At 33.4% G+C, this 61,122-nt stretch overlaps 1 non-coding gene and 1 pseudogene across 1 annotated transcript; both read right to left on the bottom strand.

Moving 5' to 3' along the window:
- Positions 1–32,310: 32,310 nt before the first annotated feature.
- LOC133034938 (protein ZINC INDUCED FACILITATOR-LIKE 1-like) lies at positions 32,311–59,684 on the bottom strand (annotated as a pseudogene).
- LOC133035269 (small nucleolar RNA R71) lies at positions 37,145–37,251 on the bottom strand. Its single transcript, XR_009686546.1, has one exon. It is a non-coding gene; the product is annotated as a small nucleolar RNA R71 (small nucleolar RNA).
- Positions 59,685–61,122: the final 1,438 nt, after the last annotated feature.

The raw sequence follows: 61,122 nt of genomic DNA on the forward strand, positions 1-61,122 counted from the left end.
GATTCCCAGCTGGTCGTAAACCAGATATCGGGAGAATACCAAACACGCGGCGAGCGAATGGCCGCATATGTAACAATAGTCCGGGAGTTGCTTCACGAGTTCACAGACTACAAAATAGAAAGGATCCCCCGGGAAAAGAACGCTCACGCGGACTGTCTGGCTAAGTTAGCTTCAGACAGAGAAATTGAAGAGTTGGGGGTAGTACCAGTGGAACGCTTGGCAAAGCCGAGCATCAACATAAAAGAGGCCACGATAACGGTTGGGCAAGAACCTAGCTGGATGGTCCCCATCATAAAATACATAACAAAAGGTGAGTTGCCCCAAGAAAGGGCACTATCTCGAAGATTCAGTATCAGGCTCATCGTTATGTAATGATGGATCAAATTCTCTACCGAAGAGGACTCAGCATGCCTTATTTAAGGTGTGTATCGGACCCTGAAGCTAGATAAATCATGCTAGAAAGTGTGACTCGTGTCAAAGGTTCGCGAACATACCGAGAGCTCCTCCAAATGAAATCACCCTGATGACTAGTCCCTGGCCCTTCGTGGTATGGGAAATAGATCTTATTGGGTCCTTGCCAACAGGAAAAGGAGGAGTAAAGTATGCAATAGTAACAGTAGACTACTTCACCAAATGGACAGAGGCTGAGCCCATGAAGACCATAACTGCTAAAAAAGCACTGGACTTTGTTATCAAAAACATAGTGTGTCGATATGGCCTGCGTCACAAAATAGTCTCTGACAATGGAAAGCAATTCAATTGCGAGGAATTTACTGACTTCTGCAACCAACACGGAGTAGTGAAAAGCTTCTCCGCGGTGGCCAGACCTCAAACAAACGGTCAAGCGGAAGCAGTCAACAAAATCCTAAAGGTCACCTTGAAGAAAAAGCTGCTAGCCTGCAAAAACAACTGGCCTGAAGAGTTGCCAAGAGTGTTATGGGCCTACCGGACGACCCCCAGAACCACGACCGGTCACTCGCCTTTTTCAATGGCGTACGGTTGTGAAGCCATGGTCCCGGTAGAAACGTTATTCCCGTCCCACAGGAGAACGACTTACGATCCAGTCGCTAATCAGGCTTTGCTTCAAGAAGCCCTAGATCAAGTTGAAGAGCTCCGGGACGAGTCTCAAATACGGATGGCGGCTTATCAAAAGAAGATGACCAAGTATTTTGACTCCAAGGTTAAAAACAGAAAATTTGCTATTGGGGATATGGTCTTAAGAAGAGTCTTCCCAGCCACCCAAGAACCCGGAGTGGGGGTACTTGGGCAAAATTGGGAAGGACCATATGAAATCGAGGATGAAATCGGCTTAGGCACTTACAAGCTAAAAAGAATGGATGGAACCATTGTGCCAAGAGCCTGGAATGCCAATCACCTCAGAAAATATTACCATAAGCCAAAAATATAACTTAGATTTTGTTTAAAGAGTTTGTGTCGTCCAAATGTATACAGCCTCCGCATGTTAAATAAAACTGAGTACCTTAAAAACAAAGTTTCTATGCTACTCAGGGGGGGGTACTAGGGTATACCGCACGGACAGACAAAAAACAAATTAAGTAAAATATCCTGACCCAAAGGGCAGGTCAAAAAGAGTATGCACAAAAATAAAAAGCATAAGTATAAACATCCTGATCCAAAGGACAGGTCCAAAAGAGAAATATGTGCATCAAAAAAGATCACGTATAAATATCCTAGCCCTAAAGGGCAGGTCAAAATATATACAAATGGCCCGGGGACAGGCTTTAGAAATTGTCTCCCCTTTAAAACAGCTATGTAAGATATTGTCTTAAATAAAAGAAAATAGCTGTAAATAAACATATATATATAAAAAAAAAGAGTGAAATCTTGGTTGAACTGGGTCAAACTCGGAGCGGCCTAATCGATGCGAGGAGGGAGACGAGGTCCGATGCTTGCCTCCACCATGGCATCAAGTTTTTTCTTCTTCTCCCGGAATTTGGCGATCATCTCCTCAGGTTTGGGGTAGAAGGTAAGCTTGATGTTCTGGTCGTTAGTAGACCAAGCCATAAAGACGCCATCATCAAAGCGCTTGGTGCACCAGCTGCAGGAAACGGGAGAAAGAAGCTCAACTCTTTTTGCCTTCTTTGAGGCTTGTTCCTTGAAGTCCCTGAGCTCCTTCAGCTCCGCGGCCAGGGTGGCCCTTGATTCTAAGTTTGCTTGGTGAGTTTCCTCTAAGGACCTCACCTTGGCAGCCATCTCATCCAAGGCTTCCCTGGCCTCCCGAAGCTCCCGCCTGGCCTTTTCAGTGGCTTCACCTTCCGTCCTCAGCTCCTCCTGGTGCCTGGCCTCCAGCCTATCTCTCCGCAGGGCCTCCTCCCGGATCATTGCCTCCGCCTGCGCTTCCCTCCGCTTAGCCTCTTCCTCATTAGCTTTGGCAGCGGCCTCCCGGCGCTCAGCAGCCTCCTGATAAAGCCGCCTCTCAGCAGTAAGATCCTGAAGAATCTTCCTGACTTCGTCCATGTCCCCGAAATCGGACAGGACGAAGCCATGGTTGATTATGTTCTTGGAGAGACGGCCGACTTCAGTGGCAAGCTAAAAGATAATACAAGTATAAGTAAAAATCTCCAGAAAAGAAAACAATAAGGGGAAAAGCAAACTACAAAACACTTACCACAGTGAGGGAGTGGCTGAGGTCCTGGACTTGGTAGATGGAGTTCAAGGATGCACAAGCAGAGAACCGCTTAGGAGCACACCGGGTAAGCTGGGACGCAAACTCGCCAGTCATCTCCGCAGCAAAGGGAGCTAAGGTGGGCCCGAGGAAGCGACCGAACCAGTCTGACAGGGGGTCCAAATTTAGATCCCACGGATTCTGGTATTCCGGGTTGTTGAGAGTATTTTGCATCTCAACTCGCAAGACCCTCGTAAGGGCTTCCACCTCAGCATACTCCCGGGACTATTCGTCCATGGCGTAGTTGTGTTTAGCTATCCGAAGCTCCTGTCTCGCCTTGTCTCCAGGAACTGGAGTCAGCACAATATTGGGAGGGGCAGTATGTTCTTCCATGGGAGAGACCCCGCCATCGAGACCGTGGGCCGAAGTATCAGCTCTCCGTGGCCGTTTGGGCTCCTCCTGGGCAATCATTTTGCCTTTACGTTTGCGAATCAGAGCAATTTCTTGCTCTTCTTCACCTTCTTCAACTTCCTAAGCAAGAGCCCGGTGCCCTCTTGCACCTTCTTCAACTTCCTCAGAAAAGCCCCATTGCTTTTCTTGACCTTCTCCCGGGAGCACCTCCTCGTCATCCACTAAGTCATTAGTGTCTGGAGGAGCACTGGAAGAAATCTTTAGAGGGGGGGCCATCTGGGAAGAAGTAAAGGGAGGAGGAGCCTCAGGAGTGTGAACCCCGGCAAGTTCGGCCAAAATGACGTCCATGGAAGCACCTGCTACAACAAAAGAAAGAAAGCAAGTGTTAGAACATCCGTGGGAAACCACCAACACTCAGATATGACAAGCAAGCTAGTCCTACCCTGACTCTCTACTTGGGCCCTAGCAAAGTTCCGAATTTTGATGCTGGCAGCATCATCTCCGAGATAGCTGTTCGAAGGCCGGAACCAGCTGGATGTAATATAAGCTGAAGGGCCTAAGGGAACGGGCTCCGGGGGACCAGAACCCATCCGGGACCGACCTAGGAAATCTCCTAAGTTGGAAAAATAAAACTCCTTCAAATGGTCTCCCCACCGGTCGAGGGCATCCTAAACCTATAAAGACGCTCATCGAACCCTACAGGCCTAAGACTGGCATACTCACCGACAGAAGGGACATAATGAACTGCTAAAGGAGACTTACCACCGGAGCCGGAAGTGCCGGCACCAGGAGCCCCAGTGTTCGGCTCCTGAGCCGAAGGCTGTGGCCTGGGAGCCCTTCTCTCCGCTGAGTCCCCAATATGAAGGGGCTTCCCGGCGATCGCCTGGCTTCTTCTCTCGACCGGGCTCCCCACGCGAAGTGGCCTCCCAGAAGCTGCCTGAGCCTTAGAGTATGCCTTTTCCTTAGCCTTCTGGTAGAGATAGTCCTGGTACTTCTTCTCGGCAGTGGCGATGATCTCATCTCGGAAGGTCTTCTTCTCGGCAGTGGCGATGTTGCCCCTAATTTTTCCCAATATACGTGGACCAACCAAACAAGGACACGTGGATCAAGCAATGTACAATCCAAAATATTTGCTAAGTCTTTATGCTGTAAGGTGGCTTCCAGGACGTACCTCCCGGAGAAGGCATATGGAACCCCATATGCTCCCGAAAGCTCGAAGTAACGTTAAGGCATCTCCGCGACGTGTCAGGTTTCTCCTGAGCAATCAAGTCGCATTTAATGCCGCATGGGAGGAAGCGTGTTGGGACTGCTACACGCAATAAAGTCTGGCGGCACAACCTCCAACCAGCAGCTACAAAGTAATGATCATTTAAGTCTAGCGACGGCTACACTGTGAAGAGTCACATCAGACAAAAGGCAATAAGGACATTCCACATAAAAACCCTACAACACCTAGGGATTTGACCATGCATTATCCATGGTATATTCATTGGGAATGCCAACTTTATGGATACTTACAGATACATTTGTAAGGATAATTCTGGGGATCACCCCACCAAAAACACTATAAATACCCCCTCAAAGCTCATTAAATGGGATCGAGAATTTTGGGCTGCATAAGAGCAAGTAGAGTAAATACTCACCAAGAAAATTCTCTGTATTTATAAGAGTGAAACACTCCCCAAATACATTCTCTGTATTAAATACATCCATAAATAACAAAGACTCGTGGACTAAGGCTCATTAACGCCCCAACCATGTAAAAATCCTTCTCTAATTTTCTTACAGCTCTCTAACTTTATAATATTTTATTAGTTGCCGAAAACCTCGATCAACAGTGCTAATTGCCTTTTCTAATCCAATTTACTAAAGCGGTCATTACAATTATCCCCCCGTTAAAAGGATTTCGTCCTCGAAATCTAACCTGAATAGCTCTGGATATTGAGTCCTCATATCAGACTCCAATTCCCAGGTGGCTTCTTCCACCTTACTGTTCCTCCAGAGCACCTTAACTAGAGCAATAGTCTTGTTCCGAATAACCTTTTCTTTTCTATCAAGAATCTGCACAGGTTGCTCTTCATAGGATAAGTCTGATTGCAGTTCAAGGGCTTCATAACTCAAGATATGAGTCGGGTCTGACAAGTATTTCCTCAACATAGAAATATGAAATACGTCATGAACAGCCGACAACGCTGGTGGTAAGGCTAGCCGATACGCTACCTGCCTGACCTTCTCAAGTATCTGAAATGGCCCAATGAACCTAGGGCTCAACTTACCCTTCTTGCCGAAGCGCCTAATACCCTTAATGGGTGAAATCCGCAGGAAAACATGTTCCCCTACCTGAAATGTGACATCCCTGCGCTTTGGGTCAGCATAACTTTTCTACCTTCTTTGAGAAGCAAGCATCTGAGCCTTGATCTTATCAATAGCCTCATTGGTCTTCTGCACTAACTCTGGACCCAAGTACTTCCTGTTACGAAAATTATGATCACTACGCAAGTATACGCAATCAAGTAGTAAACTCACACAGGTGAGGTCGAACCACAGGGAATTGGACTAATTACTACTAAATTATACTTATGATTCTATCTGGTAAAATAATACTTTTTATGATTTAAATAAGACAATTCAGAAAATTAAAAATAACAAAGGAAGATTAATCAAGATAAGAAAATAGGGAGACGAATCCTGTTGTTAAGTTACTAATGTTAATGTCTAATTGCTATCCTTCTCTTGAAGTGAATGACAAATTATAAATTAACCTAACTCTTTTCAGATCTTTTAGGTTCTAAATCACATGCTCTTTAATTAATCTCTTAATTAAACTAACATGAAATCAGCATTAAGCAATAATCTAATTGTCACAAAGGCTATGTAAATACTCTCGTTTCACATCAAAACCTAGACTACTCAATTTTAGCATTCTCAATTCTCACTTTTCAGATTTCAAATTGAGATCATAAAACATGTAAAAGGTGATCAATCTTGCACATGGAAATTAAACACAAATATGAATAGTGTTCACAATCAAGATGGAGGAATGGCAATTATTCATTAACTAGGAAAAACTTAAACAACATTCATCATTCTCCCTAAATAGGAGTTTAGTTCAAAACATCCATAATCAAATCCATAATTAACATTGAAACAGAAAATAGCATAGAAGAATTAAAGAGAAGAGAAAGAACTAGTTGAAGCAATTGATCCGGGTCGCCACAAGCCGCTCTTTTAGCCTCCTCCTTTGTTTCTAGGGCTCCAAATCTGAATAATCCCTAATTTTCACGAACTCTCTCTATTTAAACCAAGTCTCATCTTTAAAATTCGTGAAATTACAAAACTGCCCAAAAATCCCGTCACTGGGTCACCGTCGCGATTGGTAATGCCCCCGTCGTGACGGGGTTAAGCTGCGATTTCTTGAAAATCTTTCTGCCAGTTCCCGTCGCGACTGGAACAGGCAGCAACACAATTTTTGGTTTTTCTTCTCGATTTTTCACCACTTGTCCTTGATTCTTATACATACTTTCTTTAAACACACGGGGACCTGAAACAAAAGAATCAAGCGTAAAATAGCCCTAAAACTAGAAACAAAGAGTGAAAAAAAACCGAAAATACAACCCGAAACTTAGACTAATTTTAGCCTAACACTTCCTTTCTCCAGTTTTGTCCCAATGAATAGGAGAACGACATTTTCTACCATATAACATCTCGTAGGGAGCCATCCCTATTGTACTTTGGTAGCTATTGTTGTAGGAGAATTCAATCAAAGGCAAGTACTTACTCTATGAACCCTCAAAGTCCATGACACAGGCTCGCAGTAAATCTTCCAATATCTGAATCGTTCTTTCTGACTCACCAGTTGTTGGAAATTATTTTACCAGGATCTTAGATCTACTCACAAGTATGTTGATTAACACCCTAAATATGAACTTTCTAAAACGATGAAATAACCACATATAAAGTTTAGGAAACCTTACATTGGGTGCAGCGGAATAATATGACTCCTTCCGTTCAGATATCTAGCCCTTGATTCCTTTCTGTAGCAGAGCATTATCAATATCTGAACCTGGATCTCTTTCTCTGAATCTTTGATGCTGAAACTCCTTTGCTGATGATCTTTCTTCACGATCTTCCTCACTATGATTGAGGTATCACTTGATGTGTGTGGGCACTACTCTCACACTAAGATTTTCGAAATTGAAGAGGGAAGGAGAAAGAGAAGGGTCAGCCAAAGATAGGGAGAGAGAAGGATCAGGTTTTCTCTGATTCAGAAGTCTCAGAAGAAAAGTCTTATTTTCCTGAAGCCTTCACTATCTATTTATAGCATTCCACTAGGGTTAGATTTGAATTATATGGCATTAAAATAATGAAAAAATCAACTTAAAATACACACAAAGGTGGCCGGCCATACACTTAGTGGATTGGGCCTTGCTTTTTGCAATTTTGCAATTTTAACACCTTTTGTATCTAATTTTCTCAAAAAATGCCAATTTCCTAATTCAACCATTTAAATGCCAATTCTAACTATTTAATAACTATAAATAATTATTAAATAATATTGTCATTTATCATATTTATTAATTGAACCATACAAAGTATCATAATTAACAAATATGCCCCTATAAACTCTTTCTTTACAATTTCGCCCTTACTTAGTGAAAATTTCACAAATAGACATAGTCTAATTTGTGAATTATAATTGATTAATCAAAACCAATTACATGAGTCTTACAAGCAATATTATCTCAACTAGTGGGGGGACCATGGGTCTATATAACCGAGCTTCCAATAAGTAGATCAAGAATTTATTACTAAAATTCACTAACTTATTAATTCTTCGTTGAATCCACGCATAGAACTTAGAATTGCACTCTCAGTATATAGAATGCTCTATATGTTCCACCATATAGACACATCATTAGTTATCCATTGTTATAATCCTAATTTGATCAATTATCCTCTATATGAATGATCTACACAGTAAAGGGATTAAATTACCGTAACACCCTACTATGTATTTTATCCTTAAAACACTTGACCCCGTATAAATGATATTTCAGCTTATGTGAAATGAGATCTCCACCATTTATTTTCGTTTGGTCAAGCTCGAAGGAGATCATCCTTTGCTTACTATTCGCCAGATAGAAGCTATAGATTCCATGTTTATGCTAGCGCTCCCACTCAATTGCACTACCGTGTTCCAAAAAGTACGTATCACCCTGACCTAAAAGTAGGCTTAACTAACAATTCAAGGAACACGAATAGCCTTTCAAGATTGAGCCTAATCATAATAGGATTAAGATCATTTGATCTAGGATCAACTAGGCGATATTGACTTGAATAGATTTTACGGTAAGGTTAATTAAATCTAAGTCAAAGTTCAATATCGGTCCCTTCCGATGCATACTCCATGCATCCAACCTGAGCTTTACTTTAACCAATGCTCTGGAAAGAACATAGCACTTCTCCAAATGCAAGTAAACTCTGTTGTAGATTATCATATCAGTAAAACCCTGTGTCTGATAAATCTAGGAAACTTTATTCACATAGTCATGTTTATTTTCCAATGTGTTGACGGCACAATAAACAGGATCAAGTATGTGAAAAGGGTTTCAGATGAATCTATACATTATGTACATATAATCATGAAATAAACCATGTGAACCATGCAACATTAGATGTTATTGCTGATCTATATTAATAAATAAATCTGATTATATTGAAATGAGTTTTATTTAGGGCATAAAACCCAACAAACTCCCACTTGCACTAATATAAAACTAAAAGTGCGTTTCAAATAATCTCAACACCTTGATATACAAATCAAGTGTAGTAGTAGTAACCTCCTCGTAATAGGATCTGAAAGGTTGAATTAACCACAACCTTTTCTCCACTATTACTCTTCCTTAATCACAAAATCATTGATAATGTGAAATTCCTCTCTATATGTCTACTCTCTTGGGATACTGGATTCTATATCTTTGGCAACTACTTTTGGTTAATCAGGAAATTAACACTAGTAGTTTAAGGCAATTTGGAATGATGCCAAAAATGTATAGAACTTTCCTTAGACTGAATAAGTACCTTTCCTGCAACCTTAACATTCAGTCTCTCTCTGGTAGACCTAGAAACTTCAGATAGGGTTTTACACTTCTCCAAAATCACTATTCCACCCCCAGAGTAACCACCATCTTATCAGAAAGATTTACTAGCACAAAGGCAAATTTCGAAATCTGATATGGTGTAGTCTAAGAGTTTTAAACACACCCTTATAGACTAACATATAGTTCCTCTTCTTAATCTTAGGATTTACTTGATTGTCTTCCAATGTTCTTCTCCTGGATTAATCTGATACCTACTCATTACTCCTACTCAACAGCAGGTGTCTGGTCTAAGGCATACAAAAGCATATCTAAGACCTCTCACTGTTGATATAAGAAATTCTTTCATGGCTTTATCTTTTCTGGAATAGTTAAGACTTTTCCTTAGATAAATAAAATCTATACCTAAGAAGTTGTGAAGCTTCTATAGATTGCCATTAGAAAGAAAATGCTTCAGCATCTTACTAAAGTAAGTTGCTTGCATTAGAGTAAGTAATTACCAGGTATACCACAAGCCATAGGTTTAAATAAACTCAGACCTATAATACTAGGAACAGGAAGTTTTGTTAAGTCCACTGAATAGACTTATAAACGTAAATTTCCTTTTATGTCCTTGTAATAGAAAACTTAAGGTTACTCCATGTGAATGGATTAAACCATAGTCTTATTGGCTTTCTTCTTAGTTTCTTATCTTGACAATCCATTACTTGTTTAAACTCACAATGGATTTTAATCACTAGTGTCTCCCAAGTCATAAGAAGGTGAGTTCCTAGAAACTCTCCCACTACGACAAGGCACCGTGAATTATGTCTAAGAAAACTAAATGGTATTGATCTCTTCGGTTGTGACAAGACAACAGAGGCAGTGGGATCATCATATGTTATATAAGATGATAGAACACTTTTGGAATCAAGAATTAAATATCTCCTTTATTTGCTACTTGTTTTTCAGACTTAGTCATTATCTTAGAAAAGTAGTATTTGTTTGAACAAACACTTTCTCATCTATTGACAATGGGATGGTCCACCCCTAATCACTTAGAATAGCTTACAAACCATGGTTAACAGTTCTAGCTTTTCTTAAGATTTTGATTAGGTCATCCATGAATCTAGTAATGATTTACATTAAGTACCCAACCATTACATCATTCTGAAATTGTATTACCATAGAAGGATTTAGGCAACGACTAGTAACTAATCATCAATATGCAACTCGAAATTTCTGGGGAGGTAAGTTTGGATATAATTCAAAAATCAATTTAATGATCTTTGAACTGCATATCTACTAACTATTTCTCCACCCCTATCAGTTCGCAAGATCTTTAACCACTTACCTTAATGGTTTTAACCATTGCTAGAAATTATGAAATTTTTTAAACATTTCAAATTTCTTTGCTAAAAGGTATAATCTAGAGTTATCGTTTTAAGAATACAACGAAAAACTCATATCCACCCCTGAATGTACATCCATCTGCGAATGAGATGAACTACTTTCAGTGGATATAGGCATATTAACTCTTTGCAGAGATTGATCTTGTCAAATCCACTATGAACAAGATACAAATGCCATAGATTAAAAAAATGGTAGTGTCTATTGATGACATAGGTTTAGTTACATCAAAGAGTTCTTAGAATACTTCAAGTGGATCCTGGTCACAGAATACCTAACTCATATTCCATACAGTTTTAATCCATTAATAGAAGATGGATATTAAACACTTGAGAAAGTGTAACTGTATTGCATTCTGGAATTAGAAATATAAGAAAATTTCTGTTTGGATTCTAAAATTAAAGTCAAAGACTTAAATTTATACCAAATATTATGAGTAATTCTATCTTGGACCACCACTACTAATACAAACTCTAAGTCAGATTTGCCCATACAAGTAGGAGATTTCTAAGATTGAGGATTTATATCAATTGGGAATAGAATTTCGGGATTATAATCATATGCGTCATTTAATTTCTTAAGAGAAAATATAGAATGACATGAAATGATTTATAGACCATTCATCCAATGATATGTTTTGAAGCTAATTCGAAATGAATAAGCTAAGAGGAATTAGGATAATTTCGTTTATAAATAAGAATCCAACGATGCTTCGATTAGCGAAAGTCAAAGTAATCTTATTTATACAATCTTCTTGTTTCATATCGTAAAAATACTAGTCTAAGGTGTCATCAATTGATGAACAGCTAGATGTCGCATATACAATATTTATCTTTGAGATCTAACACTATTATGAATGTCTAATGGTGAAAATCCACTAGGGATTTATCTCATTAGATAAACAAGCCAAGTTAGACCAACAATGAAGATTCAAAATTAAACTACAACTTAATAACATAAAATAACATGGTTCAATATAAATTCATACACAATTCAGAAATTATAAGCATATAGCAAGTAGGAATGACAAGTGAAAATACTAAAACTTATAATCCTAAATAATTTCCAAGGTTTTCAACAAACTGATATCAGTGTCCCGTTTAGGCGAGAGTCAAAGCTACCATTCATTGAATAGAGTTGTCAGCTCGTCTAAAATGTTAAACATTCTAGCAACCTTTTATTCGATCAAGATTGGAATTCAGCGTTGTCCCGTTTAGGCGAGAGTCAAGGCAATCTATCTTATGAGCTTCCACCATTGTTTCATAATTTGCAAGTCAAGTATGGTCGCCACCATTAGGGTGATCCATACCATACAAAACACTTACAAACTACTTATCATGCGAGGTTAAACGGTGCGAAATTGCTAATGAACGTTCCTCCATTAGGGAGGATTACTCACTAAAACAAACGCGGTGTAAAACCCACAATGGAGATCGAATATCTTAATAATAATCAAGCTCATTATTTAAAGTGAGTTGTATTTTCTTTGATTCTCTTTATTTAATTTATTTATTTTAAATATATATATTTATTTAATTAAAATTTCTAATTTAGAATGAAAAATTCCAAATATAAATTTTACTTAGATGAATATGAAAATAACATGAATTATTTCCATCTTAGTAATAATTTCCAATAAATATTTAGAAAAATATTCAATTTAAGTTGTTACAAAATTAATTTAAATTAATTTACAACTCAAATTTAATTTTCTATAAATATATATTGCATTTCGAAAAATTAAAGTATATAAGAATACAATTTTTGAAAAATGCATATTAAAATAAAAAATAAATCCTGGAAAAATTATTCTAATTTAATGTTGGCCCAAAATTAATTAATAAAATTAATTTACAACAAAAAATATAATTTTCCTATTTAATTAAATATATAAGAAAAATTTAAATATTTAAGTATGATGATGAAAATCAACTTAAATATTAATTTTCTATTTCATTAAATACACTAGAAAAATACTTCAAGCAAAAATATCATCTATCTAGATTTTCCTTTGACTAATTAATTCAATTTCTAATAATATACTTTAATTCAATTTATTTTAAATTAATCAATAAATGAAAAAATCATTGATTTAAGTTGATCCAAGAATTAATTAAAATAAATAATTAATTTACAACTTAATCTATTTTTCAAGATAAAACTCGAAATTCTAGCATTTAAGAAATGCAATTTCGAAAATTGATTAATAAAATAAAGAAAAAATATATTTTATAAATTATTTAAATTTAGTTGAAAAAATAAATTTCAACTAAAAATAATTTTCTATTTAATTAAATGTCATGAAAAAGAAATATTTAAGTATGATGATAAAAATTAACTTAGATATTTAATTTTCAAATTAATTAAATGTATTAAATTCAAGAAATAAATAATTAAGTGTAGAGAAGGCTTAATTATTAATTTCTAGTTTAATACTAGGAAAAATATACTTAAAATAAATTGTACCAATATTAATTAATAAATAATTAATTTCACAATGTATAATATTTCCTATTTAATATTAGAAATAATAAGTAGTCTAGAAATAACTATCTAGAAAATATCTTATTTGACTAAGTATCTTTTCCACAAAATTTGAAAAAAAATCTAATTTAAGTTGTATTAGAAAAAATCTAGAACTTAAATATTTTCAAATTTAAATTTAATTAAATATCAAAAATTAAGTTGTAACCACTTAATTTGAAAATATTCCATTTTAAGTTAATATTCGAAAAGATATTAACTTAAAAAATATCTAAAGAATCTTAATAACCAATGCCTAAAATTCCTCAACTTAATTTTGAAATTTGAAATTCAAAAGATATTCAGATTTAAGTTGGTTAGTTGTAGATAGCTAAATATAACTTAAATAAGAATATTTAATGAAAAATTTAAATTAAGTTCCAAAAAGAATCTAGATGGTTATAATTCTACATTTAATTAAATACAAGAAAATACATATAGTTTAGCTTAGAATAAAAAATTCTTTAAACTATATTTTTTCTTAAATTAATTTCAAAATAAATGAAATTAATTATGTTGCTAATCAATTTTATTAGGTTAAACTAGTGTAATTAACCTAGTACAGTTGTTCAAATCAGGCAAATGGGCCTTCACAATTGGGGTGGTTCATGTGAGGGGGTGCTGGGTTCAGTATGTCGTACCCACTTCTATGGCTCCCAACTCTCACACAAGGCCCAAAAGAGAGGAATTTAACCTTAATAAGAACAACTGTTATTAATTGAATAGGCCCAAAAACTAAATGAGCCTAAATAAATTCTATCAAGAACTATGATAATTTATTTTAGCAACAACAACCTATATGTATCTATAATCAAATTAAACACATAGGCTCACACAGGCACACTTTGGATGGGTCATATCATGTTGCTAGGTCATACACAGATGAAAGAAGATTGTAAATATACCTGTTACAAATTATTAACTTGACCAAGGGAGCCATCAGATCATTAGATCTGGCAAAAAGTAACCATGGCTATTTGCAATCAAGTAATAATAGGTTTTTAAAACTTACATACAAGTTAAAACACATACTCCTGCAACAAGGTTAGTTGGATAGTTGGATGTAGGATTTATTTAATTTTAAATTAAATAATTAATTTCGAAAATAATTAATTAAATAATAAAAAAAAATTCGAAAATTTAAAAAAAAATTAAAAAATTCGAAATTTTAAAAAATTTAAATTTAAAATTATACCTACAATTTTTGAAAAATTAGGTTTCAACCAACCTAAATATCATTTCAAAAATTTGCTAACTACTTTTAAATTTTAAATGTTATTTTATAAATAAAAATTAAATAAAAATTAGAAAAGATAAATAAATATCTTTTTCAAATTTTAAATGTAATTTAAATAAATAAAATAACAAAATTTAAAAAAATTAGCAAAATATCTTATATCATTTAAAAATTACATGATTATAAATATCTTATTTTTAAATTTAAAATAAGATAAGATATAATCAAATTTTAAAATAAGATAGATTTTTAAGCAAGAAGATAGATACTAATTCTATTCAAATTCAAATTACACTAATATCTTGAATTAAATTTAAAAAATATTAAATTAATTCAAAAAGATAATTAGAATTGAATTAGGAATAGTAATAGTATGAATACAAAACTATACCAAAAATCGGAAGTTAATTCCATGAAAAAGCATGAAAAATTGAAGAAAAACAAAAAAATTGGGAACTGTACGGACAGTTTCGCGATCGCAGGAAAATTTCAGCACAGCCCCGATTTTTTCAAATCTTCAAAAATTCATAACTAATTCAAATAAAATCGAAATTGAGTTTTGTAAAATGCTAACTTGCTTAATTTTTCCCATACTATCCAATAAAAATAATTCCAGAAACAGAATCGCAATTATTTTTCACGAAAATTTACAAACATCAATCAATCATCAAATAACACTCAATACAACATGATACCATCCAAAGAACATACAAACAATCGTTTTAAAGTCCAAATTTCTTGCAAGTAAATCAATTACCATGGCTCTGATACCAGTTGTTGGAAATTATTTTACCAGGATCTTAGATCTACTCACAAGTATGTTGAATTACACCCTAAATATGAACTTTCTAAAACGATGAAATAACCACATATAAAGTTTAGGAAACCTTACATTGGGTGCAGCGGAATAATATGACTCCTTCCGTTCAGATATCTAGCCCTTGATTCCTTTCTGTAGCAGAGCATTATCAATATCTGAACCTGGATCTCTTTCTCTGAATCTTTGATGCTGAAACTCCTTTGCTGGTGATCTTTCTTCACGATCTTCCTCACTATGATTGAGGTATCACTTGATGTGTGCGGGCACTACTCTCACACTAAGATTTTTGAAATTGAAGAGGGAAGGAGAAAGAGAAGGGTCAGCCAAAGATAGGGAGAGAGAAGGATCAGGTTTTCTCTGATTCAGAAGTCTCAGAAGAAAAGTCTTATTTTCCTGAAGCCTTCACTATCTATTTATAGCATTCCACTAGGGTTAGATTTGAATTATATGGCATTAAAATAATGAAAAAATCAACTTAAAATACACACAAAGGTGGCCGGCCATACTTTGCAATTTTGCAATTTTAACACCTTTTGTATCTGATTTTCTCAAAAATGCCAATTTCCTAATTCAACCATTTAAATGCCGATTCTAACTATTTAATAACTATAAATAATTATTAAATAATATTTTCATTTATCATATTTATTAATTGAACCATACAAAGTATCATAATTAACAAATATGCCCCTATAAACTCTTTCTTTACAATTTCGCCCTTACTTAGTGAAAATTTCACAAATAGACATAGTCTAATTTGTGAATTATAATTGATTAATCAAAACCAATTACATGAGTCTTACAAGCAATATTATCTCAACTAGTGGGGGGACCATGGGTCTATATAACCGAGCTTCCAATAAGTAGATCAAGAATTTATTACTAAAATTCACTAACTTATTAATTCTTCGTCGAATCCACGCATAGAACTTAGAATTGCACTCTCAGTATATAGAATGCTCTATATGTTCCACCATATAGACACATCATTAGTTATCCATTGTTATAATCCTAATTTGATCAATTATCCTCTATATGAATGATCTACACAGTAAAGGGATTAAATTACCGTAACACCCTACTATGTATTTTATCCTTAAAACACTTGACCCCGTATAAATGATATTTCAGCTTATGTGAAATGAGATCTCCACCATTTATTTTCGTTTGGTCAAGCTCGAAGGAGATCAACCTTTGCTTACTATTCGCCAGATAGAAGCTATAGATTCCATGTTTATGCTAGCGCTCCCGCTCAATTGCACTACCGTGTTCCAAAAAGTACGTATTACCCTGACCTAAAAGTAGGCTTAACTAACAATTCAAGGAACACGAATAGCCTTTCAAGATTGAGCCTAATCATAACAGGATTAAGATCATTTGATCTAGGATCAACTAGGCGATATTGACTTGAATAGATTTTACGGTAAGTTTAATTAAATCTAAGTCAAAGTTCAATATCGGTCCCTTCCGATGCATACTCCATGCATCCAACCTGAGCTTTACTTTAACCAATGCTCTGGAAAGAACATAGCACTTCTCCAAATGCAAGTAAACTCTGTTGTAGATTATCATATCAGTAAAACCCTGTGTTTGATAAATCTAGGAAACTTTATTCACATAGTCATGTTTACTTTCCAATGTGTTGACGGCACAATAAACAGGATCAAGTATATGAAAAGGGTTTCAGATGAATCTATACATTATGTACATATAATCATGAAATAAATCATGTGAACCATGCAACATTAGATGTTATTTCTGATCTATATTAATAAATAAATCTGATTATATTGAATTGAGTTTTATTTAGGGCATAAAACCCAACAGGTTAAGCATTTGGACACATTGTCCACGACATGTCTTTTCATCCCATACCACCAGAAGTAGGGTTTCAAATCCTGATACATTTTGGTGGTTCCCGGATGCAGTGAATAAGGTGTGGTGTGAGCTTCATCAAGTATCTCTTTTTTAAGCTCATCAACATTAGGAACACAAACTCGAGTCTTGTACAACAACATTCCACTGTTTGAGACTGAAAAGTCTTTAGGTCGACCAGCCATAACCTCATCTTGAACCTTAATTAGCTTGGGATCCTTCTAATTGTGCCTTTCTGATTCTCTCTAACAGATCAGATTGAAGTGTTAAGTTATGCAACTTTCCAACTACGAACTCAATCCCTGCTCTAACCATTTCAGAGGCTAATTGAGGGGCTATCAGAACCGTAGTACAAACTTGCCCGGGACCCTTTCTACTCAAAGCATCGGCTACAACATTGGCCTTCCCTGGGTGATACAGAATCTCACAATCATAATCTTTAACCAACTCCAACCACCTCCTTTGTCTCATGTTCAAATTCTTTTGGGTGAAAAAGTATTTCAGACTCTTATGATCAGTATAAATCTCGCACTTCTCACCATAAAGATAATGTCGCCATATCTTCAGAGAAAAAACCACAACAGCAAGCTCTAGGTCATGAGTTGGATAGCGCTGCTCATAATCTTTCAGTTGACGAGAGGCATAGGCTATGACTCTGTCAGCTTGCATCAGGACACATCCCAGACCCTGTCTGGATGCATCAGAATAAACAATAAATTTTTCTTGATCTGATGGCACAGCTAACACCGGAGCTGTTATCAAACGTTGCTTCAACTCCGGGAAACTTGTTTCACACTTGTCTGACCACACAAATCTCTAATTTTTCTTGGTCAATTCGGTTAGGGGCATAGAGATTTTAGAGAATCCCTCGACGAAACGTCGATAATACCTTGCTAAGCCGAGAAAACTTCGAATTTCCGTCACAGATTTTGGCCTCGGCCAATTCTTCACTGACTCAACCTTGTTTGGATCAACCATAATCCCATTCTTCCCGACGATATGCCCTAGAAAAGATACCTCAGACAACCAGAACTCGCACTTTTTAAACTTTGCATACAGCTTGTGATCCCTAAGTCGCTGCAATTTTTGGAAATTATTTTACCAGGATCTTAGATCTACTCACAAGTATGTTGATTAACACCCTAAATACGAACTTTCTAAAACGATGAAATAAACACATATAAAGTTTAGGAAATCTCACATTGGGTGCAGCAGAATATAATGACTCCTTCCGTTCAGATATCTAGCCCTCGATTCCTTTATGTAGCAGAGCATTATCAATATCTGAACCTGGATCTCTTTCTCTGATTCTTTAGCGCTGAAACTCCTTCTTGCTGAAAGTCTTTCTTCACGATCTTCCTCACTATGTTTGAGGTATCACTTGCTGTGTGTGGGCACTACTCTAACACTAAGAATTTCGAAATCTTTAGGAAGAAGAGAGAGAGGGAGTGGTCGGCCAAAGATAGGGAGAGAGAGAAGCTCAATTTTTTCTGAATGAAAAAGTAGAAAATTTAAGTGTGTATTTCCTGAAGCCTTCACTATCTATTTATAGCATTCCACTAGGGTTAGGTTTGAATTATTTGGCATTAAAATAATGAAAATATCAGTTTGAAAAATCATTCCAAGTGGCCGGCCATGTAGTGTAATGGGCCTTACTTGGATTTTGCAGTTTTCTCAATTCTGCATCTAATTTTCTCAAAAATGCCAATTTTATAATTCAACAATTTAAATGCCAATTCTAACTATTTAATAACTATAAATAATTATTAAATAATATTGTCATTTATCATATTTATTAATTGAACCATACAAAGTATCATAATTAACAAATATGCCCCTAAAACTCTTTCTTTACAATTTCACCCTTACTTAGTGAAAAATTCACAAATAGACATAGTCTAATTTGAGAATTATAATTGATTAATCAAAACCAATTATATGAGTCTTACAAGCAATGTTATCTCAAATAGTGGGGGGACCATGGGTCTATATAACCGAGCTTCCAATAAGCAGATCAAGAATTTATAACCTAAATTCACTGACTTATTAATGCTTCGTTGAATCCACGCATAGAACTTAGAATTGCACTCTCAGTATATAGAATGCTCTATATGTTCCACCATATAGACACATCATTAGTTATCCATTGTTATAATCCTAATTTGATCAATGATCCTCTATATGAATGATCTACACTGTAAAGGGATTAGATTACCGTCAACATAATCTCTACAATGTATTTTATCCTTAAAACACTTAAGCCCGTATAAATGATATTTCAGCTTATGTGAAATGAGATCTCCACCATTTATTTTTGTTTGGTCAAGCTCGAAGGAGATCATCCTTTACTTACTATTTGCCAGATAGAAGCTATAGATTCCATGTTTATGTTAGCGCTCCCACTCAATTGCACTACCGTGTTCCCAAAATGTACGTATCACCCTGACCCAAAAGTAGGCTTAACTAACAAATGAAAGAACACGAATAGCCTCTTGAGATTGAGCCTAATCATAACAGGATTAAGATCATTTGATCTAGGATCAACTAGGCGATATTGACTTGAATAGATACTACGGTAAGTTTAATAAATCTAAGTCAATGTTCAATATCGGTCCCTTCCAATGCATACTCCATGCATCCAACCTGAGCTTTACTTTAACCAATGCTCTGGAAAGAACATAGCATTTCTCCAAATGCAAGTAAACTCTGTTGTAGATTATCATATCAGTAAAACCATGTGTCTGATAAATCTAGGAAACTTTATTCACATAGTCATGTTTACTTTCCAAAGTGTTGACGACACAATAAACAGGATCAAGTGTGTGAAAAGGGTTTCAGATGAATTTATACATTATGTACATATAATCATGAAATAAAACATGTGAACCATGCAATAGTAAATGTTATTTCTGATCTATATTAATAAGTAAATCTGATTATATTGAAATGAGTTTTATTTAGGGCATAAAACCCAACAGCAATACCATTCAAAGATGATGCTCGTGCTCCTCTTCTGACTGAGAGTATACGAGAATGTCGTCGATAAACACTATGACACAGTTATCGAGGAAATCCTTGAATGACATTACCAGAAACTCATAGTGCCCATATCTGGTTCGAAAATCAGTCTTTGGTATGTCCTCTTCCCTGATTCTGAGTTGATGATAACCAGATCGTAGATCAATCTTCAAAAACACTGTCTTTCCCTGAAGCTGATCGAACAAATCATCGATTCTGGGTAACCGATACTTGTTCTTAACTGTCAACTTGTTTAGCTCCCTATAATCAATACACATTCTAAGGGAACCATCCTTCTTTTTCACAAACAGAACCGGAGCTCCCCAGGGCGATACACTGGGTCGGATAAACCCAATGTCAAGCATCCCCTGAAGCTACAACTTAAGCTCCTTGAGTTCTGCTGGAGCCATCCGATATGGAGCTTTAGAAACAGGTTCGGCTCCAGGTGCCAGATCAATTACAAAATCAATCTCTCGTTGCGGCGAAAATCCCGACAACTCTTTAGGAAAAACATCGAGAAAGTCTCTTACCACCCTGACTGCCTCAGGCCTAAATGTTCGGGTCTGTTGGAGTCAATCACCACTGCTAGAAATCCTACACAGCCACTGTGTAATAAATCTCTAGCCTTCAGTACAGAAATAACTGGGATCCGAGACCCCTGAACTAATCCAACATAAACAAATGGATCTTCACCTTTTGGCTGGAAAGTCACCATTTTCCGTTTACAATCTATACTAGCTGAATACTTGGACAGAAAATCCATCCCTAGTATAATGTCAAACTCAGTTAATTCCAGTTCTATAAGGTCAGCGCTCAACTCCCTTCCCTCGCTCTTAACCGGCATAGACCTAATGTGCCTATTAGAGATAACCAATTCCCCGCTAGGAATTAGGGTTCCAAACCCTCTTTCTAAAATATCACAAGGCCTACCCAAAAGATCAATTATTCGTGTAGCTACATATGAGCGTGTAGCTCCCGAATCAAATAATACTGTAAAAAAAGGAGTTGTTGACAGGAAGCTGACCTGTCACAACAGAAGGACTGGCTGCAGCATTAGCTTGGGTAATAGCGAACACTCGAGCAGGAACCGGTTTCACCTCACCTTTCGGCTCCTCTTTCTTTGCCTGAGGGCAATCTTTCTTGAAATGCCCCACCATGCCACAGAGAAAGCATGTCTTTCAGTTGCACTCTCCCGGGTGATGTTTCTTGCAATGAGGACACTCAGGGTAGGAATAATCCTGGCGTCCACCTCTGCCTTGGTTTCCACGAAACCGCTTACTTTATCCCGAACCACCAGATGGTGGGGTAACTTTCCTCTTCTGATTAGTGGTGGAGTCACCACCATCCCTACCATAAACAGAAGTAGGAAAAGTGGGGGTTCCACCAACACTCGGAGTCACTCGGGGCTCCTGAAGAAATTTTACCGCACCCTCGGCTCTCAAAGCCTTTTCAACCATTTCAACATATGAGGTTGCTTCAGTGGTAGTAATCACCAAATCGTGCCTAATCTTCGCACTCAAACCGGCCAAATACTTTTCTTTCTTACTAAAATCAGTTGGCATGATTCCCACAGCGAGCTTGGCCAGACGGTCAAACTTAGTAGTATACTCCGTAACCGACATCCCCTCGATTTGTACCAACTCATGAACTCTTTTCGCTTAGCACTGCAGACGGCTTCAATGTAGTATTTAGAGTTAAACAACTCCTTGAATTCCTCCCAGGTCATCACTGTGACGTCCCGTATGAGGGTTATCAACTCCCACCATACGAGAGCGTCCTCCTGAAACTGGAAAGTGGCGCATGTCACTCGATCGTTACCAACCACTCCCATAAAGTTGAGGATATGCTCAATCACTGTGAGCCACTACTCAGCCTTCATTACATCAGGACCTCCCAGAAACACTGAAGGTGCTTGCTTTCGAAACCTTTCATACAACGGCTCCATACGGTTGCCAACAACAGGTTGTTCTGTTGGCACCGCTGGAACTACCACGGCCTGAGCAACTTGTTGAGGAGGCTCAGCAGGAGGACCCTGCTGCCTCAACCTCTGAATCTCTTCATCCTGCTGGCGGATTAGGTCTTGCATTTCCGTAAATCTCTGCTCCCAATCCGGAGGAGCTTGAGGTGGATTTACAGGACGACCACCCTGAGCTCTGCCACGGCCACGGTCGCGACCACAAGGATTTTGGGGATTCCTCTGACCACCTCCGGTCTCAACCATGTCACCCTGACTTCTTGTATTTTGCGGGGCGTCCATTTTATAGGACAGCCTACGAATCCATAAGCCAGGCAGGTTAGACAGCGATCTAGACTTAACACCGCTCTTAAGGACTTAAAGGAAACACACTTTAAAAAATAATTAATTAAAATCTAATATCCTTCCTAACATACTTTCACAATTATTTAAAATACTAAACTAGTACGGGCTTACTGAACTATGAACCGAGCTTTCTCTTATGAAGATTTTACATGTCTTAGCAAGCTTCGGTAGACAAACCTGGCGGCTCTGATAACAAAATTGTAACGCCCTAATGCTAAGGCATGCTACAGTGCTTTTTCAATTACAGTGCAATCTTTGCTAATGAAAGAATTTTCTCAAAAAATGTGTCAAACTAAAACTTTTATATTAATTAATAAATTTTATAATATATTAAAATATTTACAAGTGTCGGGATCCCGTTTTTTAAACTTTTCAAACTTAATATTCCAAAATACATAATATACAGGTCGCACAACGACTACAAAATACAACTCCCAGATGTCCCGAGACCGAACACTCCAGGTCGCGCTGCTTTGACATGTACAATCTCACCCTAGCTCAGGTTCACTCCTGTTCAGCTTTCACCTTTCCTTTACCTACACATGGAAGTAGAACTGTGAGTGGACAAAGCATATAACATATCATATAATTTTTGACTTGTACTTAGGTGCCCATACACCTATTTACAAGGCTTAACAGATGAGTACGAACGTTCCATACTAAGGTATAGCCACTATACCACATGCACTACGTACCTCGATGTACGAGTGTTGGTAGGGTTTGTTCATACCCTGAGTACCTCTGAGTGATATACCACGCACTCCCAGTACCTCTTCGTACTTATGCCGGTATCACGGTACTCTCAGATAACATTCATTATACAAATACACTATATACCATATCCGTATAAGTGTTGGTAGTGCAAATAAAATTTTAAGCATGCATATACATACACTCAGATATTCATATCACACATTATCCATCTTTCCGAATTCAAGTGTGCTGGCCGACCTGAACGGAAAATCTCGTGCTAGATGGATGCCCTAATCACATTAATTATAACACAGATGAGTGACTCGCTAAATCACTTTTTGGGAACTTAAACTTGAAACTAAAAGTTTTCCTATCGATAAATAACATGGCAATACCCTAAATATCTCAAAAATTGGAAAAACTAGGGTTCCAAAAACTCCCCCAACCGGCAGACCGGTTCCCAACTAGAAGTCCGGTTCTGGGTCACCAACCGGTCGACCGGTTGCTACTGGTCCCCCAGAACCGGAATTCCGGTTCTGTGCTGGGAACCCGAAAAAATGCCCCCATGACCTCAAAACCAAGCCAAACTCTACCAAACTTTCCAGTATACCTGTACAATGCATATACAACATTTTCCAACTAGTAATTCACAGAAAAAACCACTAAATCAAATTATGCCATTAAAGACCTAAACTTGAGTTTCAAAACTCAAGCTTACTTAATTCCCACACCATAGCTCAAAACTGATATCCAGGGCTTAAAATCGACTGAAAAACAATCTTAGAAATCATACTACACAATCTTTAAACCCTAACAGCCTCTAACTTCAAAAATCACATAATAAACCAAACTTTAAAGCTTCAAAAATAAACAACCATGATTCTAAAATTACCTTAGCTTAATTCGTCTAGAATTCCTTGCTGAAACTCCAAAGATCAGCAGCAAAACCCCCCTTGATTTTCGGTTTGGCCGAACAAAGAGAGGGAGAGAAGATGAATTCTCTAATCTTGGCCTTTTCTCTTATTTTCCTTTAATTTCCTTCTTTCTTTCTAAATGAGTAATGGGTTAATTCACTTAACCTTGGCTGAGAAAAGAAGTTGCAAGGTGTCACAAGGTTGGGCAGCCACCTAACTCACTATTTTACCAAGTGACAAAATTGCCCTTTGACCCAAAACTAGGGTATTTCAAAAGCTAGGGGTAAAATGGTCAAATTCTATAACCGCGCTTAATTTCGATATTTTATTTCCTCTAAAATATTTCACACTATGAAATAAGGTTCTAAACTTACCCATGTGATCAAACTAGTCATCCATCGCTTTTTCCGTTGTCACCGAGTAAAAATTACAAAAATAACATATTTCACATATAAGCTAAATAATACCCCTAGAGTTTAATAAAATCTCCGAAATTGAGAAATTATAACTCTAATATTTATTTCTAAATATTGGGGTCCACAAATAATTAATTTCATAAAATAACAGAAATTAGTGCTAATTGCCTTTTCTAATCCAATTTACTAAAGCGGTCATTACAATTCAAATGAACACCCTGCTAATTAATCGACTCGTCCTCCTCCCCCACCACGAGGTCCGTAGAAGAATGAAAGGGACAACATGTATACTTATTTGGGCATTTAGGTTCTTACGGTTCGGGCACCACGGACCAACCATGGAAGGCAGCTCCGTGAGCCACCATGGCCACGGTGGCCATGGCTGCTACAAAAAGTGATGGGTAGGAGCACACGAAGGCAGCCGGGTCACCATGACCCGAGTTCAGACCCTCACGGGTCACACCTTCATCGCACCAGGAAGGCATTGAGGGAGGAGGGGACATGAACCTTGAACTAACTCCGTGAGGAGCTCGACCTCCCCGACATCCATTTGTCGTTCATGGTTACCCATGTAAACAATAGATGTAAACATCAATTTGCATGGAGGAGGGGAACGGTACCCGACGTTGTGCATGGTCAGGGTCAAGAGACCCAAGCTCCATACGAGGGTGGCTATTGTGGTCATGCATAGATAGGTTTCGAGATTCGAAACCGAGCTCACATGCGATGAATATTACATTGGTAAATAATTTTACATAAAAATAATTTTCATAAAAATAAAATTATATAAAAATGACCTATACCCCACATGGCTTACATTATTTTTTTTTTAAGGAAAAATAACTTAATTTTATAATAAAATTAACGATCCACCACCTCTCATACATTCACAATAAAATTATCGCCCATTCACATACATATCACATATATATAAAAGCATAAAACTCACACAAAATTTAATATATACATTCATGGAACTCTTCTTGATACCAATTGTTAGTTTTATGGTACTAAAGTATATAGTAAAATAATTGTATATCTGATTATCAGAAATACATACCTCTTGATGTCTATCAAGGTATTCTTAATTCTTCTCGTAAGTTATATCCTTTTGGGTTAATTAGAAACTCACACCTGTAGTCTTTCAAATCGATCCACCACACACAAGGAATAGTGTGGGCTACTGGGATAAAGAGTATATGAAGTTCTTGTATAAATTTGAGCACATGATCAAAAACAACATCTTATGTAAAGAGAGAAAAAAGTTTACTGGTAAAATACTTTTTAGGCTTTTAGAAAAGTTACATACAAAATTTTCCATTTAGAACTTTATTATAAGATATATGTAAATAAACCTAGTATAGGTATTATTTAATTAATCATTTAATTCAAATCTATTTACTAAATTTTATTTAATTATTTAAATAAATAATATAACAAAATTTGGTTATAGATATTTACATCTAATAACCGATTGAGAGAATCTCTCAACCACTTGAGAGAATATCTCAACTACTTTTCAAATTTAAATATTTATCAATTGAATTAATTAATTAACCCAAAAATAAAAAACCAATAGGGACTCCCCATAGCATGGGGCGCATACACTGTGTTGGAAATATTTTAAGGATCCAGATTTACTAACAAGTATGTTTCATTAACATCCTAAATATGAATTTTCTAAAACAATGAAATAAACACATACGGGTTTAAGAAAACCTTACATTGGTTGCAGCGGAATATAATGATTCCTTCCGTTCAAGATCTCTAGCTATTGATTCCTTTCTGTAGCAGAGCATTATCAAGATCTGAACTTGGATCTCTTTCTCTCCTTCGGGTTTGGTTACCACTGTCTTACTCACTATGGTTGAGTACTTGACTTGCTATGAGTGGGCATGACACTCATTCACTCAAGGCTTTCAAATATGGTGAAGAACAATGAAGGAGGTGAAATCTCTATAGAAGGAGCTCTCATCTAGGTTTGGTTGAATAGTCAGGTTGACATTAGTTGGATGAGTGAGAGTATCATGTTCCTTTAGTGATTATATGGATTGATGAGATTCAATAAATAAATCCAATTTATTGGAGGTTAGAATTATAGGTCAATGTTTCTCGAATTGCCACCATAAAACACAGTCAAGGGTGGGATAAATGTTGTATATGAAAGTTTAAAAAAATCTATTTTTAATTAGCAAATAGTAATTATTTATTTTTGTAATAAATAATTTATTTTTTTTTCAAATTAATTAAATAGAGAAAAAGATAAAAGTTGTCGAGAAAAAAGTTGTTAGGACAAAAGGAACATCCCTTGTCTTAATTAAGCGAAGGGAGGCGCCACAAGACATAGTGTGTTAGGTTTTGTGCCCTAAATAAAACTCATTTCAATATAATCAGATTTACTAATTAATAAAGATCAAAAATTACATTTTATGTTGCATGGTTCACATGATTTATTTCATGATTATGTTTAATGCATAAATTATACTAAGTCCAGAACATATGTATTTGTTCATGATTATAGTGTCGTCACCACAGTAGAATATAATCATGATTATATGTTCAAAAGTTTAATTCCTTGATTTGTCAGTTCACTGGATTTAGACTGGCATGATAATCAGCGATATGTATACTTACACCTTGGATAAGTGTTATGTCCTTTCAAGGGCATTGGCAAAGTTTACCAGCATCGGATGTATGGAGTATACATTGGAAGGGACCGATGTTGATCTTAGATAAGATATCATAAACTTACCGTTATATCTTTCTAAGTCAATATCAATGGTTGATATTAGGTCTATGGATCTTAATCCTGACATGGTTAGGTTCGATCTCAAGAGTGTTATTTGTGTTTTTTGATTTGTTAGTTAAGCCTACCTTTTGGTCTGGGTGATACGTACATTTTGGGAACATGATAGTACAATTGAGTGGGAGCGCTAATCATAGATATGGAATCTATAGCTTTAATAAGTTTTTAGAAGTGAAATGATTATTTCCTTCGAGCTTGGCTAAATAGAGATAAATGATTGAGATCTCATTTCAGTAATTATATTAGTTTACTGAAATATCATTTATAGGTAGCTTTTAAGGATAAAATACATTGAAGGGTAGAACGGTAAATTTATCCCTATTCAATGTAGATCATCTATAGAGGATCCTTGACTATTAGGATTGTAACAATGGATAATCATAACGTATCTATATCGTGGTACATATAGAGCATTCTATATAACTGAGAGTGCAATTCCAAGTTCTATAGTGGTTCAATGAGGAATTAATAAGTTAGGGAATTTACTTGGTAAATTCTAGATTTGCTTATTAGAAGCTCAGTTATATAGGCCCATGGTCCCCTCACTAGTTGAGATAATACTGCTTGCAGACTCAGTGAATTGATTTTAATTAATCAATTATAATTCTAAAATTAGACTATGTCTTATTTATGAATTTTCACTAAGTAATGGCTTAATTGTGAAGAAAAGAGGTTTTGTGGTCAATTTGTTAATTAAGAAACTTTGTATGGTCTAATTAATAAATTACATAAATGACAATTTTATTTAGTAATTAATTATAATTATTAAATAAATAGTTTTGGCATTTATAGGTTTGAATTGGAAAATATGGTATTATTGAAAAGAAGAATAAGTTGTTGAAAAAAAGTGGCAAAATTGTAACTAGTAATTGGCTCACTAAAGTGTACAGCCAAGTGTGGAATTTTGCCCAATTTTTTTATTCTTTTTTTTTTAATCCATATAATTCAACCCTAAGCCCTAGTTGGCTCACTAAATTGGATTTATTTATTGAATCTCATCAATCAAATAATCCTGTTTATTAATTCCATGATTACTCCACTATAAATATAGAATTGAACTCTTATTAATTATATAATTATATTTACTGAGTTTTACTGCAGTGTCCATTGATATAATCAATTGCAGTGATAAGCCTTCCTTATGTCATTTCGTAATTAGTTTTGGTCAAATTATTGTTTTACCCTTCTAATTACTTCTTTATCCTTTAGTACCGTCAAACTAGTGAAAGTATAATTTAGATCCAATTTAAATTTGTGCACAACTTTTCAGTTCCAGAATTAATACTTAAAGGGAAGCAACATTCGATCCGTTAGGAATCCATAGTTGTAGATTATGTTCCCAACCATCCACATTATTAGACTCCCAAAACAGAAGTTGTAAGAACCATTTTCTCTGAGAAACTTTAACGAGTGAATCAAAGAAACTAATAATATGAAAGGATTTCATGATTACTCAAGATTTATACTGATCTACTATTGATCATTATTATGATATGAATTAGGTCTTTATAGTAAATGGTAAGTTTGATAAAGACAATTTTATTCATATCGGTCCTTGTCATATATAATCTCTATTATATACAACACCTTCACTTAGATATCATACTACCTTAGTAATCCAAATTGAGATTACGTGCGCTGAATAATAGGCATCAGTGAGCCATACTAGCAAATATTGATTAAAGATTCCTAAACTTTAATATGTTGCTGATTGTTTTATTCATGGCTAAGTGATCTTAATTCTCCATATAACTACAAGTCATAACCTCATGTATGAATACGAATTTTTTTTATCTTTATATATATATATATAAATTATTCACTATTAAATATTGATTATTTAACATTCATGCATATATCAAAGTATTCAACTCTTATTAATAATTAAAAATATCTTCACATTCTCTTCAGGGCATAAACCCTAACAGTTTTTACCAAGGAAGACACATCACATGTTCAATTCCCACATACTGATCCACTTGTGATAATATTCTAGATTGCAAATAAATAGATAAAATGGGTCTTGGTTGATAGTGACAGTGTTGGGAATATTTTACCACGATCTAGATTTACTAATAAGTATGTTGATTAACATTATAGATATGAATTCTCTAAAATAATGAAATAAACACATAAGGGTTTAGAAAACCTTACATTGATTCCATCGGAATATAATGACTCCTTCCGTTCAAGATCTCTAGCCCTTGATTCCTTTTTGTAGCAAAGCATTATCAAGATCTGAACCTGGATCTCTTTCTCTCCTTCGGGTTTGGTTACCACCGTCTTTTACTCACTATGATTGAGTACTTGACTTGCTATGTGTGGGCATGGCACTCTTTCACTATGGGTTTCGAATATGGAAGAACAATGAAGGAGGTTGAAATCACTAAAGAAGAAACTCTCTCATCTACTAGTTGTTTGGCATAGAAAACTAGGTTTGATTTGGTTGAAGGCATCAAGTGGATGAGTGAGAGCATCATGTTCCTTTTATAGTGTTTCAACTAGGGTTGAGGGCTGAATTATATGGACTAAAAAAAGAATAAAATATTGGGCAAAAATTACTTCTAGGCAGTACACTCAATGGATCAGTTTCTAGTTAGAATTTTGCCACTTTTCAACCACTTATTTTTCTTTTCAATAATACCATATTTTCTAATTCAATCCTATAAATGCCAAAACTATTTATTTAATAATTATAATTATTTATCAAATAAAATTGTCATTAAGATAATTTATTAATTAGACCATACAAAGTCTCTTAATTAACAAATTGACCCCAAAACTTCTTTTCTTCACAATTAAGCCCTTGCTTAGTGAAAATTCTTAAATAAGACATAGTCTAATTTTAGAATTATAATTGATTAATTAAAATCAATTAACTGGGTCTGCAAGCAGTATAATCTCAACTAATGAGGGAACCATGGACCTATATAACCGAGCTTTCAATAAGTAGATCTAGAATTCACCAAGTAAATCATCAACTTATTAATTTCGCCTTGCGCCACTATAGATTTGGAATTGAATAACACTCTCAATTATATAAAATGCTCTATATGTACCACGATATAGATATATTATGATTATGCATTGTTATAATCCTAATAGTCAAAGGTTCTCTATAGATGATCTACACTGAATAGGGAAAAATTTACCGTTCTACTCTTCAATGTATTTTATTCTTAAAACACTTAGCTACCTATAAATGATATTTCAGCAAACTAATATAATTATTGAAATGAGGCCTCAATCATTTATCTCTATTCAACCAAGCTCGAAGGAAATTATCGTTTCACTTCTAAATACTTATAGAAGCTATAGATTTCATATCTATGATCAGCGCTCCCACTCAATTGAACTACCATGTTCCCAAGATGTAAATATCCACCATAACCATAAGTTAGCTTTCACGAACAACATGAAGAACATAAATAATACAACTAAGTTAAACATAACCATATCAAGATTAAGATCCATAGACCTAAGATCAACCATTGATATTGGCTTAAAAAGATATAACAGTAAGTTTATGATATCTTGTCTAAGATTAATATCGGCCTCTTCCAATGTATACTCCATACATCCGATACTGATAAACATTGCCAATACTCTAGAAAGTACATAACACTTATTCATGGTGTAAATATACATTATCGCTGATTATCATGCCAGTCTAAATCCAGTGAATTGACAAATCATGGGGATTAAAATTTTGAACATATAATCATGATTATATTCCACTGTGCTGATGACACTATAATCATGAACAAATATATACATATTTCTATATATGATCTGAACTTAATAGAATTTATACATTAAATATAATAATAAAATAAATCATGTGAACCATGCAACATAGAATGATTTCTGATCTTTATTAATTAGTAAATCTGATTATATTGAAATGAGTTTTATTTAGGGCGCAAAATCCAACATATAATTCAAATGCCTATTTCTTAAAAATAGGACGCACATCACATAATATAATTAATTAATACTATTTGTCAACTAATTAATCTATATTTCAAGTATGTGATCATTATAATTATACTTTTATTAAATAAAAATTAATATGTAATATTAGATATTCTATTTAATACATATTTTTATAAATGAAACAAAATAAATTCATAAAATAATAATTTTGAAAAAAAAAATAGTATAAAATAAAATATTTTCATTCTTTTATTTTAAAAAATAAATCATTCTTATATTTAATATTTAATTTAAATTCACATATTCTATTAAAGATGATTATTTTAAAATAATTATTATTAATTTTTTATTCAAATTTACACATTTCATTAAATAGTCATTTATCATTTAAAAATTTATAAATTGTATATTATATATAAGTTACTATATTAAAATTATATTTCAAAGTTAAAATACATATGAGATGTGTTTTTTTAAATAAAAAAAAAAGATGAGACTATATTAATCCATCTATTTTGTGTGATAAAATAGTTCCTATTTAAGAAGATAAAATTAGTAAAGAAATAGTATTATCCAATCCCCCTTATAGTCATATTTTGTCCAAACATAGAATTGGATAATTCAATCCAATCCCATACATCAAACATGAATATTATTATATTTTGTCAAAATTTCAAGAGTAGTTTTTTTTTTTTTTTTTTGTAAAGATTTAGGGATAGTGTTAAGGAGCCCAAAGACCCACTCTTTGCTCAACTTACCTCAAAGTTAGCCTGATAATCACTCATGGCAATTGAATTATTTTGTATCTTTACTTTTATTCAAGGACCATATTCTTTCCTAAAAATAAATAAAATCATTATAAATGTGTGCTCTAAAATAATCATAAGATTTGTGTTCTACATCATTTTTTTACTTTTATTCAAGGGTCCACATTCTTTGCTAAAAACAAATAAAATTATCATAAATGTGTGTTTTAAAATAATCATAAATGTGTGTTTTGTCACACATTATTTAAATGACTGATTTGTGAGATTTTTATTATACACTTAGCAACTATTAATTTTAATCCCATAATAGAATTTTCATAATAGATAAATGTAGAGTTTGATGTAATTAAATCTATAATAATAATAATAATAATAATAATAATAATAATAATAATAATAATAATAATAATAATAAGTTTACTTAGTTAAAAGTTCATTCATAATACAATAATGTCAAATAAATTAAAAAGACTAAAAATTCCTCTTTAAAAAAAAGACTTAAAATTCTATAAAAAGAAGAGAGAGAACTTCTAAATAAATAAGTTGTTCGTGATCAAAAGGTTAAAATAGTTTTACTACACTTAAATTGCATCATCCAAAGCTAGAAAAGGTACGAAGGTCATTATAAGTGCAATAAACTCTATAACATTTAGAATGAAGAAAACTATCTGATCACCTGCAACAAAAACATCATTAATGTAAGCTTGACAAAAAAGAGAGTTAAAATACTATTGAAAAAATAACTTATATGAAATACTTTTACATGTCTTTGCATTAGCATTAGCATTTAAGAACACCTCTAGTCTAAATCATCTTTATCGAATTTAGTTTGACAAAATCGAAAAACTCGATTTTAATATTATAACGAAGAGACAAAGCTCAAAATATATTTCTAATAAGTAGGTCTCATGTATATAAAATAAAATTTTGAGTCATAAATTACTAGTTCTTTAGAATGCTAGTTAGTCTTTCTCATTGTATATATATATATATAAATATATATATAAATTGAGAACTTATCTATAGAAATATAAAAGGACTCAAGAGAAGAACTCAATCACAAGACTTACAAAAGTTGAGAAAGTCCTGAATGAAGATTATTATTTATAGAGAGCTAGTTACAGAGTGAAGAAACAAGAAAGAAATAACAAAAAATAACAGCCAAAACAAGTGGCAAAACTAACTGACTTCACCTAAACAACTAACTGCAACTAATTGTTTTCAACTAACTCTTTACACTGGTTATCATTCCCTCTCAAGCAAAATAGTGAGGAACACACTTTAAGCTTGTCTTTGAGATAGTGAAAATGATCCATGGAGAGACACTTGATGAATAGATCAGCAGTTTGATCAACAGAAGGTACATATCGAACCTCCAATGTCTTGGCCAATAGTTGATCTCTAATAAAGTGTTGATCGATTTCAATATGTTTAGAACGTGTGTAAAATGATGGATTAGCTGCAAGTGAGGCTGCACTTTGATTTCCAAATCCAAATAATTTGGCAGACTGGAAGAGAGACAAGAATTTTTTTAAGTAGATAACATATCTAATTCACCTCATCAACAACATTAGTCATAGCACGAAATTCACTTTCAGTGCTTGATTGAGCAACTACTTGTTTCTTCTTTGCAAACTAAGATATCATATTACCACCTAAAAATACTGCATAACCACCAGTAGATTTTCTATCATCAAGAGAAGTTACCCAATCAGCATTCGAGTATGCTTGTAGATCTAATCTAGTAGTTAGTTGTATGAACAAACCCTCATTAGCTGTAACTTTAAAACATATTAACAATCGTTTACATGCATCCAAATGTGTTATAGTTGGAGTATGTATGAATTGACTTAATTTATTGACAATGAAATCTACATCTAGTCTAGTAAGGGCAAGATACTGTAGAGCTCCCAAAGTATTTCTATATAATGTTAGATTTGGAAATTGATCACCAATGGCCAGAGACAACTTGTGGGCTGAGCTTGAGGGGCGAGGACTTGGTTTTGATCCATCTATTTTTATTTTGCTATAGATTTGGACTATGACAGGTGCATTCCAGCTTGAGTTCTCTTGACTTCCACTCCCAAAAAATAATGAAGAGGACTCATGTCCTTCACATCAAACTCATTATTCAGATCTTGAATGAGTTTGGACACTAAATTCTTAGGACCTATGACCAATATGTCATTAATGTATACAAGAAAAAGAATTTGGTTGTCACTAGAACCTGAAATGAAGAGAGAATTATCAGCTCTGGAGCTTGTGAGCCCTTTGTTGTAGAGAGTGGATTTGAGCTTTTCATTCCAAGCTCTAAAAGCTTATTTTAGGCCATAAATAGCCTTGTGTAATTTACATACATGTGTAGGATAATTGGGATCCACAAATCCTAGTGGTTGAGTCATAAAAACAGACTATTGTAGTGTTCCATTGAGAAAAGCATTTGAGACATCAAGCTGAGGGATTGTCCAATTGTTACTGCCAAAGTCAATAAGGCCCTCACATTTGTTGGCTTAACCACATGACTAAAATTTTCTGTATAGTTTATCTCTGGTGTTTGAGAGTAACCTTTTGCCACTAGCCTAGACTAAATTTGTCAATTGAGCTATCAACATTCAATAATATTCTGTGAACCCATTTATTTCCCACAAGATGCAAGTTTGGTTCATAAAGTACTAGAGACCATGTGTTGTTTTTCTTAAGGGCAAAATTTTCTTTCTGCATTGAAGTAAACCAGAGAGGATCAACAAGAGCTTGTTTTAAGGTGGTAGCTTCTTTTGGTAGGGTAGATTCAGGGAGAGGATGTAGTGTGGAAGCATAGGCTTTTGGTTTATGGATACTAGATTTTGATCTGGTTTGGATGATATGTTTATTTGCTGCAATAGATGAGGAATTTTAGCTATTTGTGTGTGATGATTTTGGTACAGGCAGAGAGATATTTGATTCAGTGATTGGTGCAGGGATAGATTGTGGTGGTATAGGAGAGATATTGTTCCCTGAAGTAGTTTGAGGAGTACAAGGGTTTACTCTAGAAACTGAGCTAGGAAGATTGAAACTCTTGTTTAAAGCAACAGTACCTGTTGTGGTGTCATTAAGGTAACTAACACTAGCACAATGTGTTTATGGCATTTCAGGTGTAGAAGCTAACATAGTAACAGAGCGAGACTGTTAGGCTATTTTTATCTTAAGTTTCGGGTCACTTTCTATAGTTGTTTTTCTTCTTTATTATTATTTTTGAAATGGAATTACTGTTGTTTTCTTTGGTTTCGGGTTTCACACTTGGAATGGATAAATTAATCAAATTTTAAAAAATAACGATCTATAAAATAGAGAAAATTTTACAAGAAAATAAAGCTGAAAGTTTAAGCCTAAATTTGATTATGTTTGGTTCCTATTTTGGAAAAAGTGAAAACATATAAGTTTTAGATATCTTTTTCCTCTTTCTAAAGCTTTTTGAATTATCTCGTTTGGAGTATGTATGTGAAAGTTATGTATATTTTACTGAGAGATATTGAAGCGAGAAATTAAGCTAGTCGCGACTAGGTCTTTCATGGTCGCGATGAATTATGTGGTCGCGACTATGGAGTTTAGGCAGAAAGCTTATTTTTTGAGATTAACCTATGGCCGCGACTAGGCTTTAGGTAGTCGCGTCTATGGGCTAAAGATGATATTTTTGGGTAGTTTGTAATTTCGCCATTCAAAGATATCTGCATTATTTTTTATATAAGGGTTTTGTGTTTTAGAAGCAAAATACTCAGAAATTGAACCCTAGAACTAACAAAGGCAACAAAGGAAGCAATTGTGGTGACCTGGAGTGAGATCACCAACTAGTTCTTTCTTTTCCCTTTTTATTTCTTTATGTTAATTTCTGTTTCAAGAATTATTATGGATGTGAACTTGAGTGTTATGAACTAAATTCTCAATTTAGGGATATGATGAATGTTAGATGATGTTTCTTCAATTTAGTTAATGCAATTATTAGTTTTAAAATCTTTCCTATATTGTGTAACTTGTTCTTATTTGTTTTTAATTACATATTTTAGACTGACCATCTTAAATGTGATTTATGATCCTAATATGAAATTTGAGAAGTGAATATTAAGAATGCTCTAATAGGATAAACATAAGTTTTGATGTAAAATGAGACTATTTACATAGCTTATGTGATTTTTAAATTCTAAATTTAATGCAAGTTATATGTTAATTTACTTCAGAGATGTAAGTAGGTATGATATGATTTAAGACCTTAATGATCTGAGAAGAGTTAGGGTTATTTTGATAAGCTATCGTCACCAAAAGGGAGAGAATTAATAATTAACATTAACAATTAGGAAACTGAACTAATAGGATTCATATTCCTAAACATTTATCCATAATTAATTATAGTTTTATTATTATTTTTCTGTTTTTCAATTTTCAGTTATTAAATTATTCAACATTTTTATCAATTTTACCAAATAGAAACATAAATCTAATTTAGTGGTACTCAATAACATTCCATGTGGATCGACCTCACCTATGTGAGTTTAAAATTTTAATGGATTATGTATACTTGCGTAGTTGTTTACAATTTACGTAACAAGTTCTTAGCACCGTTATCGGAGAATCGAGTAAATATTAATATTACAATAATTAGATTAAATTCTACTTTGGTTAATTATTTTTGCTTATTGTTAACCTATTTCTTTTCAATTTTTCTTACTCTATTTCAGGTATTGGGAGTGTATGCGACGTCAAGTAAAAAGTGTAATAGTGCTTGTTGATCCTGAAATTGAGAAGATCTATAGAAGAAATAAAAGAAACAAGAGGCAAGAAAGAAGTGCAGTGAGGACTGAACTAGAAGCATTCATGGCTGACAATAGTAATGGCAGCAACAACAGTAACAATGGAGGTGACGTAGAAGACCAGGCAAACGATCGTAATCCACCTGACCGTAGTTTGAGGGACTATGTTCTTCCAACATTGACGGGGGTTCAGTCTTATATAAGACCACCCGTCGTAGAAGCCAATAATTTTGAGATAAAGCCAGCCATACTCCAAATGGTACAATTTTCAGTCCAGTTTGGTGGACTACCCTCAGAAGATCCAAACCTGCATCTATCTAACTTCGTGGAGTTATGTCAAACATTTAAGGTGAACGAAGTTAGTGATGACGCCATCCGCTTGAGACTGTTCCCATTCTCGTTGAGGGAGCGAGCTAAAATTTGGTTGGTGTCTTTGCCACCTAACTCCATTGATACATGGACTGACTTGGCAATGAAGTTCTTATCCAAGTTCTTTCCTCTAGTTAAAGTTGTCAGGCTGGGAAGAGAGATTAATAATTTTTGTCAGCTTGACAATGAATCTCTTTATGAGGCTTGGGAGAGATTCATGGATCTCATTAGAAAGTGTCCACATCATGGGATCGAGAAGTGGATGTTGGTCCACAATTTCTACAATGGGTTGGTTGGCAATACCCGAATAATCATAGATGCAGCAGCTGGTGGGGCTTTTATGAGAAAAAGTACGAATGAGTCGTATGACTTGCTTGAAGAGATGGCCATGAATAACCAACAATGGCCAACTGAGAGAAGCCAATTAAAGAAAGTTGCGGGTACGCACAAAGTTGATGCCATCACTAAGTTGACAGCCCAAGTGGAAGCCTTGACTAAGTTGATGATTGCTTAGGTAAAATAGGCTCAAGTTACTTGTGAGCTTTGTGGGGGGCCTCACACATATGAACCTGCCCAATGGATGTGAACAGTTTGCCAATGGATCAAGCTAAAGCCATTGAAAACTATTCTGAGAACAATAACTATGGGTGCAACTAAGAAGGGAGTCATCGTAAGAACTATCAAGGACAGACTTCAAATCAACAGCAACAAGGCTTCTACCAACAAAGAATTTAGCCCCAGCAAAGCCAATAACCAAGTTCTAGTGGAGGCTCAAATATCCAAGCTGATTCATTGCTCCAATTCATGATGGAGACTAAAGCCTCGATTAAAAATTTAGAAACTCAAATGGGATAGTTGGCTACTCAAGTGGCAAAACAAGCTTAAAAAATTCACCTAGTAGTAGTGAGGTAAGGGATAAGGAGCAGTGTCAAGCAATTACTTTGAGAAGTAGGAAGAAGTATGAGGGGCCTAGTGAGAAACAACAAGTGGAAGAAGTAGTTCAGGATAAACAGGCACCGATACCAGAAGAAAAGAAGACTACTGAGGGTCTTACATCAAAAGAAGTGTCACCACCTATCAACATCGAGCATTATGTCAAAATTCCTTATCCGCAGAGGCTCTGCAAGAATAACATGGACAAGCAATTTTTTAAATTTTTGGAAGTATTCAAGAAGCTGCACATCAACGTCCCGTTTGCGGAAGCTTTGGAGCAGATGCCGACTTACCTTAAATTTATGAAGGAGATTTTAGTAAAGAAAAAGAAGTTGGAGGAATATGAGACAGTGGCACTTACTGAAGAGTGCAGTGCAATATTGAAGAAGAAACTACCGTCCAAGCTAAAGATTCGGGTAGTTTCAATATTCCTTGCTCGATAGGGGGTTCAGTTGAGACAAGGGCTCAATGTGACTTGGGGGAAAGTATAAATCTAATGCCTCTATCAATTTTTCAAAGGCTAAAACTGAGAGAAGATCATCCTACAACAATATCTTACAAATGGCAGACCGATCCATTACTCATTCTTGGGGTATAATTGAAGACCTCTTGGTAAAGATTGGTAAATTCATTCTTCCTGCTGATTTCTTAATTCTTAACATGGAAGAAGATGAAAATATTCCCATCATTTTGGGAAGACCATTCTTGGCCATGGGGAGAGCTTTAACTGATGTTCAAAAGGGGGAGTTAAGGTTGCGAGTTCAAAATGAGGAAATGACTATTAATATCTTTGCCGCAACTAAAATTCCCACTTGTTGTAGAGTGGAAGTTATAAAGGAGGGTCAAGAAGAAGTAGTTGTTAAAAAGAAGAAAGGGAAGCGCAAAGAACAATTTCGCACTATTGGACGACATATAAAAAGATTAATGTGTGAAAATTGTGAAGGTGAGTCTCATCTTTTGGATAGCTTCGACATAAGCAACACGGGAGGATAGTTTTCTTCATTCGGTACAAGGGCTCTGATGGATGCAAGAGGTGGACTTTATCCCAGATAAAGTTTTAAAGAGGAAATGAACATCCAGCTATATGATATTAACGACAATATTCTTGGGAGGCACCCCAAGTTTTACAGTTATTTTTAGTCAATTTGAGACATTTGTGGTTTTATTTTTATTTCGTCTTTAATTTGTTTTAGTATCTTTTCTTCTGCAATACACAAACAGCGGAAAGCATGCAAAAAACATGAAGAAAAATCAGTCGATCACTACAGTGGTCGTGACCAGCAAACAGTCTAGTCGCGACCAATTTCATGGTTGCAACACCAGAAGTTACAGAGAAGTCCAGGAAATTTTTCCTGTTCCAGTAGTCGCAACCAAGAAAGTTCACAGTCGCGAAAAATTTTTATGGTCGCAACTAGGGAACCTAGCAGAGAGGCTCAAATTTTAGCATTACAGTGGTCGCAACCACAATTTAGCTGGTCGCGACGAGGGCCCCCAATCAACTTTAAAAGCCCCACGTCAGAAACAAGAATGAAAAAAAAAAACTTGGCATATCCTCCACGATTCCAGCCGTATGAACAACCACCATTGAACCCCTACTAATGGGGGTCTCAAGTAAGTCCTACTCTCTCTTTGGGTTTAAAGTCACTTTGGGGACAATGTGAAATTTTAAGTTTGAAGGAGGGGCTTAATTAATTTTGTTTTTGGTTGTTTAGTTTTATTTGTCTATTTTAGTTGATTTATTATGCATAGATCAATTTTGTTAATGTTGTTATTTGTGGAATAGATTGAAATTTTAAACCGTGTGCTCGATTCATTAACTCTTTGGATTAATTTAGATGCTTGTGAAAATTTTTAGATTGATGTTGATTTTCAGTGTTTGAAGTGTATTATAATTGTTTTACTTAGTTTTGTGGAATGATTGCTTGAATGATGTAGAACTTGCATGATTTATTCTTTTGATGTGAAATCCTTGATAATATTTGCTAAGAATATGATTTAGGCAATTTTTTTGGACAGTTTAAGCCTTTCAAGCCTACCTTCATGTGATTATCCTTAATGTACCAAGTTGAGCCTAAATATTTTTTTTTAAATTGTATCACCTATTTAAACTTAAAATGTAGCCATTCACTTTTTTTATTCCCAATGCACCTTACATTTGTCATAAGCTTAGGAATAAGTTTGGACGAGTGAAAAGTTGTGTGAGTGAAATTTTTCAAAAATTGGTGATTGAGAAGAGTTTGAAAAAAAAGTGCAAAGTGTTTTCCGCCATCACTAAGAAGAAGAAAAAAAAAAGCAAAGTATATTTCTTGTTTCTTGAAAAAAAAAAGAAAAAAAGAAAATATTAATTTAAAAAAATGATGTTGGAACTCGTAGTTATGAAATTCTCAATCATTGAAATTTTTGGGCACCTTTCGGGATATGCAATTCATTTTGGGTGCTTGATGATTTATAGTGTGCTTATTGTATAATATAGCCTAAATGATTTTTTATGTACCTATTACCTAAGCCATGACATTACTGCTGGGTTTTATGCCCTAAATAAAACTCATTTCAATATAATCAGATTTACTTATTAATATAGATCAGAAATAACATTTAATGTTGCATGGTTCACATGATTTATTTCATGATTATATGTACATAATGTATGAATTCGTCTAAAACCTTTTTCACATACTTGATCATGTTTATTGTGTTGTCAATACATTAGAAAGTAAACATGACTATGTGAATAAAGTTTCCTAGATTTATCAGACACAGGGTTTTACTGATATAATAATCTACAACAGAGTTTACTTACATTTGGAGAAGTGCTATGTTCTTTCCAGAGCATTGGTTAAAGTAAAGCTCAGGTTGGATGCATGGAGTATGCATCGGAAGGGACTGATATTGAACTTTGACTTAGATTTATTAAACTTACCGTAATATCTATTCAAGTCAATATCGCCTAGTTGATCCTAGATCAAATGTTCTTAATCCTGTTATGATTAGGCTCAATCTTGAAAGTCTATTCGTGTTCTTTGATTTGATAGTTAAGCCTACTTTTAGGTCAGGGTGATACGTACATTTTGGGAACACGGTAGTGCAATTAAGTGGGAGCGCTAGCATAAACATGGAATCTATAGCTTCTATCTGGCGAATAGTAAGCAAAGGATGATCTCCTTCGAGCTTGACCAAACGAACATAAATGGTGGAGTACTCATTTCACATAAGCTGAAATATCATTTATACGGGGTCAAGTGTTTTAAGGATAAAATACATAGTAGGGTGTTACGGTAATCTAATCCCTTTACAGTGTAGATCATTCATATAGAGGATCATTGGTCACATTAGGATTATAATAATGGATAACTGATGATGCGTCTATATGGTGGAACATATAGAGCATTCTATTATACTGAGAGTGTAATTCTAAGTTCTATGCGTGGATTCAACGAAGAATTAATAAGTTAGTGAATTTTAGTAATAAATTCTTGATCTACTTATTGGAAGCTCGGTTATATAGACCCATGGTTCCCGCACTAGTTGAGATAATATTGCTTGTAAGACTCATATAATTGGTTTTGATTAATCAATTATAATTCTCAAATTAGACTATGTCTATTTGTGAATTTTTTCACTAAGTAAGGGCGAAATTGTAAAGAAAGAGTTTATAGGGGCATATTTGTTAATTATGATACTTTGTATGGTTCAATTAATAAATATGATAAATGATAATATTATTTAATAATTATTTATAGTTATTAAATAGTTAGAATCGGCATTTAAATGGTTGAATTAGAAAATTGGCGTTTTTGAGAAAATCAGATGCAGAATTGAGAAAACTGCAAAATCCAAGTAAGGCCCATTACTTTACATGGCCGGCCACTTGGTTTGAATTTTTAAACTGATATTTTCATTATTTTAATGCCAAATAATTCAAACCTAACCCTAGTGGAATGCTATAAATAGATAGTGAAGGCTTCAGGAAAATTACACTTCTGATTCAGAAAAAACTGAGCCTTCTCTCTCCCTATCTTTGGCCGACCCTTCTCTTTCTCCTTCCCTCTTCAATTTCGAAATTCTTAGTGTAAGAGTAGTGCCCACACACAGCAAGTGATACCTCAATCATAGTGAGGAAGATCGTGAAGAAAGACTTTCAGCAAGAAGGAGTTTCAGCATCAAAGATTCAGAGAAAGAGATCCAGGTTCAGATATTGATAATGCTCTGCTACAGAAAGGAATCAAGGGCTAGATATTTGAACGGAAGGAGTCATTATATTCCGCTGCACCCAATGTAAGGTTTCCTAAACTTTATATGTGTTTATTTCATCGTTTTAGAAAGTTCATATTTAGGGTGTTAATCAACATACTTGTGAGTAGATCTAAGATCCTGGTAAAATAATTTCCAACAATTACAACCTTGAAAGTCCTTTTGATATCGAGCAAGGATTGTTAACATTAGCGGAGAGGGGTAGTCATGCAAGCATATTGATTAGCTTATGGTTGCGACTAGGCGTTAGATGGTTGTGACTATGGGCTAAAGATGGGAATTTTGAGCAGTTTTATAATTTCTCCATTCGAACATATCTGCATTATTTTCTATATAAGGATTTCGTATTTTAGAAGCACAATACTCAAAAATTAACCCTAGAACTAAAAGAGGCAGCAAAGGAAGCAATTATGGCGACCTAGAGCGAGATCACCAACTAGTTCTTTCTTTTTCCTTTTTATTTCTTTATGTTAATTTATGTTTTAAGAATTATTATGAATGTGAACGTGAGTGTTATGAACTAAATTCCCAATTTAGGGATATAATGAAGGTTAGATGATTTTTTTCAATTTAGTTAATGAGATTATTAGTTTTTCTGCCCTATATTGCGTGATTTGTTCTTATTTGTTTTTAATTACATAGTTTAGACTGACCATCTTAAATGTGATTTATGGTCCTAATATGAAATTTGAGAAGTGAATATCAGCAATAGTCTAATAGGACAAACATAAATTTTGATGTAAAACGAGAGTATTTACATAGCTTATGTGATTTTTAAATTCTGAATTCAATGCCAGTTATATGTTAATTTACTTCAGAGGTGCAAATGGATATGATATGATTTAAGACCTTAATGATTTGAGAAGAGTTAGTGTTATTTTGATAATCGGTCATCACCAAAAGAGAGATAATTAATAATTATCATTAACAATTGGGAAACTGAACTAACTGGATTCATATTCATAAATATTCATCCATAATTAATTACACTTTAATTGCTATTTTCCTGCTTTTTAATTTTCAGTTATTTAATTTTTCAACATTTTTATTGATTTTACCAAATAGAAACATAAATTTAATTTAGTGGTACTCAATAACAATTCCCTGTGGATCGACCTCACTTGTGTGAGTTTAAGACGACAATAGATTTCGTATACTTGCATAGCTGTTTACAATTTGCATAACAGAGATATAGGTGCAGCAGTTTCCTCAGAAGCATGTACAGTAGGCACAATATTATTAATATTTAGGGGAGATGTAAGAAAGGATGTAGTAGGAGACATGTGCATTGAGGAAGAATGTACCTGTTGTGATGTTGCAAGTTGAAGTGCTGGAAAATCTTCCTCATTTAAAGCCACATTTCTTGCTATGTATACCCCGCCAACTTGATCTTCACATAAATAGCCCTTGTGATGCAGTGAATAACCAACTAGAATGCATTTTTCAGATCTCATTGAGAGTTTATGACTGTTGTATGGTCTCAAGTGTAAGTAGCAAGTGCACCCAAAGGGCTTGAGCATTGTGCAGTCAGGGACCTTGTAAAATAGGAATTCATAGGGGGATATTTCTCCAAGAACTCGAGTAGGTAACCTATTAATGAGATACACAACATGCTGAAAGGCAAGCCACCAATAAGATAAAGATAAACCAACTTGTGCCAATAGAGTAAGTCCAGTTTCTGTAATGTGGAAATGTTTTCTTTCAGCACGACCATTTTGTTAATGGTCATAAAGGCATGGATGTTGGAAATGGACTCCATGTTGAGTTAGAAAAGATGCTAGAGACCTATACTCACCACTCCAATCTGATTGAACAAATTTAATTGGTAGATCAAATTACTTTTCAACAAATGTTTTGAATTGCATAAAAGTGTTATAGGCTTGGGATTTTGAGGATAGGGGAAATTTCCATCTGTACCTACTAAAATCATCTAAGAAGTGAATATAGTACCTATGACCTTCCTTAAATGGTGTATGAGAGGATCCCCACAAATCACTGAGGACCAATTCAAGAGACCGAGAGGCTCGAGACTCAAAGATTGAATAAGGAAGTTTGTGGTTTTTACCTTTTTTTGTAGGCCTCACAAAACCTTCATTCTTTTAAATTTCTTGGAATATTGAGTGTAGCTAAGATTTAAGGTGTTGGATGTTTTAGTTTTGAGTGTCAAGACTGACATTAGATTTTTGAGCAAGAAAAAGTGCAGAGTCATTAACAATTAGAAATTTGAAAATATCATCTTTGTTTATAGAAGAATCAGTACAAGGGTGAGAGGTTATATTAACAACACTCTTATTACATTAAGAGGAAATGTAAATGGAAGATTTTATAGGATCTTGAGAGTTTGAACTATGAGAAATAGAAGATGACTCTGACTTGGACTGCTTTGTAACAAGATGACACTCGAGCTTGACATTGAAAGATGAAAGGAACTGTAAGACAGCATGTACAAGCCATTTTTAAGCCTCCCCTTGAGTAGTACTCTCCTTGTGATTTTATCCTTAACAAAACAACATTTGGAGTGAAATTCTAAGAAAATATTATTATCATCTGTTAGCTTAGAGACACTAATAAGATTTTTAGTGATGGTATGAACTTTAAGGATATTATTTAGATGTAGAGATGAACTAGAGGAAGGGAGAGAATAGTTACCAACATGACTTATGGGAAGTCGTTTTCCATTTCCAAATGTAAGATATTAGAAGCTGATTAGGGAATTTCAGATTCGAGGTGTTCAATGCCCTAGGTTATTTGTTTTTTAGCTCCTGTATCAACATACCAGCCATAATCATCCACAAATTCTGGTAGAGCTGAACTAGAGTTGAGATTTGATTTGAAGTAGTTTTTCCTTCAATTGACTGACAAATCTTTGTTCCAGGGCATGCCAAGCATCGAAGGAGGAGTTGTATTGGGCTAATGATCCAATAATCAATTCTGACATTGAAGATTGAAGTCAGCTAAGTAATGGTTGATCTTTTCGTTTCCATGTTGTAAATTTTGGATTGGTGACACCATTGACAGGCGTTCGAATGGGAGAAACTCCAGTGAGGAGGATGTCATCGAGGCCGTGATCGATGATAGTGGGGATCACTTGTAATTTCCACGGAAGAGAGTTTGTTCGATCCAGTCGAACTGTGAGAGACGAATTCAAAAAATTATGAAAAGGATTCCATTGCTGTATTGGCGGAGTTTGAGCAAATAATGGTTGAGCAGTAGGTTCAAGGTGACAGGGATCCATTAACGACGTTGGTTAAGAGTTTCTTGATACCATGTAAGCTAAGAACTTATCTATGCAAATCTAAAAGGACTCAAGAGAAGAACTGAATCACAAGACTTGCAAAAGTTAAGCAAGCCTTGAATGAGGATTATTATTTATAGAGACTGAGATGCAGAGTTGGTTACATAGTGAAGAAAGAAGAAGGAAATAACAGAAAATAACAACCAAAACAAGTGGCAAAACTAACTGACTTCAGCAACTAACTATTTTCAACTAACTCTTTACACTGGCTATTTATAGAGTATGCTTTTGTACTAGTTCCTCTTTTTACATATTGTGCTACTGTATCTATATAATTTGTTTATCGAATTCAAAATCAAAGCTTCATTTCCTTGCTATTGTTAATAATTTGGTTTGATCTTTTTTTCAGTGTGCTCGATAGATAATTTAAAGGCGATTTGTATAATATCTCAACAATTTTTTTAGTATAAACTAGAATTAAGAATCAACAGTCCTCAAATGATACACTATAGTTTGTGTTTAAATATGAAAAACATTTATCGAAAAAAAAAATAATGTCAGATGTTGTACCAGGGAGAAATGATCCACTTTGATGATTCTGTGCCCAAGAAAATCTGACAAAAATCAAATGAAAAATTAATAAATTAAACAGAGTATAATAACTTCAACACTTCATTAAGTTATTGAATCCCAAAAGAAAAGTAGTATTTGACAGGATATAAACCATCAATCTACAACTCATATAAAAGTTATTTATTCTATAAACAAATCTTATTCATCAAAAAATGAACATTGAACAATAACAATTTTTTTCTTTCAAAAAAAAAAAATAACAATTTATACTTATAGCCAATGTGATTATAAAATCTAATCATTAAAAACAATCTATATGTTTTTTATCATTGAATACGTACATGACACCTCCACCAGCTGGACCAGCTGCTTTGAATAGAGACATAGCAGCCATGGATATGCCATTTGCAGCACCTCTTTGACTTTGGTCCTTCAAATATTGGTATTAAAAAGTCATTAGAAAAAAGAAAAAAAAAAATAGAACTGGCTTAACTTTGAAATGTCATATTAAACAAACAAAATTTCATACATAACAAATATAAGACAGAATAATTACCACAGCTTTGTTTTGTAGCAGAAACAATCCTGTTGTAATGCATACCTAACAAGGTATAAAAAAACAAAAGGACCTTAAGTCACATTTGATATAGCAAAAATTGCATTAGTATTATATGCAATGAACTGAAAATACTTGTATGTATATATTATACTTACAGATATTACAATCTTTATCACAGATGCAAGATTAATTAATACCATGAGTGTAGCTCCAGATAGTTTTGCTATAAAAGGATAACTTGATAGGACTGCTATTGTGATGACCTTAGCAAGAAAATAACAAAAATTAGAGAATAAGTTACATAACATGACATGAGTCAATAATAACTGGTTATAGATAAATGATGTTTGAGACATACTGCTCCAATTCGACACACCATTATAGGTCCCAAAGTCCTCTCAATGGGTGGGTAACAAAATAATTGAAACAGAAGCATACCAACTCCTACAAAATGATAAAGGAATATTAGCCTTTTAAGAGGAATAATATACAAGTGTGTGCATATATATAAATAAGAACAAAATTGTAAGTATAGTTTTCTTTATATCTCCTGCTAAGACTTTTATGAACACATAGTATATACATAAAATTATATGTCCTCTAAGTTTTTTTCCCCCTAATGATCCTAAATAAATCTAACTTGTTATTATTGTTATTCTTTTTTATGATATGGTTACTTTGATTATCAAGCATAGAATCCCCAACTCAAAGATTTGATGCAAGGGAAAAAGATAGTGATATTAAAATACATACAAAATGGTTTACTAAAAATATAGTTGTGTACCTGAAATTGCAAGAACTTCACCAACTTGTCCACTTGAATAGCTTAGTCCTCCATACTTCTTAGGACTCACAGCCCATAATGGAAAAATCTAAATAGTAGATTGTTTCAAAAGAAGTAATTAGATATTGAATAAAAAAAAAGTAGCAAATTATTTTTTTAAAAAAAAAAAAATTGCTTACCTCTGAATAAGCCATGTCATGAAGTTGAAAAACACAATATAGAATAATAGATGACATTAGAGGCCAATTCTTGTAAAGACTCTGTTTTGGAGGAGTAGGGCACTTTTCCTCATCTTGATCCAAATTTTCGTTTTGATCAGATTCATGATTAGAGCTCATGTCTTTTCGTACATGATTTTTTATTCTCTTCATCTTTTTTAGTATGAAAGTGAAGTGTTTCCTGTAACCACGCTCATAAGACATTGAAGATACTTTCTATAATAAATATTATTACTTTGCACATAATAGCAGTTTTAACAGTTAGCGATTTTTTTGATTTTCAGTTCTACCGGTTTCGGTTCCGATGATGTTCGATAGGTTAGTTTGAACGATTTTTTCGATTTTTTGAATTTTATGCTCAACCCTAATTTTCACCACTACTCTAAACACATAAGACATAATATTGCTATCTAGTAGGTTATGGCCTTAAGGTAATATTTGTGATAAGTGTGAAACACTATATATATTAGACCATTTATATTTATCAATATTTGAAAGATCAATAATCTCAATTATATTAGACCATTTATATTTATCAATATGTGAAAGATCAATAATCTCAATGCAATTACATTAACAAGAAAAGTTAGTTATTTTCTTATTACTATTTTTGAGAAGTTACATTTGCTCTTTAGATTAAATAGACAGAAAAATAAAGAACTAAAGTAGAATGAGCAATTTATCATACCGGCATCCAACGACATACAATAGTTACACCCAAAGCAAATATTGATATCAACAAGCAAGGTAAAAAGTATGGGAACCTGTTATTTAATAAGATTCATCAAATAAAAAAGTGAATATAGATCATGAGTAATAAATAGACATGTAACTTAGATGTCATATTCTTACCTCCCAAACAGAGACTTTTTGGAAAATAGTTTTGGGAACTTCTCTGCAGGCTATAATTTAAATTCATTAGAAAAAATAAAAAAAATAAAAAATATATAAACTAATGTAGAAAAAAAAATGCATCAACAAAAAAATTGCAAATCCATGCACATCTTAGTTTCTATATGATAGCACATCACTTTAAACTTTGGTTTTATTTTCTACCTTTTAAAATGATTTTCTGTACATAGTATTATTAACTATTGTTCAAAGTAATATATGATCAGAAAAAGTTTTTTTAGTGCCCGAGTGGGGTTCTCTGAGGCGGTTACTCTGGTTTTCTGGGTTTTGATTTTTCTGCATCTTCTTCCCCATCTCGTCCATCTTCTCCACCTTGCCCATGAACTCTCTTAACTTCCCACTCTCCAAGTATACACGATATGCTGCTCTTACCAGTCTACGGACGAATTTGAAATATGTTTCATCTATATATATTCATCATCTCACAATCTATGATTTGTACCTACACTTCTTATTTTCATTCTCAATCACTCACTCTTATATGGACTCAATAATTAGCGTGATGAATACCACTCTATCTTTGTCTGAGAAGGAGAGAGATGTTCATACCCTTTCTGAAACTGATCTCCAAGATTCTGATGCCCCACCGAAATTTTTCTTAGTGGCCAGATGCTTATCTTCTGTTAATCCCCAAACTTTTATTAAGAAGATGGGAGAATTCTGGAGTAACAAATGTCGATTTGATGTTGTGGTTTCTGAGATGCATATGGATCTTTTTTTGCTAACTATGGCTTGTGCAGGTGACAAATACAGAGTAATCTCGGGTGAACCTTGGCATTTTTTCAATCACCTCATTCTCCTTCACTCCCCAGCATCTCTGCAATCTGTCAAGAAAGAGGATCTATTCAAGGCTCACTTTTGGGTTCAAACTCATAGACTTCCTTTCTTAAGTAAGTCCAGGGCTTTGGCTAGGAAAGTTGGTGAATGGGTAGGAGAGTTTGTTGAAGTTTATGAGGATTCTTTACATGAAGGTTGGGGTTCTTTTCTGCGCACCCGAGTCTTAATTGATATTACTCAACCTTTGATGCGAGGCAAGATGGTGACTCTGCCAAAGGTCCAAGATGAACACTGACTTGAGTTTCGGTATGAGAATCTCCCTACTTTCTGCTTCCATTATGGCATTCTGGGTCACCGTTTCGATAAGTGCAAGGCATTTCTGGAATTGGTTGATAATGGTAAGGATCCTGACTTGCCATATGGTCCTCAAATGATTGGAGATAAACTTCCTAAGGCCGGTTATGACAGGTATCGTAATGATTTTTCGAAAGTAAATGCCTATCCTTTTCTCACCCGTTTGGCCAAGAAAACTATTGCCTCTACTCTTCCTGCACTTTATACTAACCCCAACATAGCCATAGGTGCAATCCCACAACCTAAGCCTCTTACTCTTGCAGAATCAAACATGCCAGATCAATCGAATGTACCCAACAACAACCAAAGTCCTGAAATGCCATTACCATTTCCTTCATATATACCAACAGCTTTCCATTCAGCTAGTAGTTCCACAAATCCCATTCCCACACATGTACCTACTATCCCAGTTCATTTGCCACTCAAAAACTCCCTGAATACTGAGTCCATTGCACACTATCCCTCCCATCCCATTTTACCAAAGCCTTCTGACAGCAGCCCTGTTTTGGTAAATAAAGGCAAAGCAATTATGACAAGTGATGAGTCTATTGAGTTGGGTGATTATGGTAAAAGTTTCAAGAGACAAATTGATCCCGAAAACCTACGCAGTGTTCTTAAAAGATGTCGAGGCAACAAAAGGGATAACATTGATACGGAGGAGATAATTATTCAGCATGTTTCTCGTTCTTCACAGGATTCAGCTGAAAACAATCCTGCGATTTCAGCGGAGGTTGCACACCAGCAGCCCCGCCCGCAGCCATGAAAATAATAAGGTTGAATGCCAGGGGCTTGGGAAACCTTTCGACATTCAGGCATCTTAAGTTGTTGGTTAAAGAGCAGCCTCCTGATTTGCTTTTTATTATGGAAACTTAGCGTAAATGTAATTCTTTAGATCGTGTGCATTTTTCTCTTAAATTTAACAATGGACTTGAAGTCCCAAGGGTTGGATTAAAAGGGGGTCTATTGCTGTTATGGATGGCCAATGTTGATGTAACCTTGAATTCTTACTCAATGAATCACTTTGATGCTTTTGTGTTGTATGAGAATGGTTGTCGCTTTCATTTCAATGCTTTTTATGGTGCGCCAAAAACTCATTTACGAATTAATACTTGGAATCTATTGAGAAGTTTTGCTACTCCTTCGAACAATTTTCCTTGGTTAGTTCTTGGTGATTTTAATGAGTTGTTGTCAAATGAAGATAAAGATGGGGGTTCTCTGAGAAGTGAAAAACTTATGAATGACTTCAAGCAAGCTATTGATTTTTGTAATCTTATTACAATCCCTTATACTGGAGATCGGTATACATGGACTAATAAGCACTATAATGGGACTTTGGTCAAAGAGAGGCTAGATAGAGGGTTTCATAACGGTGTATGGACAGACTTCTTTGTCGATTCTCCTCTTTCTCATTTAGATTTATACCATTCCGATCATCGTGCAATTGCATATAATGTTTCTCTGCCACAACAAATGTCCATTTCGACTACAAGACACCATAGATTTCGTTTTGAGCAATTTTGGCTCAAAGATTCAGATTGTCGTGGTATTATTGAAGTTTCCAACATGTAACAACTTCCAACCTGTTTCTTCTCTGCTGCAAAATATTGCAGATTGTTCAACTGCACTCCAGAATTGGCATGTCTCAAAATATGGCCAAATGGTAGTGACATAGCGAGCAGCCCGCATAAACACTCATCTCAATTACAACAACGGTAATGACCTAAGCCGGCTGCAACACTTTCAGACAGTCGAGGATGCAGATAAAATATTGGATGATTTGTTGGAAAAAGAGGAGCTTTATTGGCACCAAAGAGCTAGAGTTAATTGGTTGCAAAGTGGAGATTCTAATACAAAATTCTTTCATGCCCGAGCAAAATCAAGGAATGCCACTAACAGAATTAAATCCCTAAATACTGATGTTGGTGGGGTTATACATGGTGATGAGGACATTGCTAATGAAGTTACTTCTTATTTCTCAGAATTGTTCACTTCTAATGGTGTTGATATTGAAGCTTTGAATATGGTATTGTCCACTATCCAATCGGCTATTACACCTGAAATGAATGCTATTCTGCTGCAACCTTTTACTGCTTCTGATGTTGAAAATGCTCTTCATTCAATGGCACCTGATAAATCCCCAGGAGTGGATGGTATGTCTGCGATGTTCTTCCAAAAACATTGGGATATTGTTGGTTCACTTGTAACCCAAAGTGTCCTTCAAATTCTTAATGATGGTGCGGACATGACATGTATTAATTCAGCTCTGATTACGTTAATTCCGAAAGTAGACCAGCCTAAATTTGTGAGGGAATTCAGACCTATTAGTTTGTGTACTGTGATTTACAAGTTAGTCTCCAAAGCTATTGCGGTTAGATTTAAAGAAGCGCTGCCTTTTGTTATTTCTCAGCATCAAAGCGCTTTCCTTCCTAACCGCTTAATAACTGATAATGTGCTCTTGGCTTTTGAACTTGTCCATTGTTTGAAGAACAAAAAGAGAGGCCGGTTGGGGTATTCGGCACTCAAACTGGATATGAGTAAGGCCTTTGATCGAGTAGAGTGGTTTTTTCTGCGCCAGGTTATGACGAAGATGGGGTTTGATATTAATTGGGTGAATCTTGTTATGAAATGTGTTACAACAGCCACGCTTTCTTTCAATATCAATGGGGCTATCAAAGGTTCAGTTGTTCCACAGAGGGGTCTTAGACAAGGTGATCCACTATCACCTTATTTATTTTTGATTTGCTCAGAAGGTCTTTCATCTTTAATGAAAAATGAGAAAAGTTTGGGTCAGCTAAAGGGATTATCAATTGCTCGACGTGCTCCTGCAGTGTCTCATCTTCTATTTGTAGATGATAGTTTGTTATTTTGCCATGTCACTAAAGAATCTTGTCAAGCCATTCGAAGAGTTCTTGATCTTTATCACCGAGCATCGGGGCAACTTCTCAACATGGAGAAAACGGTCATGTCTTTTTCACCTAACACAAGTCAAGCTACTAAAGATCGTTTCAACCATGTTTTGGGTATGCCTATTTGTGATTTACATGAAAAATATTTGGGTCTTCCATCATATGCTGGTCGAGATAAAAAGGAGCTTTTTAGTGGAATCAAAGACCGTATATGGAAATTAATGAACACATGGCATGCCAAGCTTTTTTCTATTGGAGGTCGGGAAATTCTCTTAAAAGCAGTGGTTCAATCTATTCCGACATATGCGATGAGTTGCTTTAGTCTTCCCAAGAAGTTTTGTAATCAATTGGAATCAATGATGGCTAACTTTTGGTGGGGTTCTAATGCAAACCATTCGAAGATTCATTGGAAGAAGTGGAAATTCTTATGTTCTTCTAAAGTTGATGGCGGTATGGGTTTTCGTTCCTTCATCCATTTTAACCAAGCTCTACTCGCTAAGCAGGCTTGGCGAATTTTCAATGATCCCTCTTCTCTTTTAGCTAGAGTTCTTCAAGCTAGGTACTTTAAGGATGGTAATTTCCTTTCAGCAAAAAATGGGGTATTGCCTTCTCTTACTTGGCAGAGTATCTGTGATGGAAAAGAGCTATTGTTAAAAGGACTGAGATGGAAAATAGGGAATGGGCAAAGTGTGAGATGTGTTAAAGATCCTTGGCTCCCGGGAAACACTACTTTTACTCCTTATTACTATGGGGGGGATCCTCTGTTCACGGTGGCTCATTATATTACTAATGAAAGACAATGGGATTTGAGAATTCTGGAAGATCATTTTGGGACTATTGATATTGAACGCATTCTCTCTATACCGCTTGCTCCCTCTCCTAGAGAGGACATGCTAGTCTGGCACCACTCCGATACAGGCTATTACACAGTGAAATCGGGCTACCACTTAGCGGCTAGTTTAGAAACTATGGAGGCCGAATCCCCTTCATCATCTAATCGTCAATGGTGGAATCGCTTCTGGGCTCTAAGACTACCTAAGAAAGTCAAGATTTTTGCATGGCGTTTCATTAATGATGCTCTTCCGACGGCTGCCAACTTGATGCACCGTAAGATCTCGACTTCCTCAGCTTGTTCACTCTATTTATGTGCTTGGGAATCTGTTGGCCATGCTATTTTTTGTTGTACTCGTGCTAAAGCTGTGTGGAAGATTTCAAAGTGCCAAGTTCAGATGCCTAACATCGGTAACCTTAAAGGCTTTGATATTTTCTCCTATTTTGCTAATGTAAATAAGGACGCTGATTTGGAGAGAATTATATGTATTATGTGGTGTATTTGGATTGAGCAAAATAAGGAGATTCATGGGTCTAAGCCTAAGATTGCGGAGGTGATTTGTAGCTATTCGGACACATATCTTGCTCAATATCACTCGGCTACTGCTGCTGCCATTCAACCGCATGCATCTGCTGCAACAAATTGCAGCAACCAGTCGGTTCATACCTCCCATCAAAAGACCATTCCGAAATGGCAGCCACCTGGAAAAGACATGTATAAATTGAATATTGATGCTGCTATTGATTCAAAGGGTGCTATTATTGGAGTAGGGGCTCTTATTCGAACTGATGCAGGTGATGTAGTTGCTGGACTCTCCAAAGTTTGCAAAGGCTGTTGCTCACCAAAGGAAATGGAAGCTTTGGCTATGTTTTACGGTTTGCAATGGGCATTGATGCACAACTTTCCACTCAATTTCATTGAAATCGATTCTCTCTTATTGTCTAATGCTCTCCATTGTTTATCTTCTACTAAGTGTATAACTCCTTTTTATGATTTGGTAGAGGATATTAATTATCTTATGTCCTTTTTTCCTAGAGTAAAGGTATCTCATGTTAAAAGAGATGCTAACCAAGCGGCTCATGGCTTAGCTAAGTTTGCTCTTCGATTGGACAAAGATATGGTTTGGTTAGGTGAAATTCCATCCCCAATCGTTTTTGTAGTTGTTGCTGATTCTTCTCATTAATAATAACAGATGTTTCTCAAAAAAAAAAAAAAAGTAATATATGATCAATATTTCAAAAACAAAAATAAGTAGTAATATATGACCTCCAACATAAAATAAGAAAACTAACCTGTGCAAGAAAACCTCCAAGGGCAGGACCAATTAATAATCCAATTCCCCAAGCAGTGCTAATCTGAAAATTAAGTTATTCTTTCTCTTATATATTCACAACAACTAATCACTACTAATTATGTAGTGTAAAACAAATTAAAGAGAAGACATATCTTACTATTGACATTCCCAAAGCTTGATTTTTTGTATTGCAGATTTCTAAAACATATGCCTGAAAAATATACTTTTAGTTATTCATATATAATAAGTCAATAGAATAGATTAAACATGATGAATTAAAACTATAACTTAAGATAAGTTCTCAAACTTGTTCTATGATGAAATCAAATTAATCATTTAATCCACATTAAAACAAAATGTGTACCCTCAATGGTCCTAATGTTCCGCACAAACTTCCAAGTAAAAATCTTGTTGAAACTGCCATCCAAAATTTTGTACTAAGTCCAAAAAGGGTGTTGAAAATTATCCTGAAAAAGAATATATTTGTTAAAACCATGATCAAAGGAGAGATAAAGAGAAGGAAAGTTGATAGAAAGGTGATTGATCAATCTTTAATATGAACAAAAATCATAGGTAATCAGCTGATAAATGTACTGACACTGCAATTGTGCTAAAAATCATAGCTGGTTTCCGACCATATCGATCAGCTATCATTCCCCAAAAAATGGAAGTCAGAAATCTTCCAAACATGAATGCAGATCCTTCAAAGAATAAAAAATATCATAATTAATAGTAATGTCGAAGAATATCATTTGCATTGAAACTATAAAATTAATTTTAGTTTGCTAGGAAGGTAACTTTAGTGACCTTCTAAGGTGCACTTCGTTTCCAACATCTCAAAAATTATTTGAATTTTATTTTTAATGCATTAAATTTTTTTAATTTTTTTAAAAATTTACAGAATTTTTTAAATAATTAAGTTATATACTTTTATATAAAATAAAATTATTTAAATATCGAAAATAACCATATAATATAATATATAATTTTTTTAAAAAAAAAATTGTGAAAAGTATATAATTTGTTATAACCATATAATTCTTTTTTTTATAATATATATTGTGAAAAGTATTTTTTTTAAAAAAAAATAACCATATAATATTTTATATCATCAATCTATTTATAAATTATTTAATAATTCTAATATTAATTAATTTATATACCAAAAAAAAATAGATATAAGTTTTTTTAACTAAAATGAAAAATTTTAATGAATATTTTTAATTGTTAAAAAAATAAAATAAAGGAATTTTTGTCTAAATTTATGTTGCATTCTTTGAAAAAGATTAAAATTAAATTTACTAATTACCACACATAATGATGTAATATTAATCTTTGGACAAACTAGGAGCATCTTCAAGGAGACACCAAATTTTGGTGTTACACTATCACCAAATTTGGTGTCAAAAATTATTTCTACTCCAACCACAACACCAAAAATTACACTAAAAAAATATTTCTTATTATTATATTAATTTTTTAATAAAATAAAAAAATAATATCATATTAATTAACAAAAATAATATGTGTTCAATTTTAAAAATTATTTTTATTGTTTAATTTTAAAAAAAATAAAAAATATAATAAATTTTTACTTAAATTATAATTAAAAGAAAAAATAATTTATGATATTCACATTTAAATTTACACAAAAAAATATTATAAGGTGCTTTTACAATGTATTCTTCTAAATAAAAGAGTCACGCAACAGAAAGTTTGAATTTTATTTTCGGCATGTTAAATTTTTTTAAATTTTTTTAAATTTTGCACGATGTTTTAAATAACTATAATGTACACGACCATAAAAAAAAAAAAAAAAAAAAAAAAACTAAACAAGTCTCCCGAATGCCGAAACAGGTAGGAGTAAATCAGTGCACCACTTTTAAAGAAGTGCATTATTTTCAGCGTATTAAATTTTTCTAAATTTTTTTAAATTTTACAGGATGTCTTAAATAATTATAATATACACTACTATATAAAAAAAATAGACTAAAAAAGTTTGTCGGGTGCCGAAATAAATAGGAGTAAATTCATACATCACTTTTAAAAATATGTATTAAAAAATTTCCCAAAAAATAATTCTTAATTTTATAAATATAATAATATAAATATATATAAATATTAATTAAATTATTTAAAAAACTAAAAAAAAAAAACAACAACAACAACAACAACATGCCGTGTCTACAATGCACGGTATATATGCCGTGCACTGTAGAGAATCTACAATTTGCTGCTCAATTTGATACCTCTTTGGATCAATTATATATACTAAACTATCAATTTGCAGTCTTCTTGGAGCTGCTCTAAGGTTAGAAAAATAATGCTGTATATATAGCTTATATTACAACACCCGCAACGCCTATAATGATGTAATATTACCCATAGAAAAGGTTAAGACTAAATTTACTAATCACCACACATAATAATGTAAAATATTAACTTTTAGACAAACTAAGGTTGAAGAAAGAGTGATGTATATATAGCTTATAATACAACAATCGTAATTGTTTTTAAATTATATGAGATTTTTTCCTAAAGAACTCACTCAGGACTTAAATCACCAAAATTTCAAAATAAATCAAATATGTAAAAAAATTAAGAAAAATGATAACATAAAATTATATATTTTTAAGATGCCAAATTACCTTTTTTTGTACTTTCTTTTATTTAAATATATTGATGTTATTTTTTTATGCATTTAGGTCCCGTATGGGGGAGTTTTTTAAAAAACTAAAATCACTTTTTAAAAAAAAAATTATGAGTTAATATGTATTTGGTAAAATTTAAAAAGTAGCTTTTTTAAAAATTTAAGTGAAATTTATAATTTTTAGGAAAATTTGGCTCACCCTAGCTTTGAGATTTTAGCTTTTACGGGAAGCTACAATTTTGGTTTTAAGAATTTTTCACTTGACCCAATTGCCCTCATCTAATTTTAAAATTTCTCATTTACCAATTAATTTTAGGATTTCTTACATTCTTTCAATCTCATCCTTATTCAAAAAAAAAAATATTCTCTGATCAAAAACTACTCATCTTATTATTATTATTATTATTATTATTATTATTATTAGTAAAAGTCTAACTTATTATTTTATTATATAAATATATAAAAGAATTAAATATTATAAAAAAGTTATCGTAATTTATAATACAATAAATAATATATATAAATATATCAATATGTATAAAATTATTTAAATAAATTAGATAACAAATGTCATACCTATTTTAGTAATTATATATTTAACAACTATTTAATCGTTTAGCTTACCAAACATTTATATACAACTTTTTCAACTCACAGCTGTTTTAAAATTATATTTACCAAACATTCAGTAGCTTTTTCTCACAGCACAGCTACAGCTGTTTTTTCTCACAGCACAGCTATAGTTACTTTTTCCCACAGTACAACTGTGCCAAACTGGCCCTTAGTAACTCATTTACCAAATATAAAAATAAAAATTTATACATAATTAATACTTCACATTTAAACATATCTTATTTTTTAAGATGAAGTATAATTAGAATGTTTAATAATTGTCTAATTACTTTCAAATATGTTACACCCTGTCCTAAGACTGTCTCTAATGAGAGATATAAAAATTATATTATATTTGACACAACAAAAAGTATTTTTGTAGTATATTTACATTAATTTTTAACATTATACTTTGATACACAATTACAAAATTTGATGCAAAATTTAATATTTTTATTAAAAGTAAATAGAAATAATAAATTATCATTAATTTATTATATAAAACAATAAAAATGAAATGTCTAAGGGTTTATAATTTAATGTAATAATTAAATTTAATAATAAAATATTAAAAATAACAAATAAATATAAAAGTAATATATATTTATTGTGATACAAATTTTGTATCTTGCCATATAATTTAAATTTGAATCAATTTTTATTATATGACAAATGTCAATCAACATTTAACATACTATTAAATCAAACTTTTTATAATAAGAGCTATAGTTTAACAATAAATCCCCAGTTTCATTTAAACTTCTACTTTTTATTGGACTTCTACTTTTGATTTAAACTTCTTAGCTCTTCTTCATAAAGCTATTATAAAGTGGCTTTGAGCTTTATAGAACTGAAATTCATTCCAATCTAACAAATAATTAAAGTGCTTTAGGATTTGAAAGTCCAAAAATTACTTCGGAAATAAGACCTACTCACCCATAATTAATTTTAGTTTGCTAGAAAGCTTAATTATTTTTTTTTCTTTTAATTTAGTTATAGTAATATAAATTACATAAATCTTCTCAAAAAAACAATAATACATAAGACTATATATGCAAAAGATAAATGAGAAAACTTTAAACAGCATTTAAGGTATCCAACACTCTATATCATTATTGGTGTAAATAAAGTCAAAAAATGTATAATACACTCCTTTAAAAAATTCTTTTGGCACACCTTCTATTTGTTTTGACATGCATGAAAGCTTTTTAATATATTTTTTTTTTTATAATCACAAACATTGTAATTTTTTTGGACTATTAGTAAATTTTTAAAAATTTCAAATAATTTACAATATCGAAAATAAATTTCAAACAACCACGTACTTATTACATATAAAAAAAAAATCATAGGACAACAAAATATTTTACCTTATTTATGGTACCATAAATTATTTGTAATTTTCTAAAAATTAACAGATGCTCTCAAATAAATATTTACTATAGAATTATCTAATAATTAACTTCCTACATATTTATCTATATTTATATTTAAAATGTGCTCAACCCCTTTTTCCAAAAAAAAAAAAAAAAGAAAGAAAAAAGAAAAAATATATGCTCACCCACAACACCAGCATAGTAACCTATATCCTCGTCCTTTTTTGCAACACCGAAATCCTTTATCTGAAAACATCAATTTGAAATTGAAACACATATTTTGATGTCAACAGCAATTAATTATATGAAATATTGATACAATAAATATAATACTCACCATGAAATACAGGAAAGGGAACATAGATGATATTGGCAATGCTGCAAAAGTGTAACCACAAAACACCCTATCATTATTGCTGAATTTTATTATTATTATTATTATTATTATTATTAATGTTCTTTTAATATTTATTAAAAATATAGAAATAATAATAATTTTTTTCTTTATATTTTATTGATGATAGATAAAGTTAATAACAAAATAATAAAGTAATTTTAATATTTAATTTTAATGTGATATCTAAATAATAAAATAATGAAAACCGTATAAAAGTAAACTAAAAGAGTAGCATTTAAATTATGGTGATACTTAATATGCATCATGCTACATGTTATATGTTAAATTTGACACAATTTTTGATAAAATATTTTTTAAAATAAATTATATTTTAATAATATATCACTAATTTAGAATTTCATTGGATATGTTACAACAGCATCTCCAATAGAAGGTGTAAATATTATATTATATTTACGACAAACATTTGATGCATGAATTATGATGCTCCAATGCAAAATAGTAAAATTTAATTAAAAAAATAATTTTTCATTAATATACATTCAATAATCATTATTAATAATGATAATAATAATAATAATAATAATAATAATAATAATAATAATAATTTTTCTTTATATTTTATTAATGATAGTTAAATATAATATTAAAATAATAAAATAAAAATTTTAGTATTTAATGTGAACTAAAATTAATTATTTGAAAGGTATAAAAGTAAATTAAAAAGAATAGATGTAAAATATGCATTCTATATTTTTAATATTATATTATTTTTGGTATGTGCTAAATTTAATAATATTTTTGGCACATTATTATAGCATATACTTTTCTAAAGTGGGCTATATTTAAAATTTTTAAAAAATATATATATTAACAATGAATCACTAACTTACCACTATATTAAAGATGCATAATGTAAAAAAAAAAAAAAAGAAGAAGCTAAATTTGGGGGAAAAAAAGTAAATGTTATATTTAGCATACTTTACAATTGTATTTTAATACACAATAACAAATTAAGATGTGATTCGACACAAAAAAAATAATTATTATTAATGTTAATTAATCAATTAAATATATATATTTTAAGAAATAGGATCATTTGTAATTATAAAAAAAGTGTATTAAAGGTTTTTTTTTTAATATAAAATCACACCACATAGTATTTATTTACTAAAATTATGTAATGATGTTAAGACTTTGATGTAATACAAACACCACAAATTACTTACTTATGAGCAATGTAAGATAAATACACACACATTTTTTTTTTTTTTTGATAAAGTCACACCAAACATAGTGTATTAAGTCACTCCTTAGTACTAAATAATAATATTGTAAGAAGTTGAGATGTAAAATAACCTTAAATTTAGAAATTATGTTAGTAAATGTCTATTTTTTAAAAAAAAAATTAGTAAAATGATCAAATATAATAAATTAACTAATAAAAATTATAAAAATACATTTACTACATATTAATTTTTTAAAATATATATTATAAT

The sequence above is a fragment of the Cannabis sativa genome, chromosome 2, assembly GCF_029168945.1.
Source record: "Cannabis sativa cultivar Pink pepper isolate KNU-18-1 chromosome 2, ASM2916894v1, whole genome shotgun sequence".
Lineage (NCBI taxonomy): Eukaryota > Viridiplantae > Streptophyta > Magnoliopsida > Rosales > Cannabaceae > Cannabis > Cannabis sativa.